This window comes from Gopherus flavomarginatus, chromosome 10 (genome assembly GCF_025201925.1).
Source record: "Gopherus flavomarginatus isolate rGopFla2 chromosome 10, rGopFla2.mat.asm, whole genome shotgun sequence".
NCBI lineage: Eukaryota > Metazoa > Chordata > Testudines > Testudinidae > Gopherus > Gopherus flavomarginatus.
The window spans coordinates 49,617,533-49,673,638 of NC_066626.1; the positions used below are offsets into that span (position 1 = coordinate 49,617,533).

General features: G+C 39.2%; 1 protein-coding gene across 2 annotated transcripts; it reads left to right on the top strand.

The window, feature by feature from the left end:
• The first annotated feature begins 6,987 nt into the window (after positions 1–6,987).
• On the top strand, positions 6,988–55,338 carry ITGB6 (integrin subunit beta 6). 2 transcript variants are annotated; one of them, XM_050969223.1, is made up of 16 exons: positions 6,988–7,117; positions 7,229–7,305; positions 8,022–8,101; positions 10,722–10,926; positions 12,300–12,546; positions 14,193–14,358; positions 15,020–15,181; positions 16,072–16,167; positions 26,142–26,231; positions 30,730–30,864; positions 31,100–31,517; positions 32,630–32,852; positions 35,429–35,526; positions 41,013–41,132; positions 45,878–46,044; positions 54,900–55,338. In XM_050969223.1, exons 2-16 carry the CDS (start codon positions 7,245–7,247, stop codon positions 54,912–54,914), a joined length of 2,283 nt encoding a protein of 760 aa, XP_050825180.1. In that variant the 5' UTR covers positions 6,988–7,117; positions 7,229–7,244; the 3' UTR covers positions 54,915–55,338. The 2 variants fall into 2 exon arrangements, with proteins under 2 accessions (XP_050825180.1, XP_050825179.1); XM_050969222.1 differs by lacking the exon at positions 54,900–55,338 and adding an exon at positions 50,180–53,774.
• The last annotated feature ends 768 nt before the right edge of the window (positions 55,339–56,106 follow it).

Genomic DNA, 56,106 nt, shown 5'->3' on the forward strand with positions numbered 1-56,106 from the left:
TCCTCTGGTCAGGTGTTTCAGGTTCCCTGTGTTAACCCTTTACAGGTAAAAGAACATTAACCCTTAGCTATCTGTTTATGACAAGGGCCTAGCCTCCCAAATGAACTAACCTGCCCCTCCCCACAAGCCCTACCCCCATTATACCCCAGACACACCTCTGTAGACATGGCCGCTGGTCCCTATCCTCTCACCCCTCACTTAGTGCTGTGCTTCCTCATGCCTCTCGGTGCTGCCCTGATGGGGCTCAGCTGGGAATCCCTCACCTCTCCATAAGGCAGGAGGGGAGCTTCCTCATCCCTTGAAGGAGTGTGTGGGGGGAGTGTTGCTCTGGGGTCAGAGAGGAGGGGATGCAGAACTAACTGTGGAGCAAAGGACTAGGTGTTTCAGGAGTGCTCCTGGCCCTTTAAGAGTGGGCAGGACCTCTGTGTTCTCCATGTGTTTGAGGGAGAAGGAAGCCCCTTAGCACTTGAAGCTGTGAGATATTGAAAGGTAGCCAGGCTGGGAGGTTTCCCCATGGACCCGAAGAAGAGCCAAAATGGTACTAAGCTGTACCATACAGTAAAGAGACCTCCCTAGAAGTGGGGGAAATTTTTACAATGTAACCAGGACGGTAAAAGCCAAACTCAGGCAGGAGTCATGCAGCTGCCTGGCTCTCTGGCAAGCGGGGCCACCTTTGAACAGTGTTGAGCTGGCATGCAGTCAGGGACAAAAGCCTCATCTCATTGCAGTGTTTTCACCTGAGTCCGGGAGAAGTTTGGCAGGTTTATTTTGCTTTGTGAGAGTTTGTCCACATCTTAAAATCTCTAGGAGTGCTCACCCGTGCAAAGCAAATTTAGAACACACATGCGCACAAACACACACCCTGAACTGAAGCCACCAAGTCCTGACTTCTGGTTGAGGTACATATAAATTGAAAAACTACTCTTAGTGAACTGTTTACTTTTCATTTCAGCATTTGTAAGCATTTTGGCTCTTTCTCTTTCTCTGCAGATCTGTTTTAGAGCTAGATTATGTCTCTACCTGAGATCAGGGCAGACTGGAGAATGAATCATAACTCACTGAGTCACAGTTCTTCAACACCCTCCAGGCCTCCATTTCACTTTGCTCAGGGTGGGTGGGTGAGGAAATTACTTCTCTCTGTGTAATCGGCTAATTACAGTGACTAAGCAACAGGGGACAAAGCTCTTCCCATTTTGTCTGTTTCTCTCATGTGGGAGCACTGGGCAAGCAGCTCAATGTGCCTGCAGTCACAGTCTGAGCAGTGGGGTATTACTGCTCCTTGCTCCCTCTATAGTTAACTAAGGGCTGACAAGCTAGCCCTGAGTGTTTACAGCTGTTTCTTTGTATCTGGGACATTTTCTGTTGCAATGATATCATCCATCTCCAGCTGTGCTAATGAACAAAGGGAGCAAGAGGCAGCAAGCAACATTAACTGACATTAAAGCACATGAGTTCAGACTAGTTTTATTTATTTTGTAAAGTGCTCCATTTGGTGACATAATTAAATACTATACACACAAAAATTAAAAAAATTAAAAATCCCACCTGGCTGTGTATTATGAGTTTCCCTATTATATAAAATTGCCAGAGGCATTACGTCTTTGAACAGGCATTGAGGTACTACTGCCAACTGTATCTCCCCATACAGCCAGGAATGATGCTGTAGCGGACAGGCACATGACACTGTCTTCTACATCAAAATACTGTTGCTGTGGGTAGCTGTTTTATCTATATCTGACCATTCCATGTTTACAAGTATTCAAATCTCCATGGGGTTACTTGAATCAGCAGTAGTCCAGAAGGACTAGTGTAAGCTCTGAGGTTTTAGACCTTTTTTCAGAGAACCTTATTTGGATAGTTGATATGCAGCCTTTGAAGAATCTCTGTTATAGATGGTCTTTGGAACCAGGTGTTTCCAGTTGACAGGAATATCTTTCTAGGCAGTCACCCAATCCAGAGAAAATGAGTCTCCATGTCTGCTGTCCTACAGAAAGCCTTAAGCTTCTTGGCTTGACAGCTACATCTTATTTAGAATATCTTTATTAAGTGACCAAGCACTGCTGACTACTGGCAGGCAGAGTTTGCAACTCCACCCTCCCAATCACCATACTCTGCAAGTAGATTCTTGGGAATGAGTGACAGTCAGGTAGTAAATCTTTTAAGCGGTTTTTATTGGGAATTCCTTGGCTGGCAGATCTGTTCTGGAGGCCAGATGGGGAAAGGAAGAACTAACCATGTGACCCAAATGTAAAGCCACCTACCTCCAGCCCTGAGTGCACAGGGGTTCTAAATCATTACCATTCTGATTACACATTTTACATCCACTTTGCAGAGGTGTAAAAGAGTAAGCTGCAGGGCAATTGAGAAGCTGGCCCACTGTGTCCACTTGCCATACCATTCTCCAACAACAGGGGAGTATTTAAAACACACTCTGCCTGTAGACACCAAGCCCTTGAATTCCCCAACAATGACCATTCAAGAGAATTACTATAACTTTTCAGTTGTACTAAATCCCACATGGTGCATGGTTTTATGGGGATAGGGGTAGTAAGCAGTCCCAAGAATCAGAAGTTGTGTAGCATATGAAGTTGAGAGAGCATGTGCATGAACTTCTTCTCTTCTTAGTGGGTAGCTCTCCAATTCCCAGTTATTGAGACGAGTTTTTCCTTGCCTTCAGGCATCTGTGTGTCCTACTGACCTTTTTCCTGGGTAGCTCAGTCTTCTGTGAAGCCAGCATCCCCCTCTCTTTCAGAACTTGCCTAGTTTGGAAAGAACCCATAGACATTTTGTCCGGGACTGGGCTCCTAAAGTGTAACTATCATATCTAATACATCATTTCCTAACTTACTAGCTACAGAGCTTGGCTTTTTTCAAAGGGAGAGTGTTTATTCAGATGAAGATGCATGAACTATTAGGCATTCTTTTGTTTGCAAACATTTTCTGTTTTAGAATCTTTACACAATCTTTATTTATGGCCCCCACACTTCCTTTTGGATTTGGCTCAATGAGTGAAACAAGATCTTGCTTGTCAGGAAAGATACACATTAGCTGTAGAGAGAGAATACTTTTTTGGTAACATGCCTTAGGACATATTTTAGTTTGGCTTCATATGTGCCTAAGATGCATCTTCCCTGGTTTTGTACCTTTTTCAAAGCTTTTTCACTACCAGACTTCTGCGTTTTTTCAGCAGACAGATAGCACAAAAAGACATTCTATCTTTGGGATACTATAAAGGCAGGAATAAGAAAAAGCCTGCACATACACTCTGCGACCACAGAAGTCTTATTCACAGGGTGGAATCTTTTGAAATGTCCCAGGTTCCATGATCACAAAGATTATATTTTTAGTGTTGCCAATCTTTTAAAGTGAGCCAAATTCTACTGTGTTGCATTGGTGTAACTGAGAGCAGAATTTGGCCTAATAAGAATATGCAAGGGGCCCAGAGCTGATAGAAATCAATATAATAGTGTTCTGAGTGCTGATGCTCCAAAGTGGCCATGAAAAAAAGGAAGATGGATGAAAGGGTAAACAGGGAGAGAAGGAACTGGTCCTGGAAACAGCAGATCTAGTCTAAGGGGCAAGTTTGCAGGTACCAACAGAAAAATGGGGTCATTATGATCAGTGAAAGATGTGCAGTGTTTGTGGAGGAGAAAAGGAAAAAATGGTTTTCAGGAAGTGGCCAGCTCATCCTTAAAAAGATATGTATATGTGTTTGAACGATCCAACCTTAGAAGACATGTTAAGTGTGCTTAGATTTCCAGAAAGGCTTAACAAGGTCCCTCACCAAAGGGATTTTTGGCAGTATTTCAGCGATTGAAGCCTCTGGATGACACTACTTGTCGCCTATTGACGTTGCCACTTGTCGGCAAAATTTCAGCAGATGCTCGGCCGTCGCCATGGTCCTCCGTGGCTCGTCGTCCGGCCCTGCCAGATGAAAAATGTTGGGGACCACGGTGGGCTAATTTATCTACAACTAATCAGGAAAGAGAGAGTTCATGGATAGCTCTCTGAAGACATCCATGCAGTGTGCAGCAGCAGTTAAAAAAGCAGGCAGGATGTTAGGAATCATTAAAAAAGGGATAGACAATAAGACAAAGAATATCTTATTGCCCTTATATAAATCCATGGTACACCCACATCTGGAATACTGCGTACAGATGTGGTCTCATCTCAAAAGAGAGATACTGGCATTAGAAAAGGTTCAGAGAAGGGCAACTAAAATGATTAGGGGTTTGGAATGGTCCTATATGAGGAGAGATTAAAGAGGCTAGGACTTTTCAGCTTAGAAAAGAGAAGACTAAGAGCATGGCTACACTTGTAGTTGTAGAGCACTGGGAGTTACCGCAGTAGGGAAAATGTTTTACACGCTCAGCTGGAAGCGTGCTGGAGTGGCCACATTAGCAGCTCTTGCAATGCCACAAAGAGCAGTGCATTGTGATAGTTATCCCAGCATGCATGTGGTTGCAATATGCTTTTCAAATGGGGGGGAGTGGGGTGGAGTGTGTTGTGTGTATGTGGAGGGAGAGAGAATGGGTTTTGGGGGGTGGGTTGAGAGCATGCCAGCTTGCTGTCTAGTAAGTTCAGACAGCAGCAGACCTCCCCCCCACCCTGCCTCTCTCTCTGACTCACTCACTCAAAGCAAGCAGCATTCCTCAGTAATGGTTCCTTTGTCCCGGACCAGACCGGCAGATTAGCAGCCAGCTGTCAGAAACGGAGCTTTGAAAGGGCATATGCGCATTCCTCCAGCGTTCCTACAGCGAGTTCAAAACAATGACAAGAGTGGCCACTTGATTTAAGGGGATTATGGGAAGTTTCCAAAGGCTTATCACAGCGCAGTGATGCAACACCTCATTCACAATGGCGCCACAGTGCTCCAGCAGGGGTGCATCAAACATTATTCCACTCGCCGAGATGGAGTACCAGCAGCGCTGTAGCCACAGAGTCAAAGCGCTCTATCTGCCTTGCCAGTGTGGAGGGGTAGTGCGCTAGTGTGTCCGGGACTCCTTTATTGCACTGTAACTCACAAGTATAGCCAGGCCCAAAGAGGGGATATGATAGAGGTATATAAAATCAGGAGTGGTGTGGAGAAAGTGAATAAGGAAAAGTTATTTACTTGTTCCCATAATATGAGACCTAGGGGCCACCAAATGAAATTAATGGGCAGCAGGTTTAAAACAAATAAAAGGAAGTTCTTCTTCACACAGCACGCAGTCAACTTGTGGAACTCCTTACCTGAGGAGGTTGTGAAGGCTAGGACTATAACAGGGTTTAAAAGAGAACTAGATAAATTCATGGAGGTTAAGTCCATTAATGGCTATTAGCCAGGATGAGTAAAAAAAATGGTGTCCCTAGCCTCTTTGTCAGAGGGTGGAGATGGATGGCAGGAGAGATATCACTTGATCATTACCTGTTAGGTTCACTCCCTCTGGGGCACCTAGTATTGGCCACTGTTGATAGACAGGATACTGGGCTGGATGGACCTTTAGTCTGACCTAATATGGCCTTATGTTCTCAAGGTCAAAGGCAGTATGACTAGTGCATGTGAATTTTTATTTAGTTTGTAAGTATGCTGTAATTTTTAGTCTGTTTTGTTTTAAACATTATCCATCCAAGGGACAAAAACAATAGTATATTTGTTCACATAAATTATTTGGTGGATACTTATGAACAGCAAATACATTAGCTGGAATTGGAATCACTTTGTGAAGCATAGAAAGGGCAAATTTTAGTTAAAATAAATCACCAAGACTTGTGAGATCTAATGTCAGGGATAACTTTGGGTCCCTGTAACTCCTAGTGTAATGAACTGGCTCAGACATGCTGAAATGATCAAGGAGGAATGACATGTATTTGTCAGTTTTATATTTTGGTACACAGGTTATTATTAACATTACTTATAATTTATACAGTAGTGTCTAATGTTTGACATGTGCTGTTACATAACAAATTTGTTATGAAGAGAGAGTCCCTGTCCCAAACAACTTATATGCTCAAAAGGATAAAAGGTGGGGGGAAATAAAACAACAGATAAACATGGGGTTTTGTTATTTTAAAATTTCCTTTCATAATAATAGTATGAACTTATATTTAACCTTTCCTCCAATGAGTTAAATGTGTCTTAAAAACCACCTCTCAACATCTTAAAGATTGTGACTTTCCCAAGACTATACCGTGAGTCAGTGGCAGAGTTGGGAATTGAAGTCTGGTGTTGAAGCCACCATTCCCCTTCTCTAACCATACTTTTTCCTTTCATCTTGTACTCATTACTGTTGCTTCACTGTTGTGAAGGTTCGGTGAGGTTTTTTTTGTTCCCCGTATGCTTTGAAATGCAATGAAAACCTCTTTCTAGTCATGATTACCTGAATGTATTAATAGCTGCAGGGGAAATTACCTTGAATTCCATCACAGAAGACAATGAATGTTTTTGACAGTGTAGTATGACTCTATTGGGGTAGTAACATGCAGATGACCACACCTGTACAATAGTAATGGCATTTCACAATAATGTAGGTTTGATTTATTTCTTTTTCACTTTATAATGCTAATAAAATACGTGTATATATAAACTCTACACGGTAAAACAAAAGACATTTTGTATTCCTAAAACGGCTTTCTATTATAGTGTTATAATAAGTTATGGTGATTTTTCTTTTCACAGTTGGTTTTAGAAGATTCATTCCACAACATGAAACCTGAAAAAATGGGATTTATACATCTCTCCAGGTATATTCACCTCACTATTTGTATGACTTGCCAGCATATTGAACTCAGTCAGAAAACAGTCAAAGGAATACCAGTACTTTAGAGTTACTGTATGCTTGATAAAAATCTCCTGGACAGATTTCTCTAGGACCCAGAGAGACTGCGAGTGTTGACCAAAAAAAAAAAAAAAAAAAAGAATCAGTACCTGAATGAATTCCCCCACCTTCTTATGATTGTGTACCTGTTTTCCTTATAAGGAAAATAAGGAAGTAAGATAAAGAGCAGTGTTAAGTTCCATAACCATGTTGAAGTTGCTTTTATGCACAGCCTGTCGTCTTTACCTATTCAGGTAGCTTTTGTTTTCTTTGTATTAATGTTCTGTCCTGGTATTTTGGAAGTTTCTCTTCAGACCAGTGTAAGTATCATCTTAGAATACATACTTCAGGAATCTATGACTTTTACAACATTCCACATTAATCATTTTACCCTGAAGGTAATTATTCTTTTATACTTTTAATTCACACAGCCAGAACTGAAAACGAATGGGGATTGTATTGCTTTTCCTGTTCTTTCTATTTCTGCTAAGAAATAACAATGTACAAGGTAAGGCGTACAGTTAGTGAACTCTGCTTCTTTAAAAGCATATTTTACATTGTTTTTTGTTTAACAACTTTTATTAACTAGCTTCTCATATTGTCTGTTCAATCATTCCTTTCCACTTAATGAATGTTTTTGACAGTGTAGTATGACTTCATAGCCAATAAATGTATTTAGAGTACATCTGTTCATAATATAGAACTACCTGCACCAAACACACAGGCTTTTGAGCCATTTTAATTAAACAAATCAGTTTGATCCATCATGAAATTTCACACTACATCTGTGACTCTGGTGGTGTATCTGTGGAACCTGGCATAATTTTAACTTCCAGAGCAAATACATTGGAAAGCAGAATGAAACAACTGTAATGTGTACAATGTTCACAGATCTATTTTGTTAAAAATTCTAGTTATGATTAAACAAACTTAACAATTATGAAATGCATTTCAGAAAACAAATAATAGTATGCATATTGTTCATAGATGAGTGACCTTCAGGTGCTCACATTTTTATTAATTACCAGTAATAGTGTAATTATTGATCAAGTTAAATACTAAATTAATATAAATATTTTAATGATGGAATTTTTGCAATAATATTAAGTATGTCCTAATGTGTCATTATTTTTTATCTCCAATATTTTTAACAAAATGGGACTTTTTATAAAAAGAATAATTAAACCCATTATTAATCTCTTTCCTTCCTGGGTTTAAATATAGGAAATTGTTCTCCAGGGAGTGCAGTGACTTGTGAAGATTGTTTGCTTTCTGGACCACAGTGTGCTTGGTGTTCTCAAGAGGTAAAGTAAATGATTTTAAAAATTTCAAAGCCATACAATCTAAGTGTTTGCAGTGGCTATGAGTGATGGAATTATTGAATTAATCGGGTCAGCCGGTGCTTTTGTAATGCATGAAGAATTTAGAGGGGAAAAATTGCCTGTGTAATTTTATCTGGAAATCAAAAGTGGTACATCTGGAAATTATGCTTTATTGTTCTCTATTTCTTTAAAAAAAAAAAAGATCCCCAGCTTTTAGCACTTTTGTTTCTACCTATCAGAGGAGCTGCCCTCATCATTTTGGAAGTGAATATGGTGGGATTGTACAGCTCCTGTGATACTGGATAGAGTGCCCAAGATACAGAGGTCTTATGGCTAACGTATGGGGCTGGGAAACAGATACGGATTTGGTTCCCAGATATGTCACTGACTTCCTGTGTGACCCCAGGCAAGTCATTTAACTTATCTGTGGCTCAGTTCTTAATGTGTAAAATAGGAATAGGAATTCGTCCTGGCCTCACAGCAGGTGTTCTGAGCCTCAGTTTGTTAGTGTTTGTGAAGCAGTTGGCTTCTGCGATTAAATCTCAATAGACATGGCTGTAAATAAATAAAATAAGCAGGGTTCAAATGAGAGCCACACATCCCTCTCCCTTCTAAAGCAGAAGGTGAACGATTAGGTGCTCAGCACTTTTGAAAAGATGGCTGCTTATTCAGGAGCCTAGATATGATTTTTAGAAGCCTAACTTTAGATTTTGGAAATCTTGGCTCTTATAAATACAGATAGACAAACACAGGGTTTTGTGAATCTGTTTCAGCCAACAGCTAGCCAGTCAATTGCTGGTTAGTTTTTGAATTATTGATCAGATAGGTATGTACTGCAAAATTTCTTAAAATAATGTCTTAGTCAAGTGGATTGTGTTTGATACTTTTGTCCTGCTGAGCACCCGTCATAGCCATGGATTTCAGTGGCAAGTGAAGGTGCTAAGCATTTCAAAGGATCAGATCCAAAGCACGTAATAAATATGTAAACACAATACACAGATCAGATATGAAAGAGAAACAGAATGTGTGTTAAAATACCTTATTGTGGTGGTTTACTGTTCCTACCTCTACAGCTCTCCTCTAAGGGACTCTTTAAATAATGTATAAACACTTTCCTTAGGTGGTTTTAGTTGAACAGTAGAAATAGCATCTTGGATGAAACTGACATACCATTCTTTTTTTAATCCAGTTTTTACTAAAAGCAATTTAGCAATTTGAAAGATAACACTAGGAAGTTCCCCCCCACCCGCACCCCGCAAAAAAGTGGCTTTTCTATGCTTTTTTAAAAACCAGTTCCTGTACAACTCAAAATGCAGGATTTCATAGTATGAAATTTTCCATGCTATTAGGTACATAATTAGGCCAATTGCCATTGGGTGTTTTCATAAAACACAAAAAGAAAACAACTAAGTTCTTGAGTTTGGAAGTACCATGTATAGATCATGTGCATTTATTGGAAATGTCAGTAGAATAAATATGATGTTTGCCCATGGATTTATTTGCTGCACTCAGGTGATGTGGGGCAGGCAAAAAATCTGTGTATTTAAGAACTGTATATTTATTTTAATGTCAGGCTAGACTCAATAAAAGCAGCCATCATAGTCTATTGGATAAAAATACACATTCTAACTAGCCCTGAACCATGTGTTTACCTGATAATGCATGTTTTGAGAAACCAGAAAATTCAGTGTTAGCTACTGCAGATGGTATGCTTTGCTTTCCAAAGGTTTCATAATAATAGGTGATTTTTACATACACTGGGTTTGATCCTGTAGTTAATGGGCGTTTTGTCTGAGTAGATATCAGAAGTGGCCCCAAGTACAGAAAGGCAATTTTTTCCCTCCTATGTTTCCACTGAAATCAATGAGACACACACATATCCATGAACAGAATTTGACTCCCAGTGGGAAGTGAAGAGCAGAGTCTTAGCATTAACTCTGAATTTCTGGGCTTTTGTGGATTTAAATTAATTTTGATGTAACTTTGACAGAGTGTTTCTCAGTGACAAAATTCAGGGGACATTTGCAGTTTAAGGGCAAACTTTAAATTCCTTATATAGGCACAAGAAAAGAGTATGGACCAGTGATACGAGCACAGGATTGGAAACCAGGAATTTCTAAATTTTAATCCCAGCTTTGACATGGAGTCTTTCTGTGGCCTTGGTCAAATCACTTAGCCTCTCTGCCAAAGTTTTCACACAGCAATGATGATACCTTACAACAATGTTGTGGAAATTAATGTGAGTATAGTGCTTTGAAGAGGAAGAGTAATATATAATCATAAAACTCCCATTCCAGTTGGTGAAAGTTTTGCTTGAAAGCTGGGGCCCGATCCAAAGACTATTGAAGTCAGTGGAAAGTCTCCTGTTGACTTCAATGGGCTTTAGATTGATCATGTCCTAAGTGCAGGAGAAGGCCAAACAGCACATCGGGCTGAATTCAAGGAAGTGAATACAAGTGCCATGTGTATCTCTGGGCTAAATTCATGGTCATGAAAATATGGTGTTAGTTAAACATCAAGGGTAAGATGGTCAGAAAATAATTTATTTTCCATTGTTCAATAATAAATTTAACTCTTCCATTCTTTCTGCTGATTGTTTCAGAATTATACAGACTCATCTGGAATTCACGGAAGGTGTGATGCTCCAGAAAATCTTTTGTCAAAAGGATGTCAGTTGAAATTTATTGAATTTCCCATTTCTAAAGTAGAAATTCACAAAAATAAGCCCCTTAGCATAGGAATCCAGAAGAATAACTCTGATGTCACACAGATTTCCCCTCAAAAGTTAACTTTTAGACTGCGACCAGGTAAGTTATTCAGTTCATAACTGTGATTCTTTCCTGCTGATGCTATCTTTCCAGGTTTCTCAGAATAAATGGTTAATGATCTAAAAAACAATGTATTTACTGTATTTAAATAAAATGTATTAACAAATTCAAAATTAAGCATTACTTGTAATCATATAAGACCTAGTGAATATTTATCATGAGTTACTCTGATGGATAGATCTAAAATAGATAAGATCTATTTAAATTCCCCCCAAAGTACTTTGCATTTATGTAAAAGGAGATTAATCCCCCTGCTCTATTTTCTTCATGGCCCGGGGGCAGCACAAAGGGAATGGAAATGTCACACATCGATGGGGCTGGGAATCCCCCCCATGGGTGTAGAGCTGGAAGAGCTAGTTCCTTACAGTTCTTCTTGTGCCCTTCATGCAGGAGGTGTATTGAGGGTGAAAATGAAGGGGCCATGGTCATAGCACAGTAGGCGAGCTATCCCATGGGATGTGGCCAGCTGGTATTGGTTAGAGAAGTCTGAAGGCCAGGGGTGCTGGAACAGTTTTTATAGTGGGTTTGCTAAGAGCCACTAAACCAAACTGTAAACCTTATATATAATGGAATCCACTTCAGGTTAGGGGCCACGACAGCAGCACCTCCAGGTCCCAGCAGCACCTATTCTGGAGGCTTCTCTATCCTGCACCCAGGCCATGGCAGAGATGAGGAGAGATTTGGGAAACTGCAACCATAGCCAGCTCCCCAGTGTCTTGCCTCTTCTTTGCTACCCTGAGAAAATCTCAGCTGCGGCAGAGAATCTGTCGTATAGTGTTTTTATCTGAGGATATCAACATGATTTGCAAGATCTCCTGAGGTCTATGGCGTTACTGTGGATTTACACCAATATAACATAGATCAGAATTTGTCCTAGGGAAAATGAGGTGCAGAGAGGTTTAAACAACACACAGTATGTTTGTATTAGAACCGGGAATAGAACCCAGGCGCACTTGTAATCCACTCTCCCAGTCCCATGCTCAGACCACTAACCTTTGCACTCTCTCCTACAAGTGCTAACTTCTGTTTCGTTATAGATTCATATCTGAAGGTTTTAAAGCTGCACTCTGCCATTTGTTTTTCCTAACACACTAGATCTACAGGAATCAAATAGTCCTAAACCTGAAGTTAGTACTTAACTTTTACTGTGCCAGTCACGTAATACCTACTTAAGGCCTTTCAGATTTTCTATTTGGAATTTTTACTGATAATTTTATACGTTTCTGTTAATTCCACCAATGGCACATACGGTACTATTAAGAATAAACAGACAGTCATTGTTATATTGACGGTAACATTGTCTAAAGTTAAATGTGTTAATTTATTCTCCATTTCCCCTATGGCTTTACTAGGAAATGAAGAAACAATAGAAATTAAAGTTCGCCAGACTGAAGATTATCCAGTTGATCTCTATTACCTCATGGACCTTTCTGCTTCCATGGATGATGATCTGAATACAATAAAGGAATTAGGCTCAACTCTTTCCAAAGAAATGTCAAAACTAACAAGCAACTTTAGACTGGGCTTTGGGTCTTTTGTTGAAAAACCAGTTTCACCATTCATCAAAACCACGGCTGAAGAAATAAACAACCCTTGCAGGTAGGCAAAGAAAGCAACTATGTATGTGTTATTATTTAATGATGGAACACTGGGGGCAAAATCCTGCTCACTGCCCTCACTGGAGCCTTTCCATCTGACTCACTTGCAGCTGAGCGAATGAAGCAAATGAGACTTGGCTCTTGGTTCATACTCTGGTCATTTTCTATACCCCATTGGGTTGTTGGGGGGGGGAGGGGGAGTTAAGGGGGCAAGAGGCTTGCCATTTTGCCTTCTGTTTAGATTTTCCTGCTAGTTACAGGTGTGTTTGACTGATTTGCACTTTGATACTCAAGTTATATATCTCTTGAATGTGCTTGAAATATATATTATTTATTTAAATCCTGGATTATTCATGTTACAGCTGTAAAGGCTCACCATACTTTTGAGTACTCAAAAGTACCAAACAACAATAGTTCAGTATATTTATTAATGTTCTTATTATTTATTTGTTTTAAAGAACCAGAAACAGTCCCCTGAGCCCCATGCTGCATGAGTCCTGCCCAGATCATAACTCTGGGGTGCTTGAGGAGAGTGGGGGCTGCATGCCTGATACTCTTCTCCTCCTCAGAACAAGTGGGGAGGCAAGGTGATGGTGGGAGTATAATGTGCCCTGTAAAGGGCTGGAACAGATTACAAGAGGAGCATAGGAGGAGTATGCCACTGCAGGGTATCAGTGGGGCACAATGCCTCCCAGGGCTATTCCTGGGGAAGTGCCATTTTCACACCACTCTTTAGCCACAGCGTATCTAAACGCACAGTTTCTCATTAAAATTAACTGAGTGTCATGTTATGTTTTAACCTTGAAGTTTTTTCACTTGGTCTGTTACCTGAACTATAAAGGTACTAATTTCAGCAGTCATATTAATAAAACAAGTGTGACAAAGTTCCTCCTCTACCTTGGTAGGTCCTGTGCTTACTGGCAGATTTGCTCACCTCAGTGATCTTCCCCACACTCTGGATCAACTCCTCCTGTGTCTGATCAGGAGTTGGGAGGTTTGGGGGGAATCCGGGTCCGCCCTCTACTCCGGGTTCCAGCTCAGGGCCCTGTGGATTGCAGCTGTCTATAGTGCCTCCTGTAACAGCTGCATGACAGCTACAACTCCCTGGGCTACTTCCCCATGGCCTCCTCCAAACACCTTCTTCATCCTCACCACAGGACTTTCCTCCTGGTGTCTGATAACACTTGTACTCCTTAGTCCTCCAGCAGTACACTCTCTCACTCTCAGCTCCTGGTGCCTCTTGCTCCCAGCTCCTCACACGCACTTCCTCTCCTCTGGCTCCTCTTTGCCTGACTGGAGTGAGCTCCTTTTTAAACCCAGGTGCCCTGATTAGCCTGCCTTGATTGACTTCAGGTGTGTTCTAATCAGCCTGTCTGCCTTAATTTGTTCTAGCAGATTTCTGATTACTCTAGTGCAGCCCCTGCTCTGGTCACTCAGGGAACAGAAAACTACTCATCCAGTGACTAGTATATTTGCCCTCTACCAGACTCCTGTACCGCACTGGCCTGGGTCTGTCACATAAGTTACACAGAAGAGATGTTCACCTGAAAACTAAGCTAGATAGAGTTACAAAGAAACTACCGTGTGTGCATTCTATCTCTGCTTTGGCTGTAAGATATAGACATAGATATATCATTTATTTTATAGAAGTGTTCCACGTGATTGCTTACCTACCTTTGGATACAAACATGTTTTGCCATTAACAAATGACGCTGAAAGATTCAATGAAATTGTGAAAGAACAGAAAATCTCAGCTAATATAGATACTCCAGAGGGAGGATTTGATGCAATTATGCAGGCAGCTGTTTGCAAGGTAATGAAACCTCTAGGTGTAATATTTATTACTCCACATTTTAATATTAATAGATTTTAATGGTATTTAAAAAAAAATAAGCAGCTCTTGTTTTCTCAGAATGTAGACTTTGATCCTGATCTGACTCCACTAAAATCAGTGGAAGGCCCCCCACTGATTTCAGTGGGTATTTGTTCAGACTGTAAAGGTATATTCAAATTATCTCTTTTTTCATTAGAAAAGTGTATATAATGAAGTTAAATACGCACATTGAAAAATGATTGTTTTGTAGTTTCCATCAATAAAAGCACTGATCATGTAATAATTGGGTGTCTATGGGAAATGAAAAGCAATAAAATTACCACATAATCATAATAGTTTCTTCAATTTTTTCTCTTTAAATATTTTAATGATTCACAATATTTTATATAGATGACAAGCAGCTATACACACTTCACTCAACACAACAATGAGAAGAGGAGATATGTTGGTCAGAGGCAATGGGGTGAACTCTGTTAAATAATTGTCATGGTGTCTTTTGATGTCTGCTTAAAGCAGAGAGGACATTACCTTTTAAAGATCTCTTTGAAAGACCTCTTCTTCTGTGTTCTACCCCATCATCCTGTATTATTTCTATCAATATAATCAAAGTCTATACTAAACCGTTACATTTTAATTACAGGAAAAGATTGGGTGGAGAAATGACTCTCTACATCTGCTGGTGTTTGTGAGTGATGCTGATTCCCATTTTGGGATGGACAGTAAACTGGCAGGGATTGTTATTCCAAATGATGGGCATTGTCACTTGGACCACAATAATGAATATTCCATGTCAACAGTTTTGGTAACGTGCTTTGTACAATTTTTCATTGTGGAATTTTAAAGTACAGGAAAGATGAATTGGAATATTAATGATAGTGTTCAGTGATATGCAGTAGGAGTTGGGAAATCCAGTCATTTGATGTCATCCATTTTAATTTTAATCACATATTTTCATAAAATCAAAACTAAGGACACAGCAATTTGACCTAAGTGATCTCAGAACATGTTATGATTAGAAAAAGTGATATCTCTTATTCCCAATAACTGCCACCATGGGTAACATGTGGAACAGAACCTATTGGCATCCTCTCCTTGAGAGAGGAGCAAAAATATGTTTTCATCACTTGTCTTAAAGGAAGTAAATTAAGGAGTGGTTCAGGAATGTGTAGGACATTGCTGAGGTCAGAAAAACATTTCAAACTAAGAGTCAAGTGCTCAGACTAATACTGTTATTAATAGTTCTATTATGGTAATATTTAAAGGCCCCTGTTAGGATGTGGGCCATATTGTGCTAGGTAAGTAGTGTCCTTGCCTCCAAGAGTTAGTTTTCTCACCTTCTTAGAGTCTAAATTCAGAGATTTAAGAGATTTAAATTAAGAGATTTAAAGAACATTCCAAAGGCCTGTGTTCCAGTGTGGACTAAAACCTCCTGACCCCAAGCACCAAAGCATGACATACAGGTGGAGCACTCAGTCTCTTCAGGGTAATGTGAGCACCAGAAGGAAAGGCTCTATGTGCACATACACACTTACTCTGTACACATGTAGTTGTAATTATATATTTATATTACACCGAGCATGGTATGAATGTATGTTCATTAAAGATAACATGCAATGTTTTTCATCACTATTTTTAAATCATTGGTCTTTTTGTAAAACAGGGATTGATTTGGCTCTCTATATTTGTTTTCAGGAGTATCCAACAATTGGCCAACTAACAGACAAGCTTGTGCAAAATAACGTTTTACTAATTTTTGCTGTAACAAAGGAACAAGTTTACTTCTATGAGGTGAGGTAACTAAAATGTGTAACTCTCCAGTGTTTTGCTTTAATGTTCCTTTTGATAATGTTTGTACATAAGCCCTTTCTTTTTCAGTTTAAACTGATTTTAACTGAAAATTTCCAGGGTTTTACAAAAAGTATTATTCAGTTTATTTCCAATTTTCACCCTATTTTTGTATCATTCAAATATGTAAAAAATAACTGTTTTTTTTTTCAGGAAAATACAATACAATACATTGCATGAGATATATATTAGTCTGTGTGTATATGCAAAGCTGCCTGTTGAAGTAAGGCTATGTATTAGTCTGGATTAGAAGATAGACACTATAAACAGGCATGCCTGCAAGCTCAGAACTGTGTGTGCATCTGAACACACTGATGAATCTCATGCCACCACGTCCACATTTCAAGCTGTTAGTAGATAATGCTTTAAAGATTTAACATGCTAAAATGGGAAGAAAATGAAAATCTGTATCAGAATACATTTCAGAACACATGGAACTATTCAAAAGTTTTAAGAAAACAAAAATAGGAGAAAAGGATGATGAGTATATGCACTGCAAATGGTGTGGCCCAATTATTAAATGTAAATGTTCATAGTCTAATAGTTCTAAGTCTACAACAGTAAACTTTTTATTCAAATGAAAAGTTTTATCTGGGGATTAGAGATATATACTGTTTTCTTAAACTCTGAGGTGGCATTGTGTTTTGAGTTCTATTTTAGTTCTGCAGCAAACCACATTGATGAACGGAATTCAAAGCATTAATCTACTGAATACTTTTTTCCTCTGTCTTTCCATCCACCAAAATAAACCCTGATATTTACCCAGAAAAGTTAATAATAGATTTTTGCACTGATATTTACCTGATTTTGTTGTTGTTGTTGTTTGTTTTTTGTCTGATAAATTCCCAATAAAAATTGAAAATGAAGGGCCCTATATAGTACCACTTGAGAAGACTAGCATTGAGGATTCAACCCTGCAAGGTGCATATATAATTAAAAATATAGCTAGAAAATTAGATACCTGATTTAGAACTTCTAAAAACTCAGTTACTTTGAAAGCACCTCATCATGTACTGATTTTATGGTTCTTTATGGAATTGTAAATTGGGTTTTATGTTGAATCACACTGTGAAATACCTACTTTTTAAATCATAATAGATAAGGATGTTCTACCCTGAAGCTTATCTAAACTGTTCAGCATAATCACTAGCATTAGACAGTTGTATCTTAAGATGCTGGGTACTAATGTTTGAGCCTGCTTTTTCTCCTGTGAGACAGGGATACCCCTTGAAACAAAATGTCCGCATGAACTTTTGTTCATCTCTCAATGTGTTTTTACGTGATCTGAGAGTTTTCTTCCTGCTCTTCAGTTTGAAACTTCTTTTCAGTGAGATAAGTTGGAAGGTAGCAGGAAATATAAAGTACAAAATGGCAAAATAGAAGGGAGAACTTCTCCCCTCCCCCTGACATCTAACTGCCTGTATGCACTGAAGGGAGAAAAGATACTTAGCATTGTTTGAAGTGAAGAATACAAGTCTCAGTTACATGAAGACTCTTTTGTTTAAAAAGTCATTGCATGGCAATGGGAGCAGAGACGGTGGAGAGGAGATTAGACATTTTATTGCAAATGGGACTGGGGCAAGGAGTGGAAAAGATACTTTGCACCACCATTGTGCATCTATTCAGGGTTTGGCCAGAGGCAGTTCCATCCCTCAGCGAAACTAAAGCAGCCATAACTTGTGTCAGCATGCACATTTTCCCCAGGTACTCCCAGTTTGTCCCCTAGACTCAGGGCCGGTGCTTCCATTTAGGCGACCACCTAGGATTTGGAAGGGTGGCAGACTGCTCCAGTGGACCTCCTGCAGGCGTCCCTGCGGACGGTCCGCTGGTCCCACGGCTCCGGTGGAGCATCCGCAGGCACGCCTAGGGCGAGCTGGCCCTGCGCCTAGGGCGCCAAAAACCCTGGTGCCGCTCCTGCCTAGACTGAATATACTTGGAGATTCTCCTATAGCTGGGGAATTTCCCAGTGACCAGTACCCAGCAGAACCAGTGTATGGAGTGATAGGACATCCCTGGAGTGGGCCCACAACACTTAAAGTTCCTGTTTAAAATGATGAGTAAAAATAAGTCAAAGATGAGTGAGAAAAAGCCTGTTTCCCATCTGCAGTAAAACCATAGAAAAGTAATCTGACAATTCTGTGCTTGATAAGCCCCTTCCCCTCCATTATGAGGTGTCTGTGTCATTGTGGAGCAGGTGGCAGGTGGAGCCGCACTTCAGGGAGGCTAGCACCCGGCCCACCCCTTCTGCCTGCCCCCTCTTCTGGAGTCCCGAGACCCTCTGCACCCTCCTCCCATGCTAGAGGAGGCCCGGGCCAGCCAGAGCCCCAAGCTCTTTCCCCCGTCCCCCACAACCTGCCTGGAGGAGCCCCGGGTCAGCCAGAGCCACTGCAGACCCTATGCTGCCCCCAAGGAAAATTCAAAAGTTCTTCTCTTCTTTTCTCTTCTGGAAGAGGAACCTGAGCTTTTGATAAGCACCATACAGGTTCCAGGGTGACTGAGGAGGCAGTATGCCTTACTCAACTTCCTGGGTTCATTAGTAATCTCTCTGGACTCCAGGGAGATTACTGATGATCCCAGGAAGCTGAGTAGCACATACCGCCTCCTCAGCTGCCCCGGCACCAGCATGGGGAATAGTAAAAAACAAAAGTTTCCCCTGTCAAACCTGCAACCAGGGTCCAGCAGCAGCGGCTACACTAGGGGAAGCCAAGCCTCCCCATGCCTATTATGCCCACCACCCATGATGTAGAGGGGACATGGTAAAAATCTTCTAAAACTTTAAATGGCTAAGGGGCCTGTTGAAAATTGTACCCATGGCCTTATAACACTGGATCTGGAGGATCTATAGAAAAGACCAGCTGTAGTCTCACCAATCCCAGATTACACATGAAGACCTGACCATCCTTGCAGTCCCTGGTTTCAGCCTCCCTGGCAACACGTCTCTCTGATGAGCCATGCTATTTTTGGCCTTTTTCCCTGTGTTCTCCAGCCAACTCTCCCTGAGCTGGGGTAGAAGTGAAGTCACAGCGCAGGTAGGTTAAGGAGAGAGTTGGAAGTGTAATGTCTTTGGGGATTTTTACAGGGAGCAATTCCCACACATAAGGGGCCTTTTCCTCTCTTCTCTTTCACTCTGAGCTGCGCAATGGATAGGCACAATGCTCCCATTAAGAGAACTGCCAGTATCCATCTTACTTTATTATGTATATTTTTGCCAAGTCAAGCTGTTGTGAAGAAATCTGTAGTGTCTAAAAATAACTCCTAGACCAGAATTCAGTGTTTGCAGTCTTATAATCTTGATTTATATTGTCATATTACATTTTCTTTATAGTCATGAGTATGGGCGAATCGGACTTCTAGGTTAATATTCTGAGTTTGATTGACACAGGTGGGGAATATGACAATACCGTCCCATAGTTTTAGATATGTCCTTTGATGTTTGTGAAAGACAGCCATAAAAGTCTGATTTTTTTAATTATTATTATTATTTTATATTTGCTTTGACTAACTGTTCATCTAACCCGCAGGTTAGTGAGGCTGTGCACAAGGAACAATAACAGGAGATACTCAGTTAAGTGACAGAGTGTCACATGCAAAAGATGAAAGCAGTAGATAGAATATGTTTAAAAGAATTGCTATATTCTATACAAGACAGAAAATGATGGCACTTTATTTTTCTGACAAAGAAAGTAGAGAACAAAAAGTAATAGATTGATTAACAATGGCTCACATTTTTGTTAGTTGTAAATCTTAGTATACAGTTCCCAGTGAACAAAGCATGCCACTTGATAACTTTGATACTGGTATAAAACTGACACAGAGATACTGAAACATAAAACCTTTGATAAGAATGGTGTTGGCTAGCGCAGACCGTGACCACTGGAAAATTCCAAAGGAAACCTTCATGCACTCAGTGAGGGATGGATCTTTTCAGTGCAATAAGACAATAGATTAAGAGGAGCTGCATAACTCCAAGTTTAGGCTCAGGACTTAATCCAGCACCCATTAAAGTCAGTGGAAAGATTGCATTGGCCATAGGATCAGATCCCCAGCCAGCAAACCTTAGGTGATAGAATTTTAATACCTGCTCTGTGGATGCCATAAATATTTAGCTAGTTACTCCCTTTGCTTATGTAACTATATGTTGCAGTGTGATTATACTTGAGTGACATCTACTAGTTCCTTATCTGTTGAACTCGGCGTGCACTATTTTCCCCTGAGCATGGAGATTGGACTCACCTTAAAAACTTCTATTTTGATTTTAATTTTTTTTTTTGCTTTAAATATCTTTTTCTGCAGCCACAACCTGGGGCTTACTCCTCATGTGCACCAGAGCAGTCCTTAGTGGGTTAGTGCACAAAAGCAATGGGAGCAAAACTAGCTTCCGCTTTCCCCCTTAACCCTGGGTGTAGTCAGAGGCCAGTTCAGCAGGCAGCATACCTGAGCTAGCTTTAACCTAGCTATCTCACACAGGTGTCTGCGTGGGCTAGCCACCCAGGGTCAGGGTTCCAGACAGGCTTGAGAAGTGTGCACTGAAACCCATGCTGCTGCAGCCTCGCTCCAATACCCAAACTAGCTAGATTAAAGCTAGCATAGGTGTGTCTATGTGAGCTGCAGTCATACCCTGTGATTGCAGCGTAGACACACACCCTTACAGGTATTATAGGGAAAGAATAGCAAAGTTTAGATAGTTGAGACGTGAGGACCTAGAGAGACGTCTGAATCAAAGATGACACCCAGGACAGACAGGATGGCAGTGTCACCCAGAGTGACCAAGAAAGGATGCAAGCAAGAGGGATTGAGGTGAACGTTTAAAGCCCTGTTTTAACCATGTTGAACTTGAGCTAATGGCTGGACATTCAGGAGGGGGTTGTCAGAGAGACAGGCCAAGATTTTAGTTTGGATAGAAGGAGAGAAGTCTGGAGTGGAGAGAGAAAGAGAGAGATCTGTGAGTCCTCAGCATAGAGATGGTAGTTGAACTTGTGTTTGCACTTGGGATTACCCAGAGATGAGATATAGAAGTAGAAAATAAGGGGACCAAGGACAGAGCCCTGTGAAATCCCCACAGAAACCTGGTATGTATGGGGGGGAAATAAGGAAGATCCTCCAAAGGATATGATGAAGGAGCAATTAGAAGGATCCTAGGGGAATAAGAAGAGGGCAGAGTGCTAGGAGACAAGGAGGGACAATGACTTGCTTAAGGACTTGATCCTGGTTCACTGAAGTCCATTGGAATTTTATCGTTGCCTTTACTGGGAGCAGGATCAAGCTGCAAGGGTGCATTTTGGCTCCAATTCAGGAAAGCACTTAAGCATGTTCTTAACTTTAAGCAAGTGCTTATGTCCCATTGAGTCAATGAGACTTTAAAATGCATAATCTCTTAGTCTTTGCGCGGGTGATGTATTTTCTATTATTGACCAAGGGTGAACTGAAATCCAAGAGTCAAAAAACTAACCATGATTTTTTTCATGAGATCATTTTTTATATAAGTTGTGCAAGGTAATCGTATGTGTTGGGAAATGTATGCGTTCCATTGTTGCATGGAAGGAGCAGGAGGTGGGGGGAGAAAACTAAAGAAGGAATATAAACTATTTTGAGGAAAATGGATGATTTTGGTTCCAGAAACAAGAGTAGGCTAAGGAATGGAAGCTTATTGTGCTTATACAGTCAGAGCTAAGGGTTTCTCATTGAACAAAGAGCTCATTATTTAATAAAATACAATAGCAGATGCAGCTGAACCCAAATCATCACTCAGTATATGCAGATGTACTCATTCATAACACCAAAGCTACCTGTGTGCACTGCTCTGGGCCACTTTATGTAATGACAAAACTTAACTCCGCCTGTGAAAGATCAGTTTTCGGCACATGTGGAAATAGTATCAGCTAATCAGTGCTGCCAAGAAACAGGGCACTTTTGACTTTAGTTGGGAGCCTAGTTATAGTCTATGAAGGACCCCTATGCTCAAAGGTTCATGTCTTTAGTCAAACATTTTGGTGGCACCTTTACAGACGGTGCCTTACTCAGGCAAAACTTCAGTTGAAACCACTATAATTGAGCCTAATGGAGTTTTCCCTAAATTACATTAGGTTTGCAGGATCAGGCCCAGAAACTTGAAACTGTATTTTATTGGACCAGAAAATATAATTGATCTTGACAGATGATAATTTAGTTTCTAAGGAGGGCAAACACTATACTAGAATTTCTCCAGAAGCTCCTTAAATAGTTTGGATAGATGGCATTAGTCTAAAATAAATGTAGTAGTCAAATAATCAAATGTACCGTTATATTTCTAGCTATTTATAATCCTCCTTTAGTTTAGCATGGCATATGTCAATCATTTATTCATTTAATATTCCTAATCCCCCTCAGATCCAATTTAGGCTCAGACCTACCTCCCACATAGGTGTGTATATTGTTATTGACTGCACCACTACTAAAGGTGGGGCAAAAGTTGTCTGGACTTACCCAAAGAAGGCATCTCTGCTTTGTGGTTGGTTGGGGCCGGAGGGGGAAGGGAGGAAGATCAGAAACTGCTGCAAAATGCGCTTTGCAGCGGTGACTCACTCTCCCCATTCCTCCAGGAATGTGCATAAAGTTACGAAACCTGGGAGGGACAAGTCTCTATGTCCAAGCAGCAAGGAAGCCAACACCCACCCTCCCTCCCCTAGTGGAGGCAACTGGCAGGCTGGGTTAGGCCTTGCTGTGGGCATTAAGCTAGTCGCCCCTTTTAATGTTGGGCTGGGAAGGAATTTTTCTCGCACCACCAGAACTGGCTTTGGTGGAGTGTGGTTTTTTTTGCCTTCCTCACAGCAGGTGTGAGGATGGACCTTTTCTGGTCAGTAGAAAAGGTGGTAGGCCATATGTCGCAACTTATTTTGTAATATTGGGTAGATGTTCAGTGCAGGTACTCCATAGGGAGGACAGCTAGTGACCAGATAAATGGCCTGATAAAGGACTTAAAAGGAGGTCCTGGATAAAAGGACAGAACGGGGAAGGGGTTCGGGGACTCCTATGACTGGCACGGCAGGGAACCAACCCCCTCCATTCTCGTAGCCCTCCTAAACCCTCTCACGAGGCTGGTGGATGGTAAGGTCCAAGCCATGGGTTGGCTGGGGGGAACCTGGATGGAAACAAAGCGGGGCTGGTGAAAGCCCTGGAAAACTGAGTTGATTAAGCATGGATTAAACAAAGTCAGGCTGGTGAAAGCCCCAGAGAATTGATTTAAATAAGCATGGATTTGCCTACACTGTACACTTTATCTGCCGGGTAGTCCCAGACATGTATATATTAAAGTTGCTGCCTGATTAAAACCCATAACAAGTCTCCTGTCCTTCTTGCGGTATACCCAGGCAACTAATACATGTATTTTATGTCACCAAACATCAAACTGTTCCCCTAATTTTAAAATAGCAGTTGTCACGTTGCATGGGAGAATCAAAATTAAAACAGCAAAGTATTGCATGAGCACAGATGCTTTTAAGGTAGCATTGAGTTTTAAATTAAACACTTGCCAAGACTACTCAAAAACTAAAAACTAAGTGGCATGGGAGCATGAGGGGGAAGGAAGTTGTTTACAGATGAGGCATGTCGGCTTAAAATAGTTTATAAAAAAGAAAAGGTCAGGAAACAAAAAAGACCTTCCTCTGGAATATATTCACATATGGCTGACCAAATAATATATCATTATTCTTAGCTGAAAGCTGTTTATAACAGAGTAAGTAATTAATTTCTTTTTAAAAGCTGTTGATTTGAAAATTATTTTTATGAGTATTGTGATAACAGTGAAAGTTTAACAGACTATGTGTATCACATTTAGGGTAGGGGAATCCACTGGTATTTTAGGTTTTCATGAAACTGCTAATTTTGTCTAAAGCTTTGGGTTTCTTGGAATTTTTTGGAGGTTTTCAAAACAGTTTTTCCTTAATTGAAATGTATTTTCAAGGAAAATTATGTTAAAAATCATTCTAATTTAAGCTGAGTTAAAAACAACAAAAATGTATTTCTAACTAAATGGAATCCTGTGCCATGCAAACAAGATGATTCTTCTTTTGAAGCAATTCTTCTTTTGCTTCCAGACAAAGAGAATATAGTTTAAAAATGACCTGCTCAAAACTCTCATTTCAACATAGCCAAATGGCATCAGAAGCTCTCTAGGCTTAAGATCTGTTCAAAAAACGTCATGTAGTTCTTCTAAATTTGACATAGTACTCTTCCACCCTGGATCATGTCACAAGTTCTATTCTCATTTACACTGGTGCAAATCATGTGCAACGCCACTGACCTCAGTGAAGCAATTTCAAATTAACTCCACTGAGAATGAGTCAGAGCAGAATTTTGCAAATATATCTGTAAATAAAATAAATCAACTATTTAGTAAATGCATGCTAAAAAGTTAGAAGGTCTATTTGTGTCACACTAGCACTAAAAAGACAACCTGCCATAACTGGTTAACAATATTAACCATGAGATTCAAAGCAATCACACCACACTGGTAAATCGGCTCGGAAACTTTATATGGAAAAAACATTAAAACATATGCTCAAAGATGGAAACTTTCTTAAAATCAATCCACAGTCTGCACCTGTGCCTTTAGTGGAACTCACATTGTCATCCATGGTATTTTTATGCAAAGAGGAAAGGTAGAATATGGCCCGAAGCCCAGTATGTTCCTGCTGTTTGTTTTGCATGCCCCAGATAAAAGGCAGTGATATTTTAGATTCCAAACTCTCCAACTCTCATTTATAATCAGCCTGCATAATGCCCATGTTTACTAAATGCAGTTCTATATTCTAAGAACAATCTTTCAAAGACGGAATGCTATAATTCACAGGAGTCAGGCATGCCAAATCGCCTGTTGTAACATAAAATGTGTTTAATCCTGCTGATTTTAAATAGCACTTTAGTAATGTAATGAATGGTAGGTATTTCCTACAAAATATTTCAAGTAAGCATAATACTGATGGAAGTGCAAAGTATAAGAGAGATTTAAGGGAGTCAAATTGTCCACCTTCATTGATTTTTTTAAATGCTTTTAATGTTTAAAAAATCAGCATTATAACAGCAGCTTTCTTCTGCAGTTTATCATGTTACCAATTTTCTCTTTAACTGCCCATTTCATTATCTCTAAGGAGTCCCATTGACGTCAATAGGCACCAGTTCAAGCCCTAAATGCACTGTAGTAATCACCAGCTGAGATTAATATTAGCTACTAGTTCTAACAACTAGCTGCTGAGTGTCATGCTACAATGACAGCACGAAGGTGAGACTGGACATTAAATGACCACAATTTTGGTTACACAAAACCAGCATATAAACATGGCACTAGTCAGGCATCCTTCCTGAATTATAACTAACCATTGATTAATGTGTGGTATTTCTATTCCAGTCAAAAAACAGCAGCAAATAGTTCAGAGCCTGTGTTCCAGGCTCACCAGTCTCATCCTTATTGAGGCCTTATGGCCCCTTCATCGCTGAGCTCTAGTGCATAGTACACTATATGCTAGTTAACATGTTCCTGCCTCAGAAAAGTACAGTTTCTTAAAGAAATGCATATAGGGCCCATAGGAACAGGATTACAATAGCAGTAAGAATAGCAGAATCAGGCTCTGATTATTTTTATTAAAAACAAATAGAACTGTTGAGAGTATATTTTCATTTTAATTGGAGAACACTATGAGGTGAGATTTTCAAAAACTCCTAAGTGACTTGTGCTCCTCCACTGATTTTCAACAGGACTTGTGCTTGCTCTGAGGTCACTTAAGTGCTTTTGAAAATCCTACTCATAATTCTTTAGATTGGTAGTTATGCGCTTGGGTGGTGGAGGAGGTTGCCAGTAAGACGGACTATACCACCTATTACCAATTATGCTTTCAATTTATTGTTAACAGCTCAAGTCTATATTTTATACTTGTTCTTTCCAGAATTATGCCAAACTTATTCCTGGAGCTACTGTTGGACAACTTCAGAAAGATTCTGGAAATATTCTCCAATTGATCATTGATGCATATAAGGTATGTTTATAACATACTTCTCCTTTTGCATGTCTGCTATTCTCAGCAATTAAATTGTGATTTGGTGAAAACAAATGCCTTTGGTTTTGTTTCTGCATTGTTTACAATAAGCGCATCAGTTGTGCACAGATATCCTGCATTATAGAAACTTTCCGTCGCTCCTGAAAAAAAGAACATGCAAGTTCAAATGTTGTTTGAGCATATTCATCACACTGTTTTGCAGTAATATTGGAAAGCAATGCACTAAGAATGCTATTCTCTGCTTTAGCTAGGTGGTGGTGCCGCTGTGAGGTTGTTCTAATGTTTTTAAAGGATGGAATATAGGCAGGAAAAAAAGATTTGAATGTATTTAAGATTATGTGGGGAAATACAAATAAGGACATAAACCTGGTGCTGCCTTTCAGAGCTTTGCTTATAAAATACATAGTTAGGGGAATGTCTCTGGGTACATTTGCAGTAATATATTGAGGGTCCTAGTCTCTGGGTTTTTTTTCTTTACTTCACTTTTCTTTATTACAAGCATGTACTCTAGCAATTACTGTATTTAAAAAAAACCCTCTTTGATATGATCATTTCCCATGCTTTTTCATTCTCACGTCCTTTATTTATATCATATCTCTAATACGTTCAACAAAATTATTTTGGTTTGCAGGACAAAGAAAAAAGTAACACAAATTGTGAAATCTTTTATAATTAATTGTAATAGCTTTTTATACTATGGGTTTTCTAATAAATACCAACAGATTTTCAATAAAGTAAAAAAAAAATATGACAATGCACTTTAAAGTCAATCAATCAAGGGACTACTATTGTAATAGACCTGGGGTGAAATCCTGGCCCCACTGAGGTCAGTGGTAAAACTTCCAGTGGAGCCAGGATTCCGCTTCTAGAGTTTAACATTGGACTAAGGGTAAATGCCTTCTGTTAATTGAGGATGGAATTTTAGGACATAGCTACTGTTACTCCAACTTTAATGGATTGAAAGCCACTTTCACTTACTATCTGCAAGAGAGGTGAAGCTGGGAAATGGATCCTGGCTGCTCCCACACATTGCTCAGCACTCCACAAATAGTTTGGCTAGTTTGAAAAGTACAGGGTTCCTCTGATCAAAGCAGAGAGTGAGAGGAGTGCCAAGGAGAGCCTCATGTAGATACCTATGGTGCCATATATGAATCAAGGCCCCCTGGCTGAGAGACTTCCAGAATTTATTCTTGTCCATTTTATTAATGTTAAAGGTTAATTATTCCATTAGTTCGTGTCTGAAACTCTTTTAAGGACAAAAAGCAAGTTAACACAAACACTAAGAAAATCCTCCTTCCCACCTCCTTGAGGGTAATATTCATTTTGCAGAATATTTTAAATAAAAATGAAGTATGCCTCACTGAATGAAATACCATTTCCTTATATTTGATGGGAGTGTAGAAAAGCTGAAATTGTGGTGGGAATAAAGGTGGACTTGTTAAAAATCACAGGATTCGGACTTAGGAATTCTAGGTTCTAGTTCCAGCTCTGCCACACTTTTGTGTCACCTTGCATTCTCTCTCTCTGCCTCAGTTTCCCCATCTGTAAACTAGGAATAATAATAATTACCTACCTCAGAAGGATGGTGTTAGGTTAAATCTGTGAATGTTTCTAAAATGCTTTACGTTCTTTATATGACTTGCACTATAGAAACTCAAGTTATTATTAATATAACTCACAGATGTATTGGCCTCTAAAATCTTCAGTGGGAGTAAGCAAATTAGGAAACTATGAGTTGTCAAAATATTTGTTGTAAAATGTTCTCATTTTTCCCCATGCCCCCCTCCACAGTGTGATTCATAGTCTCCAGTAAGCATGTCGCGACTTGCTTTGACAAAGGTTAAATTCTGTATTAGCTTTGTATCTTCAAAGAACTCATTCAAGTTGCATTATATCTGAAATCAAGCCTGTTGATTCCTAAGTTATTCCAGCATTCTTAAAAAGACAAAGAATTCCATTCTCTCCGGCAGCCAGGTCCCTTTTGGCTTACAGGGTAATAAAGATTGAAGGAATAATATTTTAAACAGATCAGTTACCAGTTTTGATTGGGGGAGCTGCTGGTAAAGGCTCAAGTTTGTAACACCACTGATGCCTGTTCCATTCAGGAAATCTTTGAGTTAAAAGTGCTTCTGCAGGAACGTTTAATGTACTTGGGAGCCAGATTCTGCTCCCAATTATGCCCAATGTAACCCATTAGCTTTGAGTCGTCTTCTTGAAGTCATGGAGGTGAAAACAGGGTGGAGTTTGACCCCGGATTTCCATTCATTTTCAGCTGAAAGTGATACATATTTTTAATTTAAAAAAACATTTCTTAAATAGAAAATGGAGACGTGGTGATAAAGATCTATCCCATCCATCTGACCAAAAGGATGATGGGCTTATGCACAGCAGCATTTAATTTGTACTTACAATTATAATTTCACTTTTAAATCGCTTTGCAGTCTGCACCTCAATTCCAGCCCTGGATCTCCAATCCAGCTGATGGAGCGAGGAGTTGAAAACCAGACTATTGTGTGGTACATCTTATAAAGTCTGCATTGCCAACTCTCCTTATTTTAGCATCATTCTCATGGTAGCTGATGCTTTTGTTAGACCCTCAGCTGCTGGAATCGGTACTGTGTGAGAACCTCTGCTTTTTTCCTTTTTCTTTTTTTTTTAAAGGAATTTTCTTACCTTCATGGCTGCAGAGAAAAGCTTGACCATGTGACCCTAAAAATCCCCACACCAGATGGCAAATCAAAAGAACACAATATTTATTATTTTTAATCTCATGATTTTTAAGCAAATCTCATGATTTTCTGGGGCTGGCAATAATGTCACTTTCACTAAGGGGTAAATCCCTATCCCCTCCCTATATGGGCACGCAAGACCTTGGTGGCAGCAGAAACTATATAGTTCACTGCCTAGAGAGGGGGCAGGATTTGGGGTTGCCACACACGGATTGCATAGACCCTGCCAGCTGAATTAGAGTTCTCTAAGGAGGTTCCTTTGTACTTCCAAACAGAGAAGGCTAGGGAACAGCAGAGCCAGAGGAAGTGCCCATCTTCCCTCTTCAGAGGGAGATTCAGGCAGCACAGAGGCTACTTCAGCCTGTGGCTGCCATAGCAGTGAGGAGGGAGAGATTGCATCCCATACAGCTTCCCAACTTGTTCCTCACTGCACAGCCTTGTTGCTCAAGCCGTGTGCTGTAGAGTGGATTTGGAGGTAAATGAATGTATTAAACATTTTGCTTAACAAATGGGCTGCTATCCTTTATCTTATTCAAATAATACTTCAGTGAGGTTTTTCAGATGGAAAGACACAATTAAAATGAAGTAGACAAATAGATCATGTAGATAATCCAAAGTTTATACAAATGAGACAATTATGCAAGTTAATACATATTCCACTTGCAGTTTCAGCTATTGCCCATTGCACCTAGTCCTGCAAATCTTTACTCAAGTGAGTGGTACCATTCATTGGGATGACTCACCTGAGAATCTCCAAGGAAATTAAGAAAAAGTGGACATTTTCAAAAGCTTCTAAGGTACTTAGAAACACAAATCCCACTGGAAGTCAGTGGGACTTGTGCTCCTAAATCCCTTAAACACTTATGAAAATTTCCCATCAAACGGATTATGTATCTGAGGTTTAGCCTGATGCACACTATTGATTGAATTAGCCCATTAAAGTCCACAGGAGTCCATCTTGCCGCAGTCTTCAGTGAGCTTTAGATCAAGTCTCAGTATATTGTCAAAAGTGTAATACAAAAACATTTAAGAATGAAACCCAGAAAGCAGAGTGTGAGGGAGCGCAGGCAGCAACATGAAAAGTATCTCTTCCTTAAGCAATATTAGCATGATTTCTGGCGTTACTGAACCTATTTTGAAATCCAAGCAAAAGCTCATAAACTGAAAGAGTTTCCATCTGGGGAACAGAAGAAAACAGGAAGAAGATGAGACTTAGATTTACACAATGGAGTGAGCCAGAGCCAGAGGATTAGGGCTGTCTCTGGTACTGGAAAGATAATGCCAAATCCTGGAGTCTTTTCTCTGGCCATTCTCAGACAAAACTGAAGTCAATGGATGTCATGCCTGAGCAAAGACTGTAAGGTTACATGCTAAACAAGGAAAGCTACAGTGCTGACAAAGTAATAATATAAATTCCTTAGTAAGGCCATGGCTAAATTAAAACCTACAGAAGAAAGCAGAGTACTTAGAAATGAAAGACGACTTATTAGAACATTAAGTACATTCCCCTACAAGTGCAGGATATGGTCGCTCTGGTATCAGATATTCAGCTGATAAGGCTGTTGATGTTAGCCTAAAAGGCAATATTTTGTTCATCTTCCATTTTTCTTGCAAGAAAGAAGTATGTAAATAAAGTATCAAAATTCAGAATTCTTTACTGCATAGATAAAGTTGAGTTTTTCCAATATATGTCACAAAGATGTGGAGCATTAGCAACCATTTCATCCATCGTGTTCCTTTTCTTTAAGGAGCTACGATCTGAAGTGGAGCTGGAGGTGTTAGGAGACACAGAAGGACTCAATCTCTCTTTCACGGCAATCTGTAACAATGGTTCCATTTTTCCACACCAGAGGAAATGTTCCCATATAAAAGTAGGAGAGACAGTAAGTAGATAACAGATTCTCAAATGACATTCATTCCTGTAAAACTGAGAGAGGTTTTTAGAACACCAAGGCAGAAATCTTGCTTCCTTTATTTAATAAATCTCTTCCAAACAAATTGAGAGTTATTAGGCAATACCTAATAAATTATTGTTCTTGGCTGTGCGTTATATTTCCAGAGTATTCTTTGCATTTTGTATGCTGCAGCCACGAATGGTTAATATATTTTCTTTTCCAGGTCTCTTTCAACATGACAGTAAGCCTACCTACCTGTGAAAAAAGGCGGAGGCAGATTGTAATAAAGCCTGTGGGCCTGAGTGATGCCCTGGAAATTGATATTCAGCTGGAATGCAGCTGTAACTGTCAGAAAGAGGCTGAGATGAACAGTTCCAAATGCAGCAAAGGAAAGGGCTCTTTTGAGTGTGGTGTGTGTGCCTGCAACCCTGGCTACATGGGTCCTTATTGTGAATGTAATGAAAACTCCCTGAGCACAAATTCCTGTAAAAGGTCTCCAGAGCAGAGCTCCTGCAGTGGGAGAGGCGACTGTTACTGTGGGCAGTGTATTTGCCATTTCTCAGTGTATGGAAATATTTATGGGCTATACTGTGAATGTGACAATTTCTCTTGCGTGAGATTTAAAGGACTGCAATGTGGAGGTATGTCCACCTTAAACTATTTTTAAAATCTATATTATAACCTTTTATGTAGATGTAACTTTCATTATAGGTGTATTCCCAGATGTGAGCTAATTTCAAGGTTTTGACATTTATTTTCATTCCAGGTTGGCATGAAATCAGAACCTTTCAAAAATTTCTGAAAAAAATAAGAGAGAGAGAGAGAGAGAGAGATCCCTTCCTGCCCCAGAATACCCCATAGCCCAGTGGTTAGGGCACTCACCTGGCATGTGGGAGTCCCAGCTTGTGGGTCTCCCACATGCTAGGTGAGTGCCCTAATTGCAATGCTATAGCAGCAGTGTCTCAATCTTTCCTGTTGGAGCTATTCCATTTTCTACAAATAAATAATTAAATATCAATTGGACCAGAGAGAATGAGGGACTGTACCCCAGTGGTTAGGACAAGTTCCTGTCTCTCCCACATCTCAGGTGAATGCCTTAACCACCAGGCTATTGGCAACTCCAGGGTGTGTGTCTCTCATTTTGTCATTTCCAGCTCTGTCCCCAAAACTGTACCATTTCTCTGTTTTATAATTATCCAAGTATGCCCTCCTGTATTTAATCACTTTGAGCCTGATTCAGATCTCATGCTGGTTTTATACCAGTAAAACCAACGATATAAGTGGAATTGCTCTTGATTTACACCAATGTCAGTGAAGTAAGAATCGGGGCCTTTATATTTATTTTCTTCTTCTGGACTGAATTCTGCTGTAAATCCACAGCAAGTCCATTAAAAACAATGGGAATAGAGTTCAACTGACATCTCTCTGGAGTAGCACAGTAGTGAATCAGGTAGGTTGGAGTTATCCCAGTGTCAATGAAAAGACCATTTGGCCCATGAGGATCGAGTCTTATCTCCCACCCACCTATATTAGGAGTGACTCTACTAAAGTAAATAGAATTTCACTAATTTAAGTGAGATGAGAATCAGGCCCTCTATGTTTAACTATACATTGGAAAGGGAGGCGGGGTTTAAATATGAGAGGTGCTGGTAGTAATGAAAATGTGCATTCTGAAATAGAATGCTTGTAATGACTTCTTCTGTCACTTTTAAATGAAAACACTAACCTGGCAAGATAACCATTACTTTTCTAGGTAATGGTGATTGTGACTGCGGTGAATGTGTATGCCACAGGGGATGGACTGGTGAATACTGTAACTGCACAACTGACACTAACTCCTGTGTTTCTGAGGATGGAATACTGTGCAGTGGAAGAGGTGAATGCATTTGTGGAACATGTGTTTGCACAAATCCCGGGGCCTCCGGTAGCACGTGTGAAAGATGCCCTACATGTGGTGATCCTTGTAATTCCAAACGGTAAGGTATTGTTTTTACCATGTTTGTATTTTCTGCTTCATTCAGATGTGTGCAGTATAGTAATAGCTCTGGGGTGCTATTCCCAACACATTTTTCCTGGGTGTTGGTCCTAGAACCTATGGGCTTCTCTGCTTTTTCTGTGCGATCTAATCATAATGCAGAAACCAAACATTTCTCAGCATTGATCTGCTAGATCTCAAAATGAACTTTAGGGAAAACACTTCCCCTAGTTTCAGCTGGCACAGAGCACCATGTCACATTTCCACTTCTGCCGCTTGGTTGTACAAAGAAGCCCTACAATGAATTCAGTTGAGCAATACTGACATCTGTTCATGGAACAGAACAACAACACCAATGTCACAGAAAGAAAAACAAATAGGGAAGGAACATATAACAAAGTTTGCAACATGACTGTTATTTATGGCTATGGATTCATAAGGCCAAGTTCTGCTCTCAGAAGCTACACCAGATTTACACATATACAGCAACTCAAATACCAAATTCAGCTAAATGGAGCATGGATTAAGCAGGTGCAGCTGTCATAGGAATGTCTGGGTGAGGTCAGTGGAGATAAAAGCAGTGGCGTAAGTTATGCATCAGGTATAAGCTGATCTGAGACATCATAAGTGGCAAAGAGGCACTGATTTCACCTTCATTGAGAAATGTAAAAGAAGTGAAGCTTGCATGCAAGGGTATACCAGTAAAAACATCTTAAAAGAGGGTAAGAAAAGCAGATCCTCTAAACAGACACATTTGTATGCCTGCACTATCACCAAATCATTCGAGGAAAAATTCAGCCTTGATATAAGTAGGCACAACTGCCCAAGTAGGCAAGGTGTTTGAATTGCTCTCCATTGAATACCGAATTGGTGCAAAGTACACTTGCATGTTCACAGAATGCTGAATCAGTGCAAGTTATGTTAAAGTATCTCTACTCTGCTACTTATATTGGTTTATACCTGAGGCCTGCTTCTTCTCCCACACTGTCTCTACCCCTTTGGAATTCCATTGCCTTATTCTCAATATAGCATTGTAAATGAGAAAGGAACCAGTTCCATGATGTGTAACTTATACTACCATGGCTCTGTACAACTAGTGGATCAGGTCCCAAAAGGCCAGTACAGTTTGCTCAAGACTCACGTGCATAGGCTAAGTGCATAATATTTTGAGTAAACGTAGCCCTTGAGTATAAGTACATTATGCAATGAATATATTGATCTGTTTATAGTCTGACTAATTCAGCAGACTAATAGGAGATATTTAGTTATCTGATGAGCATTGAGTTAGCATATTAAAAATATATTCCACATCATCCATTTGTCAGGCCTTTTCCATCTCGCCTCTTTCTTTGTCACTGCCATTACAGCTGAAACATATGGCTGGAAAAGTCAAGAGAGAGAAGATTGGAGGACGTGGCTAAGTTAAGAGACCAGGTCAGAGAGACATGGGTAGGCAGCTGAGAAAGTGAGGGCAGTAGTTTGAGAAACATGGCAAATATGACAAAAACACCAACAACACTGAATATATCTACATTTGATAGGGACTATTCCATTACCCACTCATGTATTCTATTTACTGCTTCACTTGTGAGTGATCAGGTCATCCCCATCTCATGAAAACAATCACAGTACCCTCAGCATTATTCTCACAGAGGGATGTAATTCAATCCCGCAACTGTGATGGCCAGTTTCTTTTTAAAGTCAGTCAGTCCTACAGAGTTGTTCTTCTCAGAGTCTCAGCCTCGGAATCCAGTCAATGCTTTAAACCTAGAATTGTTCCAATATACTTTGCAACAACAATTTTCTTATATGAACTTCATTTATGTATTTTCTTTATTCCACTAGCGGACTCTAGACCCACTCCAGCTCCCACTGAATCACTGGGAGACTTTCTATTGACTTCAGTGGGAGTTGGATCAGACCCCGAGTTTGTTTTTAAATATTCCAGTAATTGTACAAGTAAATAAAATAAAGTAAATAAGATATTTTGAAGTTACTTTGCCAATAACTTGCATCAGCTTAATTAGCATCTGTGTTAGTAGCTCCTGAGACAAGTGAATGATATTTGAGAGACATCTGTTAAGATACCTGAGCATGTTTTTAGTCACTTTGTAAATATAACACACTATTTAAGAGATTTTAAACATAGGGAGATTTATATTAGATTCTCAGTCTCCTCACACTGAAGTCAGTATCAAATATTAGTCCATTTGGTAGCCATTCTTCTGACAAGTATTTAGTGTAGGCTTAATTCAGAACCTTTATCTTTAAAAATGAATGCTACGTATGAGTAACCTCATTTCTTTATCAGACATACATGAATAATGTTGCCTGGGGTTCTGTCTGGTAACTAACGAGAGCTTAGAGAGAGAGAGGGCAAAAGAGTACTTAACTACAGTACCTTTATTCAGCGTTTTTTTGAGGCAATACATATCACATTTCTGAGAACTACTGTATCTATAGCACAAGACCTTTTGTTGGCTACTTTTTAAAAAGTAGACAGCATATATATTCTCCTTTATATTTGTGCTGTGTAACAGACAGAGATTGATGAGCTTTTGAAATTATTTTTCACAGGAGCTGCATAGAATGTCACTTGGCTTCTGATGTCCAGTCACAGGCAGAATGCAATGAAAAATGTAGATTAGTTGATGCAACTGTCAACAGTGCAGAAGGTTTGTACATCTTTTATTTAACTGCCTTTTGCTGTCTGCCTTATTCATGGCTTCATTTTTCATTAGTTTTACAGAAAAGTATATACAATATCTGAAAATTACTGCAATACGTACATCATTTTGTCCCCATGGGATTGGCTTAAAAAATTATACTGACCCAATCACTATCTATCTACATATACAGTAGTGCACTGAGAAACATCCTTTTTAATCCTTCAGGTTAGTTAACTCACCACTATACACCTAGTTTCCTAACCAACTTTTGAAAACTATAACCCATCTATGACTGAATTTTAGTCTTACGTGCACTAATACAAACTCCCAGTGAAAGCAGTATCCTGACAAAAGCATCTGGGTGTAAAATTACACCCAACCCTTAAGTTTCATTATGATTGCTGCCCTCAGATGCACATGCAGTGACCCCTTTGAAGTCCATGAGAACTTCCAGGACAGCAATTGACCTTGAATAAAATATTACCCTCATAGATAAAGAAATAAAACTTTAAACAAGACCGCTATGCAATATCATTGCTTTTTCTAAACAGAAAAAAAGGGAGGGGCCTGCATATAATTATGCAGACAATCTATAATTACTTCCAGAGGCAGCTAATACGCTGACATACTGTAATTCTGAGGCAAGGCAGCACAATCACTATGCAGGAAACATATCACAGATATGACTTCACCTCTAGATCAGGCAAATATAATAATTAGGACAACAATGCAGAATCCTGTATGCACATCTTGCAATTGTTTGCACTAAACCACTGGGAATTTATCCACAGGATCACAAATAGCAGCAATCCAGTGACATTTGCATCCTTTTTGAGAAGAGCTTCAGCACAGTTGTATTTTGTGGTTTCTGTTACAGATATCAAATACAACGTACAAAAATTGTAAGAATTTATCTCTGGGGGCAGTGATGGCAACATTGTATTCCAGAACTTAACAAGAAGTTACAATGATTAATATATGTGGTATATATTCATGAACATATGGAATTCTATAAACAGTAAATAAGTTCATAAAAGCAATTAATCACTGTTCAAATGATAGATAAATTTCTTTGGGTGATACTAATCTATAAATCCAAATAAGTTTCTATAGTTTATGATAAAAGTACAATAAGTAGTATATATTTATGGCAAAAATTCTCAAAAAAACATACAAGTAAAAATAATAAATGGAATGAAAATGTTTGTTTGGATAGTTATTTAGAAGACGGTGGTAGCATGGATATTTGGTATCTGAGTACCTTCCATACAGTTTTTGGTATCATTGTATTCTTAGTACAATTTTTCAAAACGCTATCATTGAATGGCAGATCTTTGTAGCCAAGGATACATCGAGCATTCTGTTTAAGGTATCCACATTACTGCTGAAAACTGGGACTAGCCCATTGCCTTGTCTGTATATTTGTGTGTTTTGCATTTGAGCCTCTTTCAAATTCTATCCTTCCCTGACCATAATCTTCAGCTACTGTAGACTTTGATTTTGTTCAGTAGTAGTATCAACTGCTGTAGTAAAAACTGCATGATAGTTTCCATTCTAACCCCACAAATAAAATAAATAAAATTATTGCAAACTATATTTGAACAGTTCTAGGCCTGATCCAAAATGGTTGAGAGTGGTGGGTGGAGTGATTGATTTGGGCATGGAAATAGCCCTCAATGAGGAGTGACTTTAAGTGGTCTGGGAGAAAATTAATACTTAAAAGAAAAAAATTTTCAGAGGTTTCAAAAACAACAGAACAGCTGCAATGCAATGAGAATTCATCAAGTTGTGCGTTACTTGCCCTATGTAACTGCATAATCTTGTCACTGTTACCCTTCTTCTTCCTCCCCCGGCTTCTTATTCATTGTTAGTTGTACATATTTGTTGCATTTCATCCCATACTTAGACTGCAAGATCTTTGAGGCAGGGACCATCTTTTAATCTGTTTGTGTAGTGGTTAGCGCTATGGGGCCTCTATCCTGACTGAGGCATCTAGGTGCTATTGTGATAAATAATCATACTTGTTGGCTTTAACTTGACAAGTTCTGACCCTTTGAAATTGTACATAGTGTGCATGTATCTGTGCAAGGGGTGTTTGTTAGTCTCTGAAAAGTTTGATCCAAATCTCATTAAAGTCAATATAAAAGCTTCCATTGACTTCAATAGGAATTTGGTCAAGTCCAAAGAGTGCAGCTGAGGTAGACTGCACTATGCATGGCTAACATAGCTGCATAGTGGCAAGTACAGTGAAGCTGCATATGGACTGAGGCAGGGGATTTAGAGGATCCCTTCACTCTTTTCCCATGGACCTTGTAAGTGGCAAAGAAGTTAAGGAGGGTTGCCCATTTTGTAAGATTCACAAAGGAAGCCCTGTTCTTTTGCATTTTAGGAGTCCTGCTACTGGACAACATTGCAACCTCAACTTGGGTGTTTCCTGATTTTTGAGTGCTTCATTGTGAAATCTGAATATTTTTAAAACATATTTTTATATGGAATATTAAAAATTTCTGAATAGATTTTGTCTGAAAGATTCCTTTATTAATAATTGTTACAGGTAAAACCTGAGCTGATTACAGTTGAGAAACAGTCAAACACAAACATCCAAAATACACACAAAAACACATACACTTTTTGTTCTGTTTCTTTAGATTGCCTACTTTCTGTACTTGGCAGTGCACTGTGCAAAGTCAGTTTCACTTCCCACTTCCCACTAGTATCACATGTATAAGTGCTCTGCAGGAAGCTCACTTGAATGTTCTTGTCCCTACACTCCAACACGGTTTCAATATAACACAGCTGTGGAGGTGCTGAAGTTTCTGAGTTTATATAGGTGCTACTTTGTTACTGTTTTTCATGGATGAAGAGAAATTGTCAAATTATTACAAATTGAAAAATTCTAAAAATGCTGAGATAGCTGCAAAAATCTATATGTCCTACAGGACCCACAAAAGGAAACTGAGGAAAGGTCCAGAAGGCATCTGTCCCCTCCATGTAGCTGGGTATGGAGCTACAAGCCAGGGAGCTGCGTTAGGAGGAACATACTCAACCCCAGCTTGTAGAGCCAGCAGAGGAGAGGATCAGGGAAATGAGCTGCAGATTGGGGAGAGGGCCAAGCACTTGTTTTGAACTGCATCCCTGAGGCACATGCAGAGCCAGGGTTCAGTGTGTTCCCATACTCCTCCCCCAGCTCTGATCTGCACACACATCCTATCAGGTCTATACATGTTCCCTTAGTGTTTGTATGAGTCAGAATAAAGCAATTCTAAAAGCCCAGGACAGTATGATTAGGAAAGAACTAAAAGGAGCATAAGCAGCAGATATATTTGACAAAAGTGATTTTGTTCCACTTTGGCATAATTAAGAACATTTAAGTAGATGCACCCCTTTAAAGCTGCCAGCATCTCATCTCAGTGCAACATAAACCTCAGGCACTAATCCTGCAGTCCTGCTGCCTCGGATGAACCTTGCATGCTGTCTGACTCAGTACAATGCTGAAACACTTCAGAAGGAATCAAACTGGTGCAGTTGAAATAGTTTTAATAGTGGGGTGCTGAAAGCCATTGAACAAAACTGTAAGACCTGTATATGATGGAAACCAGTTCAAGCTAGGAGGTGCTGCCACACCCACAGCGTCCCTAGTTCCAGCAACCCTGAACTGCTGTGTACATTTTTTATCCTTACTCTTCCAGGACCTCATGTACTTAAACAGTGGGACACCTGGGAGGATTAATGAATATATTCAGTGTAAATTAAATTTAAGAAATGAAAGCAGTGTTGTCAGAAATCCTGAGATTACTATAAGTCATGGCATTTTTTAAAAGTAATAAATTTGGGGTTCCTTTTATTTGCCTTCTGATTCTTGAGCCTTTTGAATGCACTTGGGTCCCATTTTTCAAGCTTTTCTCTACCATACTGAGAACTAGAAACTTAATTTTTTTTTAATGAAAACTGAGATTCTCTTGTAATCACTTGACTACATGGCCACATTGCATCCCTATGTATGATATAAATAAAGGCCAAATTATATGAAAGTATGTGATACATAGTAAATAAAAGTTGACATTGTGTATGTACAATAGCTTCCTTTAAAATTCCATTATTGTAGCCAAGTTATTTCTTTGTTTGTTTGTTTCCTTTTTTGTGATTTGGATGTTTGAAAGGTTAGGGTTGGGCTATTTGGCACTCCTTACTCAGCCAAACTCCCACAGAGTTTTGTCTGAAGGAGTGGTGAATAGAGCATTAAATGCCAATAACATTTCATTTTAAAAAATCCATTTGACAAACTGCCAGTTTTCTCACATCTATCTAAGAATAACAAAGACCAACAGGCTTCTTTGAAAATCCATTAAAAGGAAAAGCTAATTTTTAGAGCTCAGTTATTGTATAAAAGTCTTGAAACCATAGTTTATAACAGAAGCAACAGTAGATGTTCAGCTACAGATGTGTTAGCAGGCATTGCTAAAATGAAGGATATTTTCTTAACATAAAGATATTATATAATGTTAGAATTGGAATTGTGGCACTTCTGGAATTGGATATACGCTCTCAGATTCCAATCATTTTGCTTCTTATTTACTGTCTGCCACAACTATTCATTCCCACCCCCTACCTCTTGAATGAACCCAACATGAAAGGTTCCCTACTTCTGAAAGGTTTGAAAAAAAAACTGGATTAAGTTTTCCTGTACAGTTTTAAGTGAAGGGGCAAGTAAAACTGGACAGTTTGTCATAATGGATTATTTTTGTATCTGCTTTCTGCTGAATCACATTACAATGATCCCACAACTACTTCTGCATGCATCTGAAGAAGTGGGTATTCCCCCACGAAAGCTTATGCTCCAAAACGTCTGTTAGTCTATAAGGTGCCACAGGATTCTTTGCTGCTTTTACAGATCCAGACTAACACGGCTACCTCTCTGATACTTGACAACTACTTCTGTTATTAGTTTATATTTTATTATTGTCACAATACATGCCACAGTATTCTTTAGGAACAACATTGTGGAAGGAATAAATGGTAGTCCTTTTAAAGGTATCAGTATCTGTTTGATATGTGACTATCTACTTCTAAAACGTAATCTAGACATACTACCAGTAGCTCTAAGCCAAAGAGAACATATTGTTTACTTTGTGCTAGAATCAGGGCTATTATATTCCCTAGATAACTGGTGGAAAGTGTCTTAGAAGTATTTGCAATTCATTGAAATTCACACTACAGCAGATTGATAGGTGCACTTGATGGTCAGTGCAGATTGACAACACCTGGACGTACTCTTCTGAAACATAAGTGGAAAATCTAAAACAAAAACAAAAAGCCATTTAGAGCGGAAGAAAAAGTTGTTAAATATAGTGGACATTCTTAGGATATTTCTGCAGTTCTCTTCCTGACTTTACTATATGTTGAAAAGGCCATGACACACATTAATCCATAGTCTCTGTTTTTATTACATGTTAAATTGCGTTTGACCTACTGGGTGGCTTCTTTTTCCACAGATTTCTCAAAGGATAAATCTATTCCCTGCTCTTTACAAGGGGAAAATGAATGTGTTACTACATTTCTAATGGCTACAGATGAACAGGGAAGGACAATCATTCATAGCATAAAGCAGAAAGGTGAGTTGTTAATATCACCTTTTTAATATATGCACATTGTGAATTAAAAGTACAGATGGGAGAAACGACCCATACATATTGGAAGATAAGCAAACTGAGATATTACGTACAGTACTGTATTTTCTTGTGTTAATAATTTTCTCTACCTAACCAAAGAAAAGCACCTCCTAAAATATTGCTTTCATGTGATGGTGAAACGAGATATGACCATTTTTGCAATACAGGCAGTATGGAATAGTGGACTGAGCACAAAGCTAGGAGCGAGACATTGCTGATCTAAATCCAGTTCTGACTCCCTCTGTGGCCTTGAGGCAACTCACTCTATCTCTGTTTCAGTTTCCTCATCTGTAGAGTTTGGATAACATTTCATTCTCTACAACACAGAAGTGATGTGAGGATTAATTAGTTAATTTTTCAAAAGCACTATGGGAGTACTAAACATTATGAAGATGATGATGATGATACCAAATACCATCACATTACATGACAAATTACCTGTAAAATCTTATTCATATAGATACAAAAAAATTCAATAGATTAACAAGAATCCATAATAGTTACACTAGATTTGGCGAAGCAAATATTTTTAAAATCATGCCCAGTCCACATACTGTAATTACATTTAACACAACACTATTACCAAGTTTTGAATGATTTTCACAAAGTTACTCTAGATATTCAACAGTCATTTTTACTAAGGTATGTCCTTTCATTTAAAAATATTTCTTTATTTATTGTGTTATATGTCTTTGCTTACCTTTCATGTAAAGATCCTAATCGTGTGGGACATGAGAGAACACACTCCTCTTCTCAGTTACTAGATAGGCCATTTGCAGACAGTCAGATAAATTTTTGGACACACTTAGGGTTGCCAACTTTCTGATGGTACAAAACGGAACACCCCATCCCTGTCCCTTCCCTGAGGCTCTTCCCCTTCTCAGAGGCCCCACTCCTCCCTCTGTCATTCACTCTCTATCACCCTGTCTCACTTTCACCAGGCTGGGGCAGGGGATTGAGGTGCAGGAGCAGGGGTGAGGGCTCTGGCTGGGACTGCGGGCTCTGGGTGGGGGTGGGGATTACAGGTTTAGGGTGCAGGAGAGGGCTCCAGGCTGGGTTAGGGGATTGGGGTGGGGTGGGGTATGGGCTCTGGGCTGGGGGTAGGGCCAGAAATGTGGGGTTCAGGGTACAGGAGAGAGCTCCAAGTTGGGGCAGGTGTTTGGAGGGTGTGGGCTCTGCGAGGGAGTTTGGGCCTGGGAAGGGACTCTGAGCAGGGGGTTGCGGTGCGGAGTCCTGGCAGCATTTACTGCAGCTTCCAGGAAGCGGACACCAGGTCTCTGAGACTCCTAGGCGTGTGAGTGGCCAGGGAGGCTCCTTGCGCTGCCTTCGCACCCACAGGCACTGCCCCTGCAGCTCCCATTGGTCACGGTTCCCAGTCAGCTGGGAGCTGCAGAGCCAGTACTCAGGGTGGGAGCAGCACACAGAGCCTCCCTGTCTACCCATGCACCAGCGAGTGCAAGGACCTGGTGGCTGCTTCTGGGAGCTGCGTGGAGCTAGGGCAGGCAGGGAGCCTGCTTAGCCCTGGGCCCCTGCTGTGCCACCAACCAGATTTTTAACAGCCCAGTTAGTGGTGCTGACCAGAGCTGCCAGGGTCCCATTTCAACTGGGCATTCCAGTCAAAAACTGGATGCATGCCAACCCTAGACATACCCAGTGTCACACTTTTAAAAGTTTGTTACATCATTAAGGAAAGGCACTGCACATGCTTTCTTTCCTTCTGGCAGTATAATGAGGTTTGGAAAATTTCTCCAGCCATTCATCTTCTTTATTAATTCTGTGTGCAGTGTTTCTGCAGTATCTGTGTCAGGAATTAAAGTGATTTCACTGGAAATAATCAGCTATTCCTGTAAGAATATTATTGTTTAATAATAGTAGTGTGCTATTATATACAGTAGTTTTATACAAAAGAATGTTGAAGCTAGGGTGACCAGATGTCCCGATTTTATAGGGACAGTCCCAATATTTGGGGTTTTTTCTTATATAGGCTCCTATCACTCCGCCCGCATCCCGATTTTTCACACTTGCTGTTTGGTCACCTAGCTGAAGCAAAGCTTTACAATAAGGATGGAAGGTATACACATGTAAACTGCACTCCCCAGATTCAAGATCATATGATTGATAGCTGTATGATAGTCTCTTTATTAAATATATTAACATTTAATAGCTGTATGATAGCTATTAAATATTTTCATAGATGTATGATAGTCTCTTTATTAAATATATTTACTGTGTTTCTTTAAAGGTAAGGATTGATGGAAATAGCTTACCGCAGGCATGCTGCATACAAATGCTTTGCAGCATTCCCCACACAATTCTGACGACAAACCTAAATTTTAATCTGCTGTTCCACTTCTGGGCCTGTCTCAAGCAGAGGAACAATTATGCTGTGGTTTTGTGATGTATGCAACTGTGAACTAAGATGAGACCACCATGGATGCTCAAAAGCTCATTTTCACTTATGGATCTGAAGTTCGTCTGCATGAACAGCTAATGCGTTCATCCACTATTCAAACTATACCTCTCAAAATGAGTTGCATAATGACATCAGTCAAAATAGTCATGCAAAATAAATTTTGTGTAAATTATGCCAAACTGAAACAAATTCTAAATGTCATCAGACCATGGTTCAGCAGCAAATTTCATAAAATAGTAACCTTCATTGACTTTTATGAGTAATACTGGTTAATATTAAAATGATCCTTTAATTGAGAGCTGACAAAAAGAACATGCCCTCTGGGCTTTACAAGCCTATGTTGAATTCTATAAAAAAAACTATCCCAGAATAATATTGGTTTTCTATTCTAAAATGTCCATATTCGACCTAGGATTGCTAGCTAGCATTTATAGAACCGAAAACATAAATAAATAAATAAATAAATAAATAATTTAAGCCATTTAAAAAGTAGTATTGAACTTATAGCGTGATAACACCTTACATTAACCATGGAAATAAAAGTGAAACATTTCCAAAACTGAGGTGTCTAGAATATTTCTTTCTGGTTCAAAGATGTTATTACCTGTTTTTAAACAGAGGTACCCTAACAAACTTTACATATCCCACACCTAGACCTTTGTAATTAGCACCCATGTGTATAATTAACATTTATGCACTGAAATGCGAAACTGAGCAATCAAGTGTATTATTCCGAGTCCTACTTAGGTGCTTTTGTTTGAAAACTGGGTGTCTGATTTGATGCAGTATCTCCTTATCCAATACTTCAGCTTACCTTCACTCCATCTTTACTCATGAGGTTTGGTCACTGAATGGAAAGAACATGACCATTTAAGATAGGGCTGAAAGTGACATCTGTTCAGAACTCAGAACTGACTGGATTCACGTGGGAAAGACCATGTCTGTATTTTTATGAGTATATTCAAATCAATGGAGCCCAAGACAAAGCACCTTCAGTGTAGTTTCTAGGGGTCTGTTCCTGCCCCACTGAAGTTGATGAGTTTTGTCATGGATTCTAGTGGGAGCTAGGTTAGCAATACTGTTTACATTATGGCAGTGGACCTTGGAAAACAGCGGAAGTCTTTCTATATCTCATTTAGACCTGTGTGAAGAATTTAAATTCTGTTTTGCACAGAATTTTGATATTTCAAAATTTGGCTTCACTCTGAATCAGAACAAACCTGAACATTTCAAAATTCTCCATGAAGGAAAATTCCAGAAAAATAATAATTTTGGATCAATCAGAACATTTTGTTTGGACAAAATCAAAATGTTTCATTGATATTATGACTTTTTTAAGATGTTGCATTACATACTGTAATATAAAGAAATCATACTGAATTTTAAACATTCCAAACAAAAAGATTCAAAATAAAAAATTGAAATATTTCATCTTGAAAATGTTGAAATGAGACATTTCAACATTGTCTGAACTTTTTCCCTTGTTTTTTCTCCTAAAATGAACTTTCTGCAAAATTGATATGATTTCCCAGCATTTCTATTTTCGACAATTGCATTCTCTGATGGAAAATGATTCTGTTGTAACTTTTTCCAGGCAACTCTAATCTTATTTATTTGAGTCAAATCCCAGTCCCACATCTAAGACATTTCAAGGGAAATCTTGGGTTTTCTTGCTTTTCTTTATTTTTGAGATGCCATTTCCCCCTAGCTTCTCCATTTCACTGATGCTATTTCCCTGTGTTAGTAGTCATCCACTAAACTGCCAACAATCTAGTCAGCATCTTTCCCTCTGCAATATGCCTGAGTGCCGTTAAGTCCAAGAAGTCAAACTATTGTGAGACTTCATGCTACACTAAGCCAATCATTTTTCTTATTTCTTTTGGAAAAATCACTTTTGGATTTTTATTTTTGGTGTTCCAAATTTAAGTCCAGAGAATCTGTATCTAGTTAATTTTGTATTAGAGCAATGGGAAACCTCCGTAGTGAATACTTTTTACCCTTGCAGTATAATCCTTCTGGGCCAGTTTCTCAAACCTTTTCATAAGCCTGGTTTGAATTTCATGGAAACCTGAGCTAAATGGTGGCTTCAGCTAAAACTATTTCAGATGAGTTTCACTTTGAATTCTTAGGTTTGTATTCAGGGACTGGAAAGATACATGAACTTGAAAGAAAAGGCACATGCAACACCCAGCAAGGAAAACCAGAAGGTTCTTCTGAGCTGTTTTCAATTAGCTATACTTGTAAATAACACTCATAGCTTGCTTTGTTTCTACAGATTGCCCACAACCTCCAAACATTCCGATGATAATGTTGGGTGTTTCTCTTGCTATCCTTCTGATTGGCATTGTTCTACTTTGTATATGGAAATTGCTAGTTTCTTTTCAAGACCGAAAAGAGGTTGCCAAGTTTGAAGCAGAAAGATCAAAGGCCAAATGGCAAACGGTATGTATTTGCATTAATTTTATACAAGTGTCTATGATTTGGCTCAATGACTCTCAAATAATAAAAGAATTGGACAGATTTCCCAAACCATGCTTTTGTGTCAGTAGATTTTCACTATATAGCATGCTATAAATTAAAATTGAAATGGGTTTTTAGGAATGAATGAAAAATAGATGGATTTTAATATTCTTCATTTTATTTCTTCCACAAACAAATATGTGAGATGTTGGTTTTTTAACGAACAACTGGGCATCTAATGAATAATTTTATATGCATCTGTTAGTAAATAATTTGATTAAGATTAGAGGCACAATCATGTTCCCATAAATATCACATGTTCCTTTTTCCCTGTTGCTTCTGCCTGGAACTTTTGCTCTTTTGCAAAAGTCTTTAAATGAAAAGGGCTGGGAACCATCTGCTCAGTAAGCTTTTCTAGAGAAGAGTGGAAGGGATTTTAATGTATTATGATGTATTAAATAGTGATTCATTGACTAAGGCAAAGCTACACAGAGCAGAGTACCATCATGATTGACACACTTCAGCAGGACCAGTCTCTATGTATTCTCCAGCATCTGAGAAAGAAAAATAGGTACAACTTAACTCCAAGAATATTTCCACAATGCCGTTGGTTAGCCAAGGCTAGTAAGAGAGAAGTGAAGGAATAGAAGAGCCATCAGAGGAGAAAATAAAGAAACTTCTGAAAGGAAAATCAGTGAGGCCAGACAAAGGGCACTGGAAACCAGCATTAACATACCTTGTGTTAGCCCTGAAAATCCCTGGGGTTTCCCTAATTAACCATGTAGTACAGTCTGAAGTGGCTGACTACAGTAGAGCTGAATAAAATTCTGACAGCATATATCTTCCACCACTCTTGCTGAAAGTGGGAGAGAAGGTATTTCCAAGGCCTGTCAGCTGCCCATAGTGACACTGGTAGGAGATGGGGAAGCCACTGCCATGCCCCAAGAAGACTGACAACAGATAAATGAAAGATCATAGGCCTGTGGTAGGAGAAGACCTCCTGAGGAATTGAGAGGCCATCTGAACATTCTGAGGTTTACATGCATCTCAGGCTCAGGATTCTGAACCTCAGCTAAAAGTTTGTATAAAAGATAAAGAAGCCTCATTTTCATCCAAAGCCTGGAACCACAGAGGTTTTCTGCTTGCTTCAGGTTTTGTTCTGAAAGGAGTGCATAGCTTTGGAGTTGCCATATTGTTATATTAAAAATCCCATGGAACCTTCTACAAGAGTAGGGGTGAAGTGAGCTGCCTAGAACTTAGAATGGGCAACAGAGGCTGGATCACTTGATGATTATTTGTTCTGTTCTTTCTCTCTGAAGCACCTGACGTTGGCCACTATCGGAAGACAGGATGCTGGGCTAGATGGACCATTGGTCTGACCCAGTAGGGCTGTTCTTACGTTATGGAGCTAGGTGTAAGCTGTGAACTTTGTTCCAAGGTTTAGGCTCATCTCTTAAATAACCGATGCATTTCACATCAGAAATGCCTGTACTACATGAGTTAGCAAAATCAGAGAGCCTGATCTTGTGAGGAGTTGAGCATCCTCAACTTCCAATGACTGTGAAGACTGAAGGCCCTCAGCAGCTCAGAGCATAGTTTGGAAAGCACTTTGAGCTAGATTGAGCCATTAAGCTCAGCCCAGAGCAAGGGACGGTGTGTAACTGTGCCATTCCAAGAGATGGTCAGGCAAAGAATTATGTCTCAGAATTACAATTCCACTCCAGTTCTCCCCTTGCTCTGATGGGGAGTAAGTTACTTCATCCCTGTTTTGGAGTGGTTTGCTCCCCGACCCTGTGAACTCAGCCAGCTATTCTGACTTGTGAGTAGTGTTGTGGTACCCAAGGTTCCCACTCCCTGCCCCATCCATCCCCTATCTTCCCCATACACACCACTTGCTTACAGTGGAGAGTCCTGATTAGCATTCTCTGATCTCCCCCAGAGCCACACTCTGTACAGCTCTACTCCCCCTTAGTTCTCTGCATGGCCAAATAATGGTAATGTCAATGTTGCTATACAACAAACACTTTAACTGCCTCATTAGTACTACTTGCATATAAAAGAATAAAAGCAGCATTCTGCGAGAACATTTTTATTCAAATAGAAAACTGTTACATGAGATTTCAGTGTGTTGGTAACAGTAAAAATGGGTTAACCAGCAGACCTGAAAAGACATGCAATATCAACTGCAGATTAGTGAGTTGCTACAGCTTTGTTTAAACATGATTAAAAGAAGCTATGAAAAAAATCATGTTAATATACATTACATATACTAATTGGCACAAATTTGTGTTTTTATAGGAAAAAACAGGCTTGACAAATGAGTACTATCTTTATAATTAACTTAGCAGTTTAACGGTGAATCATTCCCCCCTCCCCTCCAAAGTGACTACAGAACATTTTATCTAGGATTAGCACATAATTGAAATTAAGGTGTAAACTTTGTGATTCTTTTAAAAAAAAAATCTAAAACAGAAAATAACATGTTGAGAAGTTACATGAGTTGGTAATTAATTAAAGCCAGAACGGATATGCATTACCTAATAATACTTATCTAGCACCTTTCATTTTCAAAGCACTTCTCCATCATCATCTAACTAATCCTCAGGTAGGAGAGTATTATTAGTGCCATTTTGCACACAGACAACTGAGGTAGTTAAGACCACAGAAGGAATCAGCATGAGTGCCAGGACACCTCACCTCCAAGCAGCTGCATCTGACCAGAGTTCAAGCCATAATAACATTGACAAGCTGCTGAGAAAGCTGCAATCAGCTTCTGTGGATCTAGAGTGGGCATTGGGGATTCACCCGAAGATTGTAAGAATGAGGGAAAAGTGGAAAAAGAATGGAGAGAATTTGCCTAAAAATCCCCAAAAAGCAATTCAGGAAACTGTACTGCAAAATATAATTATACCATCTGTGTAATTAGACAGTTGAAGGATTCAGCAATGTAATGGAGAACATTGAGGAGTCACATTTCAGTGTCAATGTTGAAAGCAGAAATGCCATCTGAACGCAACTTTTAGGTGCCTACATAAGGAAGGTGGTTCAGTGAGGGACTGGCCTCAAGGGAAGAAAGAGTGCTCTAGCTCATTGTGGGTGGTAAATGACTGTGTGTTAAGAATTTGGACAGCTTTGTAATCCTCAAGGAAAGAGTAAGGATATCTGTAGTTTCAGATAGCACAAAACCACTGATACCACTGGAAGGGATCTTATTCCACAGATGCAGGCCAGCAAAGCACACTTGCCTGAAGGGGTATTGATGCATGACTTCTCCTGTATATAAAGTGTTTCATTCTGTAATAAGTGTACATGGTATTCTTACTATCATTTTAAAACACATCTTTTGCTGCTTTTACTTGGCCCATAGTTCTGAGTGCCAGAAATAATAAATCTGTCATTTGATTGATTATTCATAGTTATATGTGATTACAACTGGGAAGTTTCAGACTGATCTGCCACCTATCAAGGGAGCAGGGGAGCAACCCTTTCATCTGAGTAGCCTGCAGAGATCAAGTAGGGGAATGGTGGCAGCATAAACAATTTAAATGACCTTTTATAGAAAACACTTGGTATAGTCTTTTCCTTTTAGAATGATCCAGTCATGATGCTCTGCTTGAAAATAATGTAAGACACCTGATTAACTACATCTTTGGCAACATACTGTTTGACTAGATTTGTTTTTTTTAACCTGGGAAACAAGTTTGTTTGTTTGTTACATTTTTCCTGGTTCTGGACTGATTTGTTATGCTCTGTGTAGACTGATCATAGTTATGCCATATTACGATCTTCAGTGGATCTGCACATGACAAATTTACTGTGCTATATTCTGTAGTGCAGTAATAAGCACATTGCTTCCACATATAAGGAATAAAAGATACTGAGTCTGTGTGTGGTTTGCATTACCAACTGAATCAGGTCAGGAATCATTTACATGATAGTGACCCACACTGCTCTAAAGCTGAAGAGGTAGCATTAAAGTTAATGGGTTGCAGCTATACACATGTGCAATGAGTCAATGGTCAAATGGCAGATTTAAGAAAAATTATATTTAACTTACTAGCATTTTTTCTTTTTTCTTTTCTTTTCTTTTTTTTGTTTTGTTTTGTTTTGTTTTTAGGGAACAAATCCCCTGTACAGAGGCTCAACAACTACATTTAAAAATGTAACTTACAAGCACCAAGAAAAGCAAAAAGTGGACATTACTGCAGATTTCTATTAGCACTTCAGACACTGGAAAATTAGTTTTACTGACAAGAAATATAAAAGCACTATTTTGTTTCTATTTCTTTATAACTGGTTACATGGATGTTTATTAGCACATCTTAGTGATATAATTCAGCTAGAGCAAATATATTTTGTGTGTATTGAAGGTACTGTAGATAATTTTTAGTCATACAGCAGTTAAGAGGAACATTACAAAGAAATACACTTAACAGTCAGACCCACAAATTAGTCTTAAAGAAGAAAGCACTGAAGATTTCTGTGGAATTTGCTCCACAAATAGAATAAAAATTCACCATCAATAAGCACATTTTGATGAGTCTAACTTGTATTTGCTATTTATGGTGAATTTGACTTTACGTTGTTCATGCTACAATGCCACACATATGGTGCATGCCCAAACACAATCAGTCTACCCTGTTGGCTTGCATAAAATAAAAGATAGGAATTTATGAATGACGAGACTAATGCAAGCAGGGCTAGAGGATCCTGATGCCAAACTATGGGCCTGGACAGTGATTTAATCAGAAACAACTGAATATATAGCCTAGCTTACATGGATCCAAAGCTTACAAAAATATCTCCTCAACCTCTTTGCCTTTCCCTCTTTCTTTGCCTGTCCCCTTCCCTGCCCGTGACTCTTCTCCCTTTGGTGTTCTACTCTTTTCTTTAAGGACCCATCCTAAGGCACTGCCAAAGGTGAATCCTGTTTAAACACAGCCAGATCATTTCCTCCTCTTTCCTCTGAGTTCTAGTGGAGAGGTTCTTGCACAAAATAGAAATGTTTGTCATAGTTCAGAAAACTCAACAGAGCAGCTTTAAACCTGAAGATGACCCTGAGGGTTCTGAAAAATCTACCTCCTGTGCAGAGATCCCACACAAGGCCTATACACCACTTAATCCTAAGTAGGCTTCAAGATACGCTTAGGAGCTGCACAGGCTATTGTGCAAGCCCTTTGCATAGAAGAGAATTTAATACATAAGGCACATTTGTAATTATCATACCTATAATAGCATTGTTCTGTGGATACCATACACACAAATGATGAGATTCTTAGGTGTCCATAGCAGCAGCGTATTCTAACCTGCAAGTCCATTTATTCTAGTACAAAAGAATATATTTGGCCTTTTGGGGCAGTTTTTCAAAATAAGCTGTTAATGATTACTAATTCCACTTGGTATTCCTGGCAGTGACTTTAATAAGGACCTTAAAAAGTCAGTTTTTAACTAGAGTTGCTAACTACTTGCCATAGACCCTTAGTCAAAAATGCTAATGGCATGCACAGTACTGAAAAAAAATAGCTGATGTGATAACATGTTAATGACACTATCAAGATTTTTTTTAGAGTGAAAAAAATACTGTATTGAGCTAGGTATTAGTTTCTTCTGAAATGTTTTAACCTTCTGGAATCCACGGTAAAGAGATTCAGAGTGCAGACTATTTTTACGACAGACACATATGCCATCTGAAAATATTTTTTAAAAACTGTGATAACCTATTGACAAGCTAACAAAAATTATATTTTTCTCTTCATTAAACCAAAATTTTGATCTAAAAATCCTTTTAGGTGACCATTTTGAAATAAATATTTATTCCAACAGCATGTGCAACTTCAAGCTTTTATGTCCATACATTGCAAATACAAGATGTGGTGTGAATTGATTTATCATGTAGCTCTGACTCAAACCTGTTTTTCTGGGCCTGATCCAAAGTCTACTGCAGTCGATTGGTAACGATGGATGAGCCTTTAATAAAAACAGATGTCCATTGTTCTGCGATCGTCACCTCTCTCTATTTGAATGGCAGAATATCTTTTAAACAGCTTGAAATCAGTTCAAGTTGTTCTACCTCAGTAACCAGACTTCAGACTAAATTCCAACACATCAGAATGATGTATATATTGCTCTGAAACTTACAGCACATATATTTTATTTTATTTGTTAAAATCTCAGCTCTTTCTCCAAAATAGTTACAATGGAACCTTGGCTATTAGTTAATGGAAGTTCTATTTGTTTGTTCAGATAGAAGCTGATTAACACTATTCATTAATGGACTGGGACCTATGATATATATTTGTGTTCAAAGAAACTTTTAAAACATCTTTAGAAATAAGATGAGACAATATAACAGCATGTGAAATAATTGCAGTGTGAAAGGCTTACTGTAAATCTAATCACTGGAATAAGTTAATGAGGCATCTGTACTTTTCATTATTCTTTCACAACTCATAGTGGAAGCTACGCATATGCAGAGGGCCCAGATCTGCAGTCCTTCCATTCACTTAACTCATACTGAAGTCAGTGAAAGTTACATATAGCATGAAATCATGCTTCCTTAACCACATGAATAGTTCCACTGAGCAAAATCATGGCTCCATTGAAGTCACTGGGAGTTTTGCCATTGACTTCAATGGAGCCAGGATTTTACTCACTGACTTCAATAGGATTATTACACAAGTAAGGATAGCAGAATTTGGACCATGGAAAGAATGTAAAGGTAAAATAGATCTTACTTCTGTGTTTGGTTTTAAAGTAAAAGTATAAAATCAGAATCATTTTTAAAAGATTAAAAAGCATCTTCCGTTTGGTAGCTCTAAAGTAACCAAATGCCTATTGTTTTATTAAACACTTTTTAAGTTATATTTCAGAATGGCTGACTCAATGGATCAGTAATAGCGTCTTTCATCTTTAGGTCACCAGTTTATAAATAGAACAGCTCTGTAGTGTTTGAATGTTGTTACCCTCTGAACACTGTTCAGTGTCTCCTAATGCACAGACTGAACTACAGAACTCATTCATCCCCTGGCAGGGAGCCCTGTCAGGCCAGAGGCACGTTGGCAAGGCAGTGTGGTGAAGAAGGCTGCTTGTGCTGTACTAGTTCTGTGCATAGAGGTTTTCAAGGCTCTCAGTCGGGCACTTTTTGCCAGAATGAAAATCAATCAGCTACTTTTTATAGTAAGAATTCATCAGAACAGAGAAAATACCCAGTCTCACGGATTATTTACTGTTATAATTAATGGGCCCCATTGTGCAAGTCACTATATGAGAGTCCCTGCCCTGAAGAGCTTACATTCTATAGGAGACGTCTCAAATACAGATCATGCTGAAAGCTATTTTTAATTAAAATATGTGCTGCAAGCTTCCCAGAGGTCATATAGCATATTGTAAGATGTTGATCATAGACCAGTGGCATTTTCCCCAACTCCAGGAGTGGAGTTTATCCTTTTAGTTGGATGGTAATATTTGTTATCTTGTAGATACTTTTAGCAAAATTTTACAACCCTTTTTCCCTTTTTCAAACTCTTGAGTGTCCGTGTGGTGGGGAAGGAGGGGAGGCAGTGAAGAAGATGGAAAAGTCTTTTTTTTTTGCTGTTGTCATGGGTGATGTTTTGACCTAAGGCTGGACCTGGAGAAAGGGCAAAACATTATTAATAGAGGTACTTCTGTTCACTGAAGAGTTAAACTAAGTAAATAAAAGAATGTTCATAACATTTTTTTTGTATTTGTGTATCTGACATACATTAAAAATGTAATTTAAGTAATTTGTCTTGCATGGATAATTTTCATTTTGATTTACAAAAATGTATATATGCACTGTGTGTCCAGATTGCATTTCCTGTGTATGGCTTTTTCAATTTCAGGAAACAATATAATACAGAAAATAGGTAATGAATCCAGGAGTCGAATGTCAGGGCAGTACTCTTTGTGTACTGTATATAGTAATGCAGAGGGCCAAATCCTGCCTCTTTCTCTCTGGCTATGGAGTGCCCTCACTCACCTAACTCAGACCAGTTCTCTCAGAGGAGAAAAGGAGGGCAGGATTTGGAGATACAGAGGGTCCACACTTCCTACAGGCTATGGAGCTGTATTCCACTATATGTCACTGACTCCCAGCCTGCAGAATAAATCAGGAGAGGGCCAATGGATCCACAAGTATATAGATCCAGTCAACCTTTTTCCACTACAAAAGGGAGAATGGTAAGGGAGCCCAATGGCAATCTGGGCTGCTGTAGTCTTGAGATTGTAGTTGCAGTTGTGGTAGGCTCTCTGGCTTCAAGTGAGAGGATTCCTGCCCTCCAACACCCTGAGGAAATATCCAGTGTACAGCCAGGCTACTTGGACTGTAAGCTAGTTACAGGAATTGGGCTATGAGTTTTACCTGCTAAAAATCCGTGATATTCATCATATGTTCCTAGAGGCAAATATCACATTGACACCAATGAGAATTGAGATAGGACTAGAGATACAGTTATCGGACAGCAAACGTGAAAAATAGGGACAGGGTGGGGAGTAATAGGAGCCTATACAAGAAAAAGACTCAAAATTTGGGACTATCCCTAAAAATCAGGACATCTGGTCACCCTAACTAGAGACCAAGCATCAAGGAACTGAAGTATCTAGAAGTATCCACAAACTGGGAGGAGATGTGCAGAAACAGCACTGTCCACTTCTCCCTGAAGTCTCTCACAGACTTACAACTCCCTGGTTTCAGGCGGAATGGTGGGACAGCGTGGGTGGATGAAGCTGGGGGGAGTAGCTGTTCTACAAAGCATCCTCCTCCTCAAAACCCATAGAGATTTATCTCATAAGATAACACCAACCCTTATCTTACATAGAAACACCTTCTGTGATGAGAAACCTGCTGTTGGAGTGTTTGGAGTCAGCCACACAATGTGATCCAAAAAGTGGAGTCCTAGGTGAATTTTTTTCCTTAATGCTGCACAGCTCTGCATGTTTGCCCTGAGTTCGGAGTATAAAGCCACACTTCCTGTATGTCGGTCAAGCCTTTTGAACCTGAACTTCCCAGCTCATTTTAAAGTAGGTGGAAGAGGAACATTGTCCAAGTGGAATGATCACACAGAAGCTACATGAGTAAAACCTGAAGGAACCCATTTGTTCCTCCATTCCTCTGCAGGGTATGAGTAATTCCCACTGAATTCTCCTTCCGTAAGGAGGGAATTATTTCATCTTGAGTAAATACTGCAAAATTGTATCTTTTTTGTTGTTGTTATTTTTTGGTTCAAGTATATTTACAGTAAATTATTTTTTCTCTAAATCTTGTACGTGTCATCCTGTCCTTATCTGTTGCTTCATGACATTTGATTATTCCTTGCAACTCCCTCATGCTTCCAAAATTTGTTCTGCTGAAATTTATTGTTTGTATTTAACATCTTTGTTTGCCCTATAGTTTATGATGTTGCTTTCTTTATGAGGTGTAATATGAATAGATGGTCTCCTGTTTGTGATCTATTTATTTTTCAAGAGGCTCTTAAGTAAATGAATAAGCTTTATACTCAACCTATTTTTCCAAAATATGATGTGATTATGTCTGAAAGGGTTATATAGAGTGATTCCTAAAGTGCACAACATGCTTACAGCTAAGGGTTTTCCATTAATCATTATAATAACTGTTTTACTTCTCCTTGAAGCTATAAGGCAAAGTTCATATTTTCTATTTTATCTGTAGAGTACTTCTGCTTTTTCTGTTCCAATGAAAATTCATATATATTGTTGTCTTGTTTGTTAATATCCTGCTATGAGGAAGAGAGCTTTGTTCTATATCCTTGATAGAACTATATTGCCAGTTAATCATATTTCCCCAGTTCAAAATGAGAAAATGTCCTCTCATATTTCACAGTGGGATGTGAAAGTTGAAATTGATTTGATTCTATAGCATGTACCTATGGTGCATAATTTATAGCAGATTCAGCCTACACCAACTCTCTATAAATCTTTATTTTCTTGATTCCAAGAAAGGTCCATACTTTGAAACTTTTCTTCTCTCTTTTCATTGTGGTTCATATTGGCAAAGATTGAGAGATT

Bases quoted from the DNA above. Each gene is read 5' to 3' on its own strand.
- ITGB6 (XM_050969222.1), top strand. From the start codon at position 7,245: ATGGGGATTGTATTGCTTTTCCTGTTCTTTCTATTTCTGCTAAGAAAT. The intron at 10,927-12,299 runs GTAAGTTATTCA...TGGCTTTACTAG, and splicing joins AACTTTTAGACTGCGACCAG to GAAATGAAGAAACAATAGAA. The intron at 12,547-14,192 runs GTAGGCAAAGAA...TTTATTTTATAG, and splicing joins GAAATAAACAACCCTTGCAG to AAGTGTTCCACGTGATTGCT.